A 72089-nucleotide genomic window follows, 5' to 3' on the forward strand; every position below is an offset into this window, starting at 1 on the left:
AAAGCAGCATTGTTCACACACATAGTTCTTGATGTAGAGATGTTTTGCTAAAAACTTTTTTATCCAGCATTCCATTTTTGTCAAACTACTTTTAGCTGGAAAGATATTTTGATATTTTGATATTTTACTTTTTGATACAATTGTAATTTCCCATCACTTCTGCAACTTTGTCCTGGTCACAGAGGTACATGTCAAACACATAGACCTTTGCCATGAACGAATACCAAGCGTTAGGTTCCTCGGTCATGGTTAGGACTGGGGGCGGGGCCAAGTTCTATGAACAGGTCACCTTTGTCATGGTTTTTTTTTGGGGGGGGTGGGACACTTTTATGATCATGGGGAAGAGAAAAAAACAGTGATGATACAAAAAGAGGAGACTGTTCGTAGGGAGGTAACCTGACTAAACAGCTGTCCTGCCCCTCCAATCACCATGACTGAGCTACCCTGAGCATGGTGCTAGACCACTGCAAGACTGTCTCAGAGCCGAGCAATGCAAGCATTAAGGTTTGATGATCAACATTACCCTGATGAATTTGCATGAATGGGCATACATGTATACATTAAGTGAAGCACAAATCAAATGTAGAAAGAATAATTACATGATTAAAGGTAATATCTCATACACAAACTAAAATAATCCACAGCAGACCTCAGAACAGCATCAAAATTGGTAAACAAGTTATTAAAGATGGTTATGAATTGTAATAAAAAAGCATTGAGATGTGGTGATAGTCAGGATGTACTTGTTTCAAGATCTACAGGGATGTTTCAGTGATTCAACATTTCATCACTTTATTCCGGTATTTGGTTTTCAGTGCCTGAAGATGAAGTTTACACACGTCTATAACCTTTGATTTACTGGAATGTAGTTACAGAAAAAGCTGAAAAAAAAACCTCTGTCAACAGCCACTTTTACTTTTTTGCCGTATTATATTGAGTGTGTCGAAAATGCTCAAGTCAAATATCTTGTATCAAAAATGTCTGACTCAAATTGCTCAAGTCATTCACAGTGGCGGAACAATTGCACATAGGGCCTCATGGCAAATACTGGTAGATAGGGCCCCCATGTAGCCTGCAAAGATCAGAGCAGGGGCCCCACCTCAAATAAAGCAGCAAGCTGCAGATGTCACACAGCCGTTTTTACAAGTCCATTCTTAAAAAATGAGACAGAGCACCACCCCAGTTTTTGGATATGTTAAAAACAGACATTGAGTCTTTCTAAAACGGTAAATGTCATAGGGGTGAGTTCTGTCATTTATTTTGTATTACATGGTGAAGATGCCACTAATGTCAATTTTTCATAGGAGCTATGAAAGTCACCCAACAGTGGGTTTTTGAAAAATCATTGTGACCAAATGAGGCAGAATACCATCACAGTTTTTGGATATGTTAAGAACAGATATCTAATCTTTCCAAAACTGTTGATAATATGGTGGTGAGTCGTGACATTTTCTTTTTAATAACGTGGCAAAGATGGCACCAAGTTTCAGTTTTTCCATAAAACGACTTCATATCTTCTGAACTGTTCATTGTAGAAGATCAGTCTTTCAACACAACATTCACAGAATGGTTGGGAACATACATTGTCCATATCAAACCTCTGTCTTTAAAACTGCGCTTACCACAGTCCTTCAGAGATGCCCACAAATTCAAAGGTGAGAATTTTCCAAGCAACTTTAAAACCCCCCCAGAAAACGGTGGTAAATGACAAGAGGATTTGTGAAAATCCACATTTCAAAGGTACATGTTCCAAATGTTACCCTTTGAAATTTGTAAGGACCTACTTAAAGCAGTTTTTTGGATACGGCAATCTGAAAGTGGGCTCTCTGAGAAGTCTGTTCCAAACGAGTCAGGGGGGTACCTCACATAAACATTTTTAATGACAAAACTATGAGGAGTTGAGAGCTATAATTTTGCACTTTTCCTATTGGGACGTTTGTGAACCTCCTTGATTTTTCTCTGCCAAATCTGAGATGGTAGTGCGGGATGATTCGGAGATTTGGCGTGGAATGACCCTATTATGGAAATAGGGTAATTCCACGCCAAATCTCAGAATCATCCCGCACTACCATCTCAGATTTGGCAGAAAAAAATCAAGGAAATTCACACATGTCCCAATAGCAGAAGTGCAGCATTATAGCTCTCAACTCCTTATAGTTGTGTCATTAGTGGGTCATTCCAGCTGGAATCAGCAAATTTCTGAAAAATCTCCCACTCCGACCCCCTCGGATTTGCCTGAAAAAAATGTATGTGATGGCTTAAACATCCAATAGATCATATCCACAATATCAGAACTCAGCTCTGGATACTTTTGGCACAAAAAATCTGTAAATAAGTACACCCCCTACGCTTGTTTTAGCGACATTGCATGAGTGACCATGTTCAGACTCAATTATCTCCAGAACTGTTTGTGTCAGATTCATTATATTTTCAGGGCTAAGAGTCCCAGACCTGAATATCATATATTACAATTTGCAGCACTGTAAGTCAAATCACACCGTAATAATGTGCCTCTACTTTTTGTAGATATCATATGTTCTAGGGTTTCCAAATGTCTGTAAAAACCTCAAAGTTCTACATGTAAGGTTCATCCTTGGTAAATGGTATAATATGTACCATGACTTTCACATCATAGTATATCTAACAAAAGGCTCCAATGGTTGTTGAGATACAGAGGTCCAAAGATGGGAAAAAATTAATTTGCACCAATGTTTGGAGCAATATTTCCAATCTATGACACTAGTTAGGAACTTTCTGTTTGGTGTTTCTGAAAGAGGATGTTTTTTTTAACAACATATAAAAAAATTGGGATGGTGTTTTGCCTCATTCTTTTTATAACGGACTTCAAAATCTCAATTGGCTACAATTACTTGAAGCTATGAGGACCATGTCACCAACCGACTTGTCGCAACTCTCAAATCCATGGCTCTGATGTCACCTTAATAGTGAAAACAAGATGGCTACCCTGTGAATGACAAAGCAAATTCTAGGGAAACCAAAATACTTGTAAATGAATTGATTGATGCCACACAGCAAGAATAGCACATTGCACATGGCTTTGATAGACATTAATTATTTTAATTGTAAAATCATAATAATCATCATCATTTTAGTAGTAGTAGTAGTAGTAGTGGTAGTGGTAGCGGTAGTAGTAGTCTTGGAATAAAGTGATGAAATAGGAGAGGATTAAAGAATTGTAGCACTCTTGTTTGCAACAAGGACTCCCATCCTAACTAGTCTTTCAATCAGCACCTGTAACTTTATATTTGCTATGAAGCTTGTGTCTTACTCGTTAAGTTATCAGCTGTATTGCAAAATAACTTAATTTATACTGGCTAGAGATTCCCTCAGTCTATTTTGACAGCATGGTACTGGAGTATCAGTTAGAAGAGTTTGCTTGCATGCAGTATTCAATATCAGGTGAATATTGAAGGCACAGAAGTTCATATTGGCACCAGACAACCATGTGGTTCTTGTCACATTGTTGCGATCTAATTCAGCTGCTTGCATCATTATAATATTATACCACTGCAATGCTGACAAGTGGATTGCAGGTTAGCAGCAGTGATTACAATTATCATGGTTTGGATACTTGTAGACAATGTTCATTACTTGTAAAGTTCATCTTCACATTGATCCAGATGAGATGATGGAAGCCGAAAGGAAGCTTTGCAGCATGCAAAATCGTTCAGATATGGTGGTGGATTGGGGGCGGGGCACAGTTCTACAGTCAGGGTACCTCTGTCGTGGTGACTGTTGGCGGGGGTGGGACTGTTTTATGGTCGCATAGGAAAGTAAAAGTTGATTAGAGATGACACATAGGAGGAGACAGTTTGTAAAGAGGTATCCTGATTGTAGAACTTCCCGCCCCCCATCATCCTCCCCTGACCGAAGTGCCCTGAGCATGGTGGTGGTATCCTTACTGAAATCAATACCTATGTTGTCATTGTCCTTCAAGGTACCAATTTCATTGTACCTGTACAATGACAATTAAGTCTCATTCAGGTGTTCCTCATTGAATTGCCAATGTCGGATGGTTGCACATAACAATATGAATTCAGATACCTAATGCACCATCAATGATAATGGCAAGCTACCTTATAAAGTCAACTCATAAGAATCAGCTAGTGATTGAAAGTTAAGTGTGTATAAAATCATTTGTCACAGGCCAGAGCATTGACAGTTCCTGACTTGTTTAATACATTTCATTTTGTTTTTTTGAAATATTAAATCACCATCAAGGAAGTCAAGGTTGCATCAAGGAAATCATATCAACACCTTGTTTTATTTCCAGAGGTTGTTTCTCTCAACCATCTTGAATTTATTGCTAACGTAGCGCCAGTGAGAACATGTTGCGTAGTCACTTGATCATCTGGCCGATAGTACACTTAAAAAGATGAGGCCAGAATCCCTGAAAAAAATCAGAAATACTGAGCTGAACAAACAGCTGAACAAACAACTTGCAATGTAATGAGTACCCAATCTTGATTCCACCATGTCCTTGGCCCAGAACAATTCACCACTTCCGCTTCCCTCTGCACTATTTGATCACAGGCTTATGTCACACCGCAATGCGCTTTACGATCATTAAAAGGAATGAGGCAAAACACCATTCTATTTTTTTGCTATGTTGTTAATAAAAATATCCTCTTACAGACACAACAAAAAACAAGTTCACAGCTGGTGTCATACTTTGGAGGTATTGCTCTAAAAAATGGTGGGGTTTTTTTTCATGACGCCACTTTGGATGGATTTGAGGGATGCATGCCACACTGCATTGAGATTTGAAAAGGCATTATATAAATAAAGGGGCAAAACACCATCCCAATTTTTAGATATGTTGTTAATAAGAATATCCTCTTTGAGAAACAACAAACAGTAAGTTCACAACCGCTGTCATATATTGGAAATATTGCTCCAAACAATGGTGTTTTGTTTCCTTCCCTTGATGCTGACTTCCTGGAACTATTTTGGAACTATGCCATTGGCTCCATGAGCCGCCATCTTTGTGTGAAAATGGAACACAAAAATCAAGGGGATTGGCCACCTTCTTAGGATGGAATTGAGGGTTAAGTCAGATATACTGAAATACTGAGCTGAACAAGTATAAAATCACCTATTTGGTATCAGAGATTTTAGGTTTTAGTGTACACTGACTTGGCTATTAATTTTAGTTGTAGTAAACCCATTTTTTTTCTAAGGTAGCAGGGCTTCTAAGGTACACCTGCATGTCACACAGGAATGAGTTTTTAAAATTCATTATAAAAATAATGGGGCAAAACACCATCCCAAATTTTAGATATGTTATGAATAATAATATTATCTTTCAGAGACACTGAACAGCAAGTTCACAACTGGTGTCATAGATTGGGAATATTGCTCCAAATAATGGTATAAATTAGTTTTTGCCCATTTTTGGACCTCTGCATCTCAACAACCATTGGACCCTTATATCAAATATGATGTCATGTGAAAGTCATGGCACATATCTGACCATGTACCAAGGATGAACCTTGAATGTTGAAATTTGAGGTTTTTATGGACATATGAAAACCCTTGCAATTTTAATTTCAAAGAAAAGTAGAGGGCCAGTATTAAGGTGTAATTTGACATACAGTGCTGCAAATTGTAATGTATGCTCATTGGGTCTATGACTCTTAGCCCTGAAAAAATAATGGACCTACCACAAATAGTTTTGGAGATAATTAAGTCTGAATATGGTCACTCAGGCAGTGACGCCAAATCAGGGGGAGGGGGTGTCCTTATTTACAGATTTTTTGTGGAAAAAGTATGCACAGCTGAAATCTGCAATGGTGGATATGTGCTATTGGATGTTGAAGCCATCACATATATTTTTTTCAAGCAAATCCGAGGGGGTCGAGTGGGGACCATTTGCTGATTCCAGCTGGAATGACCCTGGTTTTGTCAGGTTGACTGATTTTGAACAGAGTTCTCAGAGAGCCCACTTTCAGACTGTTGTATCTAATAAACTAATATAAGTAGGTCCTTGTGAATTTTAAGGGGCAACATTTGGAACATGTACTTGTGAAATGTGGATTTTCCCACATCCTCTTGTCATTTACCACTGTTTTCTGGGAGCTTAAAGTTGCTTGAAAAATTCTCACTTTTGAATTTGTGGGCATCTTTGAAGGACTAAGTGCAGTTTCGAAGACATAGGTTTGATATGGACAATGTATGTTCCCAACTATTCTGTGCATGTTGTTTTGAAAGACTGATATTCTGCGATGAACAGTTTAGAAGATATGAAGTCTTTAAAATGGACAAACTGAAACTAGGTGCCATCTTTGCAATGTAAAAAAAAATGTCACGACTCACCAGCATATTATCAATAGTTTTGGAAAGATTAGATGCCTGTACTTGAAGAATATGTTCTGACAATATCAAATGCTACTTTACAAATCAGAATGGTTCAATTAAGTTTTTCACTAGGCCTACTGCAATTCAAGACTTGGTCTACGGTATAATAGCAAAATGGTATTTCAAACAGTGTTGAGGTTTAAACACATGGCCATAACCTTTGATTCACGAACATTTAGTTACCTAAAAATGTAGTTACCTAAAAGCTAAAAGAAAAAGAAAAATAATAATGGTATATAAATCACTCGACTGCTTCTTTTTCTCTGCCGCATTGCGTGCTTCAAAAATACTCAAGTCAAATTTCTTGTATCAAAAATGCCCAAGTCAAATTACCTGTCATTCACAATGTCAGCCCAAATAGATTGGCACCCAACAGTCTGCAAAGGTCATGATTATGGCCCCTACCACAATTCAGGAGGGGCCTGGCCAAATGCCCTGCTTGCCCACCTATAGTTCCGCCCCTGGTAATTCATGTGACTTGGGCGGTTTTACAGGAGCTGCTGATGTAACACAGCAAAGGGTTTTTAAAGAGTCATTACAAAAAATTGAGACAGAACACCATCCCAGTTTTTGGATATGTTACAAACAGACATCCTATCTTTCCAAAACTGTTAAGTTCATTGTGGTGATTGCGGTCATTGTTTTGGTATAACATGACAAAGTTGCTCCCCAATATCAGTTTTTCATAGGAGCTGTGGAAGTCACACAGCAATGAGTTCTTAAAAATTCATTACAACAAAATGAGACAGAATACCATCCCAGTTTTTTGATATGTTAAAAACAGACATCTAAATATTTCCAAAACTGTTCATAACAAGGTATAGATTTGTGACATTTTTTTTGGTATAGGGTGGCAAAGATGGCACCCACTTTCACTTTTTCCACTTTAAAGACTTCATATCCTCTTAACTGTTCATCACAGAGGATCAGTCTTCAAACATAAGATACACAGATTGGTTGAGAACATACATTGTCAATATCAAACATCTCTCTTGGAAACTGCACTCACCACAGTCCTTCAAAGATGCCCGACAATTCAAAGGTGAGAATTTTCTGAGCAACTTTAAGCTACCATAAAAATGTGATATATGACTAGAGAAAATGGCCTCTTCGAGGACTCTGTTCAAAGCGAGTCAGGGGGGTACCTGATATACCAAATTTTTAGTTGAGAGAGAGTTGCACCTTTCCTATTGGGAAGTGTGTGAACCTCCTTGATTTTTTTAGCCACATCTGAGATGGTGGTGCGGGATGATTCGGTGATTTGGCGTGGAATGACCCAATAAGCTATGGTGATTAGATGGCATAAAGTGCCACCAGGTCCTAAATATACTCATCATGCTGCTTCTCTGTGCTCTGTTTCAACCATGTGCATCAGGGTTATTTTTCCATGGTGGTTTTGAGCATGTTTTGGTTGGAAATTGCCATACATCTGGCAACCATAGAGAGCACACACACACACAGCATTTGGCATTCGATACAAGATGTGCACGTCTCAGAGGAGCCGGTTGGACCTATCAACTGTAGAATAACTTTCAAGTGGTCAGTCAGTGCATGGTGTTCGGTGTCTGTGTTATTGTATTCTGTTCTGTGGGGAATTTGAACTGGCACTAAGGTTTACGGATGAGACAGAATTGTTGTGTTTAGGGGGCTTGTTGTGGAGCATCTGGTGTCGTACTGTACGTAAAGTGCAATTGTTGCTTGTTGCTACTCCAACTCTGAACAGTATTTTGCTTGTTATTTCTTAACAAAAGTAGTCGCCCGCATTCAAGAGCTGTAGCTGCGCGCGTGGTGTGCTGTCGAAACAAAACAGAGACTTGAGACCTCTCCATCCTGTGCTGCGTGGCCCGTACATAACATTACGGGGAGTTCTGGTAAAAGCCTTCCTGGCCTGCAAACATGCAACGCATATCATAAATGATACCTCATTGATTTTATTCTCATGGACTCGATCGCCCAACTTTCTGCCCAGCTTGTTGTCCCAGTCATCCGTAGGTGACCCATAACATTAGGGGCAGTTCTAATCCACTGGTAAACGCATCCCTGGCTCGCAAACAGGCAACCCAACTTCTAAATTATACCTTATTGATTTAATTCTCATGGACTCGATCGCCAAACTTTCTGCCCTACTTGTTGTGCCAGCCAGCCACCTTTAAGAGTGTGGGTTTTTGAGCATTCTATAAAAAGAATGCGTTCTATAACAATGCAAGATTCCACAATTCCATATTTTATTGAATGACGCCCAGAATTCTATAGAACTTTCACTGCCCGAACATTCCCGTCACACCGGTGTAACGGTACACTCTTAAAGTTAATAATAATAATAATAATAATAATAATAATAATAATAATAATAATAATAATAGTAGTACAGTACTAATAATAATGCTACTAGTACTACTACTGGGCTGTTTTTTCCCCCTTGTCTTCCTAAGAAAAAAAACTCACGCCACGCTACTGGTTTGTAGCATTTCAATTCAGTAGGCTTGTCTTGCCTGGGGCGTCTTACCGGTGCTAAATTGGGAACAGCTTCGTCATTCCTGTCCTGAGTGCTATCCGTACAGGTCCATGGTTGTCCGTATACGTCTGGCAGAGTTTTAATGTTTAGTCCAAACACTAAACATTGCAGGTTTTGCTTCTCTTTCGCTTCAGTACTTCTGGGTGAATGAAATGTGTTGTCCTCATGTTCAACTTTGATCTTTTTTGGTGTGAGCACTGCATGGATGGACGGATGAATGGATGGACGGACGGACAGATAGAAAGTTAGATTTATTTGTAGATGGAGAGATATAATATATTATAGATAAATAGATAGAGATATGGATGGATAATATCGGATTTTATCACAATTTTATCATTTATTTCACATCATAGGCAGTCTATATTAATACTGAACACTTAATTATCAATAAATTATATATCATTTTAAAGATATATCTAATTATTATACAATTATTATATAATTAGATATATAATGATATATCATTTTTTCTCAACTTTAATATGAAAGTAACTTGTAATTGACACTTCGTTTCTTTTCAAGGTATTTGTCATTATTTAAAATATGACCAAAATTGCCATTTTTTCTTAGAATTCTCATGAGAATTCTGCCGCATTCTATAAAATATCTGGGAGCTAAAGGGTTAGATAATTGACACTTTTACATTTGAATAACATTTGTTATAAAGCGCTAGAAAATATAATATTAGTGTATAGATGGGCCAAAGCAGTATCTAATGGATGTTTTGTTCTGAAATGTAACACAGAGAGAGATAAATAAGCTATAGGCTAGATATAAATATAGCCTACCTATGAGTATATGTGCGTTAAAATATTTGATAATGACAATAAAAAATACATGTATTACAAATGTATGTATATTCATAACAATATATATTTTATTGTTTTGTTTTGTTTTCAAACATTTTGACAAACCTGCAGAGGCCTGGTCTGGAAAAGAAAATATCTGCTTGGTCAACTGAGGTATATCATAAACTAACAAGACATATTTACTTTTATTGTACTTTCATTATACTTGTATTGTTTACCATTATATACGGCTATCTTGCTGCCTCAGGCCCTTGTCAGTTTGCTATTATCAATGGAACAACGAACTCAGAGGTTTATTGAGATGTTTTACAGAAAAACGTGAGGTAGTCTGTCGCACAGTTGAAGCACACAAGAGGATGGGTGCTAGAATGGGACAACAACCCATTTTAGAGGCAAATCAACTTTAGAATGGCTTCATAACAATGAAATACACATTCTGGAATAGCCCAGTCAAAGCCCTGACAAAAAAACAATTGAGGTGATATGCCATGAAGTCAAGAAACATGCTCACTCCAGACATCCCAGAAGCTTTGCTGAAGGGGCAGTTTTGAAAAGAAGAGGGAGAGATCCAGATTGTTTTGCTAATGTTATCTGCAATTGGGTAGATGACAGATAGGCAGCAAAAAACATTTTTTTCACAAAACATTGTTTATGAGGGAAAAAAGTATATGTCTACGTAGTGCAGCAATTAATCTTTCAAAAAAAAACCAAATGGTCACAATGTTTGTCTATTCATTGATTATTTATTTACGTTGATAAAGCAATTTGCTGAAAATATGTCCTTTGGTGTGACGTTAAGAAATAAATATATTAAGTAATGTAGAAATGGCTTGATGGAGTTTTATGAACATTGTTACACTCTTCATATTTATTGCAATTTTTTAAAGTCTTAATTTAATGAGAAATTACCATTTAAGTATTTTTTTTCCCATTAGATGTGAGATTATTAGAAACCTTCGAGGAAAAACAGGGATATCTTTCTTTTAAATGTTCATAATTGTCCGAATTTATACTAACTTTTCAGGGACGATAATTTGTTCTTCCCTAATGCAATATTCAGTGTTTATCAAACATATTGTTTAGCTCAAACAAATATTTGAGCGTTTAAAACATGTCACACCGTAGGACATTCATGTCACGCTAAGGGACAGCAATGCAAAACTGCCAGAAACAAATATATCAACATGATTATTTTGTCTTTTGATCATAATATAATGTTGTAGTCAATATGGACCTACACTTTACACTTATAAGTCTTTGAATCGTCGATTATCAGCCTATCGTAACTCTTAATGACAGCCATGCGGTCATTAAATGTAACCTGCAGAGCTCATAAGACTCATACTGAAGTGTGACCTTGGCATCACACTTTTGTAGGTATGCTATGACTGTCACACCATTGAACCTGTAGTGTGTAGTGGCCAGTGCCTGTTTGGTATCTCAAGCTGGACAGCACATTTATGCTGTATATTGAGCTCTCCACAGCATACTTTATTCATCTATACTCCTCTATATACTCCCTCACTGATCTTTACTTCACTGTTACCGTTATATTTTATGGTTTCAAAGCACCATTAATGACATTTTATATCATTTGACAGTATCTAAAATCAACAGCAAATATTCATCAACAATGCGTAAAAGTATAAATTCCAAAGGCCAATAAAGGAATAAGTAATTTGAATACACAATATTTATCTAGTCAAACAAAAAAAATATATATATATGTACTACCAGTTGTTTTAAAAGCTATTTCTCAAATATCTAGTCCATTGGTGTGACCTGTTTGTCCTTTGGTGTGATACTCCAAAGTGTCACACCATAGGACTTTTACCATCACACCATAGGACTTTTACCATCACTCCATAGGACTTTTGAGCTTTTGAGTTAATTTAAAGCCATGTCGTTGCCAACTGAAATACAATTTCACCTTTAGTAAGATGCATTTTCATACATCTACATAAGAAAAAAATATGAAAAATATACACTATTGTCAAAATGTATTTTATGGCTGTCACACCAAAGGACTACAAAACTAATACATATTGTGGTAGCAAAACATAATTGATTGACTGAAGAACTCTGAGAGAAAAATCTAAAATCCACCCTTGCCATTGGCTTCTTAAGGGTCTAAAGTCACAATTTATGTACTGCTGGAGCTTCAACAATAGATCATTATCCACAGAATTAACCAAAAATATGATGTCACACCACAGGACATTGTTTTCTGCGACAAAGCTTCATAAGTCCATACGGTCTCAGAAAAACAAGAAAAAAATTAAGCATTGCCACTTGCTAAAATAGACACCTTGAAAAACATGCCAGCGTTGTTTAGACAAATGACTGAGCTTTGATTATTTATTTTAAAATGTTTTAATATGGAGAACCAGGCTTGCCTCAGTCACACCATAGGACAAATGTGACATTTGACTCAAAATTAAGTATACTTATTTAAGCTCTGTATTTATTACATATTACTTTTTCACAACAACGACATTAGTTTAATCATTTAAAGCATTGACAATTTTGAAAGCATGAATTTACTTAATTTTAAGAGCCTGCGACAGCAAAATTTACACGTCACGTCATCTACCCAATTACAGGACACGTCTGGTTAAGGTTATTGTGACTAACTGAGGGTTAAAACATATTGAATGCAAGGGTGTACTTACTTGTGCCTCGTTGTCCTGTGAATGTTTACATCTCATGGCCAATACAAAGATGATATATGATATATACAGTGTTACATTTCAATCATCTGTTAACTACGGAGACAATTTGTGTTGTGGTACTACTTTTGCTTTTCCATAATTTTCCAATAAACTCTCTGTCTCTGTCTCTGTCTGTCTGTCTGTCTGTCTGTCTGTCTGTCTGTCTCTCCCTCCCCCCCCCCCCCCCCCTCTATCTATCTATCTCTATCTCTCTCTCTGTTTGTTTGTGTGTGCCTGTGTATTTGTTTGTCTGTGTCTGTACAGAGAAAAAAGAAGCAAAGAACAATCTGGCAGGTAGGATTAAAGTTGAATAAATGTATATGTTGTCATAAAAATCAGTCTGTCTTTATCTAATGGCTTCATAACAATGAAATACACATTCTGGAATAGTCCAGTCAAAGCCCTGACAAAAAAACAATTGAGGTGATATGGCATGAAGTCAAGAAACATGTTCACTCCAGACATCCCAGAAGCTTTGCTAAAAGGGTATAAATGTACACGTTGTCATAAAAATTCAGTCTGTCTTTATCAACACTTTTCCTGTCTGTCACAGGAGGATGAGTGACGTGTCCTTGGATGAGCCCTGCAAGTTCAAGTCGGATCAGGATTCAGCACAAAAGTATGCAAATTCAACCAAATTTCTGAAACTATAAAATATGTCAAAAACAACGATAATAATAATTCATGTTGGTGACTGGAGTCCTTTACTCGAACACTGACCTTAGTAAATTAAATAGTTTCTTATTAATAAATGAAATACTTCATAATGGAAAAAGTAAACAATGTAGGCTATTACCAATAAACAAGATTAAAATAAATGAAAAACTATTGCTATTAAATTACTATTGATACATATTGTGACATTGTGACAAATACAATTTGAGCTGAACTACCCTACAATTTGAGCTGCCCTACAAAGGCAAAGTGCAGTATCTAAGCCAACATTGAAACAGACAAAATGGCCGTAACCCTGTAAAACTCAAATATATAAAAACACCCCCAATTTTTTTTTTCAACCATTAAGATGTTGTTGTAGGAGGCCTTTGAGGCTAAAAATGATGTGTTTTTAAAAATATATATTACATTACATTACATTACATTGCATTTGGCAGACGCTTTATAACCAAAGCGACTTTCAGAAGAGGACATAATCAAGCCAACATCACAAGCAAATACAAAGTGCACAGGAGATATACAGAGCAACAAGTGCAATTACAAAGAGGGGTTAGTTTTTTTTTTTTCTTTTTTTTTTTTTTAATAATAAAGAGGAAATAATGAGAACACACACACACAAACACACACTCACAAACTAAACTAAACTAAACATAATGTCAGGATTCTGCCCTGGGGCAAGGCCAGTTCAATCATTAGTCTAGTAGATTCTCTCGAAAGAGGAATGTCTTTAGTTGTTTCTTGAAGGCTGCAAGAGAGGTGCTTAGTCTTGCTGCCTCTGGGAGACTGTTCCACCACTTGGGAACCACAACGGAGAACAATCTTGACTGGGAGTAAGTTTTTGTAAGTTTTTATGGAAATGTTGTAATATTGCAACGTTGAGCTCAATGGAGAGCAGAATCTCTTGCATTTGCACTCATTGTCTGAACAACAATACAGAACTAAGGATTCTATTCGGGGTTTTGCTTTTGTCCCAGAACAGTATAAAATGAAAAATAACCTGTCATGTTGTTCTGAACAGTCGTTCATTGCAACAACAAGATCTTAGTAGAGTAGAGTAGAGTAATAAAGATAATTGTGCAAAGAACATTCTATGAGTTGGGACAGACAATGTGCAAAAACCATACTATGTCAGTTGAAGTAGACAAGATTGACATGACCAGGAAAAGAGTGTGGACAGATACATCTATGATGTGATATAGAAGTTCTCACCCATACATTGAATCCCCATGGATGTGGCTTGCATATACTGCTTGATGCTGCTGAACTTCCCCCCATCTCATCCACAGAATTGTGCTCTTCGGGTACCACATGCAGGCATTTCTCTCTGAATGACTCAAGCCATGGTCTGAGTTTCCAGAGTTTGTCCCTCTTTTCAGTCCCTGACACTGTAAAATTGTTCACAAAAGAGATTGGAATATGTTGCGGGACATCACATCAGCAACTGGGGGGTGCCACGTATCTGTCTCCCAGCACATACGGGTTTCAGCCATTTGTACCAAGCCCATCCTCAGGTACATGCCCAACATTTTCTGTATTTCCTTGGTTGTGGTGTTCACAGATCTTCCATTATTTTGAACGCTGTACTCATTTGTATGGGTTGCCAGAGCTTGAATCATGTCTTCTGAGACAAACTTTTCAAAGTACTGCAGCGGTGTGTGGAAGACAGAAAAATCAGTATTGGGACTGAATAAATCCTTTTTTTTGGCAGTGATATCTGTCACGGGGCTTGATGTATTCATTTGATTGGGGCTCAATGTCCACATTGGCTGGGTAGTCAGTGGGTTCCTATTTTTCTTTGTCCACACAGGCATCGTTATCTGACTCCTCATCACTCGCATCAGTGTTATGTCCACGTCACTCTCTCCATTTTGGACAATCTCAATCACATCCTTCACACTGTACCGAGGGTGTCTCCTTGCTGGTGGCATTCTGAAATGGAAAAAAAATGAAAAAAATGTATCTATGAACAGCACACATGCTTATTAGATTCTAGATAACCTGCAGAAAAAAGAGGGGATGATGGGGAGATTGATTTCAGTATGAAGTGTTTACAAATTGCACTGAAATAACCTATTCACACATTTAGCTGGTTACACAATAGTGTATAGCTGACCAATTGTAAACTCTGGTTGTCATACTAATAGGTATGCAGGTAACCTCCAATTTACAACAACACCTTACAGTCCTGAACATCAACACCTATTCCAGAACAATGGGAAAAAGCCCTCCCCCATCATCCTCCACAACTTTTATGTCTATGAATTGATAGTCACATTTTCTTATCAATAGCCAAGAAAAAGAGCAGACATGCATTTAACAGAATTTCTTTGTTAGAAAGTCCTGCTTTCTGTGAGAAGGGGAAAATATTGAATGTCTAAGGTGGTTAGAAATCATAAGTAAATGAAAATGATTATATATGGTAATATATACCTTTGCACACTAGTTTCTAATACAATAATATGTAATCTAATTTAGGGCTAGGATATATAAATCATGTGTAGTTTAAAGTTATATTGAGATTGAAATTAAAATGGAAGTTCCTCTGAAGAGGTTCCTCTAAAAAATCTGGAGGTTGTGTGACTTCTTGACCTTAGGGCAGGCCTTATATACAAATGTGTGACCCAATAGCATTCTGAGACTGAACAATGGGACCAAATGAGTATGTTAATGTGGTTGAACAAAAACAAAAGAAATAAAAAAAAGTTTTTTGGGGGGGGATGCAAAAATTGTTGTAATTCTGCAACGGTGAGTCTTACAGGGTTAAAAGTATTGGTGCTAGGTTGGATGTTGTAGTAACTGCACATTTGACAGTCAATATCTCTAAAACAGGACACATTCAAACGATGCATTGACACAACATAAAGGAAGTATTATGAAGGCCATTTGCAGTCTTAACGCAAAAACTACAAAATATGTAGTTACTGCACTTTGTCTTTGTAGGGCAGCATTGCAATATTTTTCCTTTTCCATAATTTTCCAACTCCTCTCTCTCTTCCTCTCTCTCTCTCTCTCTCTCTCTCTCTCTCTCTCTCTCTCTCTCTCTCTCTCTCTCTCTCTCTCTCTCTCTCTCTCTCTCTCTCTCTCTCTCTCTCTACTTATCTCTCTCTCTCTGTTTGTTTGTGTGTGCCTGTGTATCTGTTTGTTTGTGTCTGTACAGAGAAAGAAGAAGCAAAGAACAATCTGGCAGGTAGGATTAAAGTTGAATAAATGTACATGTTGTCATAAAAATGAGTCTGTCTTTATCTAATGGCTTCGTAACAATGAAATATACTTTCTGGAATAGTCCAGTCAAAGCCCTGACAAAAAAACAATTCAGGTGATATGGCATGAAGTCAAGAAACATGTTCACTGACTCCAGATATCCTAGAAGCTTTGCTGAAGGGGTATAAATGTACATGTCATAAAAAATCAGTCTGTCTTTATCAACATTTTTCCTGTCTGTCACAGGAGGATAAGTGACGTGTCCTTTGATGAGCCCCGCAAGTTCAAGTCTGATCAGGATTCAGCACAAAAGTATGCAAATTCAACCAAATTTCTGAAACTATAAAATATGTCAAAAACAAGGATAATAATAATTCATATTGGTGACGGCAGTCCTTGACTGACTTTAGTAAATTAAATGTTACTATTAATCATTTAAATGATTTATTTTTAATCAATTAAAAAACATCATTATTAAATTACTGATAATACATGTGTACTATATTTCAATTATTTGTTAACAAAATTTACAGTATAAGGGGGAAAAAGCAAAGGCTGGCTGGTAGGATTTAAGTTGAATAAATGTACATGTTGTCATAAAAAATCACTCTGTCTTTATCAACACTTTTCCTGTCACAGGAGGATGAGTGACGGGTCCTTTGATGAGCCCCGCAAGTTCAAGTCTGATCAGGATTCAGCACAAAAGTATTGAATGGATGGAAATTCAACCAAAGAGGGCTGTTCATTTCTCTTCAGCCCTAATGTTAATTTTTCATTGTTGGCAATTTGTTTGTTTTGACCTGATATAGATACAGCCCACTGTACTCACTTGTAGGGGGACACCCCTTGAGGTCGGGTTGGAAGAAGTGTCAGTTTGCCCTGACTCCCCAACACCTGTGCCCCCCCGTGCACCTGTGTCTTGTTGACCCATCCCTGAATCCACCCCTTGCTGTGGAACTCATCCTTTCTCCATTATCTATATTGTAGCATAGAGTTGGGGATGTTTGGATGTTTCGGCTGTTAATCAGGGCTAGACTGGGACAAGAAGGTCCGAACAACTATGTGGGGCTCTCACTAAGTATTGGGTAGGAATGGATGGTTGTAGTAGGGATACATTAAAGAAAAGAAAATAAAAGAAAGAAACTGAGGAGGTATGCTTGTTTCTCCTCAATGCTATTCAGGTTCATTATTTGTTTGTACACGATGTTACCCAGGAGGGGACACCCCTTGAGGTCAGGTTGGGGACGGTATGGGTTTGGTTTGCCCTGACTGCTCAGCACCTCCTGTGGCCCCCCAGGCCTTTGTTACCCCATCCATGGATGCACCCCTGGGTGATGAACTCATTTCATCTCCCGTAGCGTCTTTGCGTAGATCGGCCTGCCGTCGGGCCCGTTCACACTGGAAAGACTCAACTAGATCATAACAACGTTGCTATGACATTACTGATAGCCTAAGGGGTTCACTGTAACAATATTTTTGGATGTTTTGGATGTGAATCAGTGCTGATTGTTGGGGGAATCACTGGGCCGTATTGGCTGATTCGGACATATGTGCAGCCCACCTTTTATAACTGACTGAAGTGGCCCATTGTAGCGGGCATTTTAGATATTTTGTACTGTTGTGGTTTATATATGAAATACTTGTATTAATAAAAGAATGTTAATTGTATGTAAACCCAGACTCTGGTGTCCTTCACGAACCTCTGTGCCTTGTTACTACTGGTTTAAAGCAAAATATATTCTGGGGTGGAAGTCCCCCAGTGGCGTAGTCGTGCAATAATCTTTTTAAAATAGGTAATTATTATTTTAATTAATTACAGTAAAAGTTCCACTCTGCTACATTGCTTATATAATTAAATCAGTGCAACAAAACATAACTCATTGTTATTGTAATGGTAGTTAGGCTAAACTTGAAGCAGCATATCGTATCACCAGTAGTCACATGGTACGTAATTCTCTCCAGGATGCACTGCTGCAGGGAAAATAAACATGTTCATGAATGTTGATTTTGTATTTGAAGCCTTCTTAAGTAATTTTAATATTAGGCATACAGCTCATGTCTTGACAGTCCATGTTGCCTTATAAGGCTTTTAGATTTAGTAGGGTTGGAAAGGGGGGTCCACGCGCACCCCCCGGCTTTTTTAATGCCACCTGATTTTTTTGTATCTTTAAAGTGTCAACTTTAATAATTTGACAGGTGCCAAGCTGAAAAAAAATCCCTTGGCCTTCATTTTTAACCATTTAATGCACCTGACAGGAACCCAACAGATTGAAACAATGACAGACATTGGTCATAACTTTTGAAGTAAACTACATACAGAGATAAATTGACACATTTTCCCATACAATATTGACCTGAGGAATGAATTTAAGTTGTTGTTTTTGACTTTTGACGGCATTTAAATAGCATATTTGCTCTTAAACAGCAATAAAATGACCCAAAATATGTAGACACTCAAATATCTTTTCATTCTTTTGAGTTTTGTTGTCTTTTTTCCACCAACCGCTCTTCCTTTATCATCGGCAGTGTAAATGTGAGTATTATATCGGGTATTAAGCTGAAACCCCCAGTCACCATTTTGACCCTTTAATGCGCCTGACTGCTAGCCTGGCTCTCGCGAGACCCCTAGTGCTTCGTGCATCTTCGTTACACTTCGTGAGCTCGCCTGCGAGAGCCAGGTTACTTGACTGCAACCCGACAGACTAAAACAATGATACAGAATGGGTCATAACTTTTGAAATAAACTACATACAGAGACAAATGAACACATTTTCCCACACAATATTAACCTGATGAATGATATTAAGTTGTTGACATTTGACAACATTTGAACTTCATTTTTGGTCATAATCAACAATAAAATAGCCTAAAATATGTAGACACGTATCTTTTCATTCTTTCGAGTTTTATTGTCTTTTGTCCACCACCGGCCCCTTCTTTATCATTTGCAGTGCACATGTGACTATATTGGGTTTTAGGCTGAAATAAGGACCCACAGTCTCTATTTTTAACCCTTTAATGAGCCTGACTGGAACAGATTGAAACAATGACACAGAACGGGTCACAACTTTTGAATTAAACTATATACAGAGACAAATGAACACATTTTACTATACAATACTGACCTGAAAAAGGAAATTAAGTTGTTGATTTGACAACATTTAAACTTATAATACTTTATAAAAAGACCTAGTGTGAGTTGACTTCAGAAGTAAACCACAAAGAGAAGAAAAGCTAACCCATTTCCCCATACAATACTGAACCAATAAATTCAATGAAGCACTTGTGAATGACCGTCATCAACCTTTAAACCGTGTTCCTGGACAAAAATAGCATTAAAATACCCAAAATGTGTAGAAGATGAGCAGTCTTTTTTCATTCGATCAAGTTTTATTGGGTGCTTCTTATTGCTCATTTAAAGTACACATTTGATTATTCTATTGAGTTTCAGATTGAAACAGTATCTCATTTTCAAAAATATATCTTCCACTTAATAACCAACTAACACCATCATCATTCAGAGGTTCAAGAAACAAAGAAAGCTCCTTAACCCATTGATGCCTAAAGCACCTGCAAAAAAGGTTGCTCAATGCCTAAGCCCATTTTAAGAAAAGTTGCCCTCAGCCTAAATATCTCAGTCTCTGAAGCACATTTGCATTTAAACGCATTTAAATGGAAGTTGCATTTAAATGCAAAGACCCTCATCATGCATTAGAATGTGTTCATTAATCTCTACCAAGATTTTTAACAAAATTGTTTCAAATCTCATGAGCTTGAATGGTGCGTCATGCAGCTCCAGGCGCCAGGCCATTTTGCGCGATGCAACATCCAGCATCAATGGGTTAATGACTTATTAGCAGAACCTTAAAAAAAATGTGAGGCAAAGGCACATCCCAAAAAGCAATTGCCGCAGGACAACCTACGTTGACCTTATGACTCTACAATCTCTGTCTATCTCTTCTTCCTCTGCCTTTCCTGCTATTCCTGCCTCTCCTCTATACCTCTCCTTTTAAATCCATCTCTAACAATGATGTTTTTTCCCATTTGTTAAGCACTTTGAGTTACATGCCTTGTATGACACAGTGCTATACAAATACAATTATTATTATTATTATTATTATTATTATTATTATTATTAAAGAACACACAAGAAAAAAGGAAGGACTATCTGCACACCACAGAAGCTCCCTTGTCGTGATTTAATGTGTGAAATGCTGACACCTGTAAGGTCTTCGTCAGGTGTCTCACGACAAGGGAGCATCTGTGGTGTGTACATATTCTTTCCTTTTTCATATTGCAAAACCTCCACATGTAATTTGTTTGTAGCTGCATGAACATGAAGCTGTGTCTTCCACCTTTTTCTGCAGATATAGACTGTTTGTGTCACGGATGGAAAGATGAGGACCCAGTTGCGTCACGTTTCGTGCTTTTATTTTAAGGTTTTTGGGGAATTGTGAGTGATTGAGTCCGGGTGCCCAGGGACCTGTGTGTGTGTGTGTCCCAGTGGCAGAGACGCGTCCTTTGGAGCTGGTGATGGAGGTGCCAGAAGTCCTGGGGGGGGAACACACACACAACAGGCAAATTAAAAGACAGAAGTACCATTCAGGGAAATTTCGGAAAGCGTAGTCAAAAGGCAGAAGGCAGATCAGGTTTACCGGGGCAGGAGAGCAGAGGATGTCAGACGGGTCCAGGTCAAGATCGGGAAGTCAGGCAGAACAGGTTCGGGTTCAGGTATGGGTCGGGATCAGGTACAGGATAACGGAGGAGGTCAGGAACGCAGACAAACCGGAACAGAGAGACAGAGATACACAGGAACACAGGAGCCAGGTTGGCAGACGATCCGACAAGGACAAACACAAAGACAGGACTAGATATACACAGAGGAATCAAGAGGGAGATGGGATACAGCAGGGAGGTTAACGAGAGACAATGAGTCGAGACAGGTGGAGACGATCAGACAGAGCAAAGACAGAACAGAGAATAGAGTGGCAGATGATAGAAAGTAATTAAGGTAGTTAACCGGTAGAGAGAATCAGGTAGACAGAGATAACCAGATAGACAGACACACATAACGACAGACAGAGACAGGACAGACAGACAGACAGACAGACAGAGAAAACGAGAACGATAACAAGGCAGGCAGACAGAGCAAGGCAGACGGGCAGAGAGAGACAGAGACAGAAAGCAAGAGAGAGAGCGAAGGCAGAGAGAGCAAAAGAGAGAGAGCAAGGCAGAGAGAGAGCAAGAGAGAGAGAGAGAGAGAGAGAGAGAGAGAGCGAGAGAGAAGGCAGAGAGAGAGAGAGAGAGAGAAGGCAGAGAGAGCAAGAGAGAGAGAGCGAGAGAAGGCAGAGAAGGCGAGCGAGAGAAGGCAGAGAGAGCAAGAGAAGGCAGAGAGAGCAAGAGAGAGAGAGAGAAGGCAGAGAGAGCAAGAGAGAGAGAGAGAAGGCAGAGAGAGCAAGAGAGTACCAGGGAGAGAGACAGAAAACGAGAGTGAAGCTCATTCAGTGAGCTTCACAGATGGCTCATGACAGAACCCCCCCCTCAAGGGACGGCCCCAGAAGTCCCCAAGAGGCACCACCACACCGGGCGGGCGGACGGGGGAGCCGGCAGAGGGACGAAGCAAAGCAGAGGGACCGGCAGAGGTAGAGGACCGTGCCGAAGCAGAGGGTCGCACTGAGGCAGAGGAACAGGCCGAAGCACAGGGCCGGGCTGAGGATGTGGCACAAGTCGTGGGACGGGCACAGGCAGAGGGCACAGGTGGTGGTCCAGAAGCTGACACAGCAGTGGGGGGTACATTCACAGGAACAAACACAGGGACTTTTAAAGGCACAGTGACCGGGACAGAGACAGGAACAGTGATTGGAACAATGACGGGGACAGGCACAATCACAATGACGTTGACAAACGCAGGTGCAGGGAAAAGGGTCGTTGCTTGGGCTGGAACATGGACAGGGACTCTGACAGACACAGGGGTGGGTACTTGGATGCAGACAGGGACTGACACTGGGACGGTGAGAGGCACAGTTACAGGGATGGTGACTGGCACGGGAACAAGCAGGGGTCCAGGAAGCACTGGGTGATGGTCAGACGTGAGATCAGGTTTGTGCACAGGAGGTGGAGCAGACTTGAACACATGGGACACAGGAGGCGGGACAGGCTGGGATACAGGACTTGGGAAAGGTGTGGACACAGGAGATAATTGGGGAGGTAGGTATGCAGGAGGAAGGGCAGGCTGGCAGGCAAACGAAGACAGGTAGGCCGGGTCAGCAGACGCAGGATCTGGAGCACACTGGGAGGCAGGATCAGGAGCAGGAGAGGTGGGATCAGGAGCAGGAGAGGTGGGATTGTGGGCGGAGCCACCTGGGCAGTTGCCAGAGTCATCTGGAAAGGGGGCAGAGTCAGCAGGAGTGGGGGCAGAGCTCACAGAACTAAGAGCCAGGCCATCAAGGACAGGGGCAGAGCCATTGGGACCAGGGGCGGAGCCATCAAGGACAAGGGTGGAGCCATCAGCACCAGAGGCGGAGTCATCCGGGTCGGGGGCGGAACCATCAGAGCCAGAAGGACCAGGGGCGGAGTCAGTGGGACCAGGGGCGGAGCCATCCGGTTCGGGGGCGGAGCCATCCGGGCCAGGGGCTGAGCCAGCAGGACCAGGGGCGGAGCCATCCGGGCCAGGGGCGGAGCCAGCAGGACCAGTGGCGGAGCCAGCAGGACCAGGGGCGGAGCCATTCGGGTCAGGGGCGGAGCCAGCGGGACCAGGAGCGGAGTCATCCGGGTTGGGGGCGGAGCCATCTAGGTCAGGGGCTGAGCCAGTGGGGCTGGAGGCAGTGCCAGCAGGCAAAAGGGCGGCCACAGGTCCATCAGAGGTGGTGACTTCATAGCCACAGGTGGACACGGCAGGATGGCCATCTTCTTGGAGGGCTACGCCAGTCACGGGCCTAACCTCAAGGGCAACTGCAGCCGCAGGGGTGTTGACAGTTGCGAGACTGGCGTCCGGTGAGTCAAGCATATCAGGGGGTCCGCCATTAGGCGGGTCAGGCAGATCAGGGGGCCCGGCATCAGGCAGATCAGGGGGCCCGGCATCAGGCGGGTCAGGCAGATCAGGGGGGCCGCCATTAGGCGGGTCAGGCATATCAGGGGGGCCGGCATCAGGACAGGCGGACAGGGCCGGGGGTCTGGTTGCAGACAGGCTTGGGGGTCCGGCTGCAGAGAGGGCCGGGGGTCCAGCTGCAGAGAGGATTTGGGGTCCGGCTGCGGACAGGATTGGGGGTCCGGTTGCAGAGAGGTCAGGCAGGTGGACGGTATTGCGGCCAGGGGTCTCGGCCGAATCGAGGGTCTCGGCCAGAGCGGGGGTCCCGGACGGAGCAACGTCTTCAGGGAACTCTGCCTGAACGACGTCTTAGGGGGTCCCAGACGGAACGACGCCTTCGGAGGTCCAGGAAGGAACGACCCCTTCAGGGGTCCAGGGCGGAAGGTCGTCTTCTGGGGCCCTGGATGAAACGACGTCTTTGGGGGTCCCGGACGAAACGACGTCTTTGGGGGTCCCGGACGGAACGACGTCTTTGGGGGTCCCGGACGGAACGACGTCTTTTGGGGTCTGGACGGAACAACGTCTTCCGGGGATCCGGGACGGAACGACGCCTTCGGAGGTCCGGGACGGAACGGCGCCTTGGCGGGTCCGGGACGGAACGGCGCCTTCGGGGGTCTGGGACGGAACGGCGCCTTCGGGGGTCCGGGACGGAACGGCGCCTCCGGGGGTCCGGGACGGAACGGCGCCTCCGGGGGTCCGGGACGGAACGACGCCTTCGGAGGTCCCGGACGGAACGACGCCTTCGGGGGTCCCGGACAGAACAACGCCTTCGGGGTTACCGGACAGACCTCTTGGCGTGTCTTTGGGGGTCCGAGTTTCAGCTGCATCCGGCTTGTGGGCTGGCGTCTCAGCAACATAAGGGTCTGGGTCTGGGTGAGATGGGTTGGCCAAGGCTGCCCTCTCCTCCACTGCCAGCAGAAGTTGTAATTGCTTCTCATGAAGCTGCATGCTGTCCCTTTCGTCAGTGAGGCCAAACTCTAGGAGCTATGGCCTCTGCTGCAGGGTGTCGGTGAGAATTCTCACAGCCACCAGCTGCCTCTTTGTGTTCATCACAGAGTTGAGGGCTGGAGTCAACTTCTTCCTCAGGATGTAATAGTCCTCCAAATGCTGGAGGCAGGTAGCTATGTTAGGCTGCTGGGTTGGAAGGACAGATGAACAGGGTTGAGTGGACGGGGCTGGACTGGCAGGCAGAGTGGACGGGGCTGGACCGGCGGGCAGAGTGGACGTGGCTGGACTGGCGGGCAGAGTGGACGTGGCTGGACTGGCGGGCAGAGGCAAAGCATTCCGGAGGGCGAGCAGTTCTGTGATCTTGTCGAGTTGTTGTTGGTTCTGCCGGAGTTGCTGTTGTTGTTGCAGTAAGATGAACTTCATGGCTGTAGGTGATTGGGGAGTCTGGCTGGTTGAGACGTGCGCTGGGTCCATGTTGGTCGGATCGTACTGTCACGGATGGAAAGATGAGGACCCAGTTGCGTCACGTTTCGTGCTTTTATTTTAAGGTTTTTGGGGAATTGTGAGTGATTGAGTCCGGGTGCCCAGGGACCTGTGTGTGTGTGTGTGTCCCAGTGGCAGAGACGCGTCCTTTGGAGCTGGTGATGGGGGTGCCAGAAGTCCTGGGGGGGGAACACACACACAACAGGCAAATTAAAAGACAGAAGTACCATTCAGGGAAATTTCGGAAAGCGTAGTCAAAAGGCAGAAGGCAGATCAGGTTTACCGGGGCAGGAGAGCAGAGGATGTCAGACGGGTCCAGGTCAAGATCGGGAAGTCAGGCAGAACAGGTTCGGGTTCAGGTATGGGTCGGGATCAGGTGCAGGATAACGGAGGAGGTCAGGAACGCAGACAAACCGGAACAGAGAGACAGAGATACACAGGAACACAGGAACACAGGAACACAGGAGCCAGGTTGGCAGACGATCCGACAAGGACAAACACAAAGACAGGACTAGATATACACAGAGGAATCAAGAGGGAGATGGGATACAGCAGGGAGGTTAACGAGAGACAATGAGTCGAGACAGGTGGAGACGATCAGACAGAGCAAAGACAGAACAGAGAATAGAGTGGCAGATGATAGAAAGTAATTAAGGTAGTTAACCGGTAGAGAGAATCAGGTAGACAGAGATAACCAGATAGACAGACACACATAACGACAGACAGAGACAGGACAGACAGACAGACAGACAGACAAAACGAGAACGAGAACAAGGCAGGCAGACAGAGCAAGGCAGACGGGCAGAGAGAGACAGAGACAGAAAGCAAGAGAGAGAGCGAAGGCAGAGAGAGCAAAAGAGAGAGAGCAAGGCAGAGAGAGAGCAAGAGAGAGAGAGAGAGAGAGAGAGAGAGAGAGAGAAGGCAGAGAGAGAGAGAGAGAGAAGGCAGAGAGAGCAAGAGAGAGAGAGCGAGAGAAGGCAGAGAAGGCGAGCGAGAGAAGGCAGAGAGAGCAAGAGAGAGAGAGCGAGAGAAGGCAGAGAGAGCAAGAGAGAGAGAGAGAAGGCAGAGAGAGCAAGAGAGAGAGAGAGAAGGCAGAGAGAGCAAGAGAGTACCAGGGAGAGAGACAGAAAACGAGAGTGAAGCTCATTCAGTGAGCTTCACAGATGGCTCATGACAGTTTGGCTTGCTATGCCAAATGTACGGGACAGAGAAACATGCCAGTGTGAAACACACTCTTTACAACTTAACAAATATGGTCACTTAAATCAGGATAGTGCATTATTCAGGTAGTCATCCGTTTTTGTCCAGAAACGCATTTAAAAGTTGATGAAAGGCAAAAAAAAATATTCATTGCACTCCTTGGGTCAGTATTGTATGGGAAATGGGTTACCCCTGGGGAGCAGTGCGGTGGGACGGTACCATGCTCAGGGTACCTCAGTCTTGGAGGAGGATGGGGGAGAGCACTGGTTGATTACACCCCCACCCCCCCACGCGGGAACATGCAACCTTTGGGATACAAGTCTGACGCCCTAACTGCTTACCCATGACAGCCCAATTTAGCCATGACTGCACAATGAATTGCATCATTGTTGCAATCTGTTGGTTCCATTCAGGTCCATTGAATGGTTACAAATGAACCCTGTGGGTCATTATTCCAGCTTAATACTCGTAATACACTTTTTAATGTAAATTATGAATGAATAGCAGGTGTTGAAAAATAAATATAACCCGAAAGAACGAAAAGATAGGCCTACTTGAATGTCTACATATTTTAGGCCTTTTCATTGCCAATTATGACCAAAAATACAGTTCAAATGTTGTCAAATGTCAAAGACAAGAACTTAATATCATTCATTAGGTCAACATTGTATGGGGAAATGTGTTGATCTCTCTGTATGATGTTAACATCCAAAGTCATGACCCATTCTGTATCATTGTTTCAATCTGCCGGGTTTCAATCAGCCGCATTAAAGGGTTAAAATGGAGACTGTGGGTCATTATTTCAGCTTAAAACCCGATATAATATTCACATGTATACTGCAAGTAATAAAGGAATAGCAGGTGGTGGACAAAAAGAAAATAAAACTCAAAAGAATGAAAAGATACTACATATTCTACATATGTCTACATATTTTAGGCAATTTTATTGTTGATTATGACCAAAAATGCCGTTTAAATATTGTCAAATGTCAACGACAACAACTTAATATCATTCCTCAGGTTAATATTGTGTGGAAAAATGTGTTCATTTTTGTCTGTATGTAGCTTACTTCACAAGTTATGACCCATTCTGTATCATTGTTTTAGTCTGTCGGGTTTCAGTCAGGCGCATTAAAGGGTAAAAATTGAGACTGTGGGTCATAATTTCATCTTAATACCCGATATAATATTCACATATACACTGCAAATGATAAAGGAAGAGGGGTGGCGAAAAAAAGGCAACAAATCTCAAAAGAATGAAAAGATAGTTGAGTGTTTACATATTTTGGTTCATTTTATTGCTGTTTATGAGCAAATATGCTATTAAAATGTCGTCAAAAGTCAAAAACAACAACTTAAATTCATTCCTCAGGTCAATATTGTATGGGAAAATGTGTCAATTTGTCTCTGTATGTAGTTTACTTCAAAAGTTATGACCTACAGTGCATTCTCGGTCATTCTTTCAATCTGTTGGGTTCCTGTCAGGTGCATTAAATGGTTAAAAATGAAGGCCAAGGGACATTATTTCAGCTTGGCACCTGTCAAATTCTTAAAGGAGACACTTTAAAGATACAAAAAAAAAATCAAGTGGCGTAAAAAAAGCCGGGGGGTGCGCTTGGACCCCCCTTTCCAACCCTACTAATTTTTGCGGCTCCAGACAGGTAGTTTTTTTTTTTTTGGGCCAATATGGCTCTTTCAACATTTTGGGTTGCCGACCCCTGCTTTAGACCTAATTATAAATCCAGGAAAAACTCTGTTTGAACTAGACAGAAAGGGTTTTAAACTGTTCAGGTGTGATGGCAATGAGTGAATACAAACCTGCAAATTCTGACCCCTTAACAGGATCTACACACTCGCGCGTGCTGATGTTTTTCCATGCTCGTAAGCCCCTGAGCTGCAAGCGTAGTCTGCCCTTTGGCTGCGCAGGCAGGCTGTTCACGGCTGACTCCACTCTCACACAGGCTCGGAGTGGGCAGTGTAATCAGGCCGGGATTTTAATTCACATCTAGGCCACTTTGATATGGAAAATCGCTCACAATGCATTTTATTGGACTCATGTTAAAGTAGAGTATGTTGTCAAGTTAACAGAAAACTTAAACTTTACAAAGTGTAGGCTAATTCAAATTGAAACAAATAGGCTATGACAACAAAAAAGAAAAGCTGTATTTGAACATGAGTTATTTGACCAATCAAACTGCATTTGCCATCACAAAAAGTTCTCAACAACTTGCATGTATCTGTGGATGTGAGTGTGGTTTACTGTGGAGCCAGGCTCCATGTTCTGTTTGTCTGATGCTCCACATGCATGGTGGGCCTACTAATGTGCAATAGTCCCGTGGTGTTAGGCCCACATGTAGGCTAGCCTATGTCTTGTCCTTAGGCCTACTTAATCCAGTCTTGTTCAGGGATGCAAAATGAATTTCAGATTCAATAACAATTGATATGCTCAATACATGTTTTTTTAATTCTTATTCTTATTAACCCATTGAGGTCTAAGTGCCCTTGAGAGGGCAATTTGACATGTCTCTAAAAACAAATCTGTAACTCTGTGAGTTTTTGTCATTGAAACACATAAGTTACACCATTAGAAACCTCAGACCTTCCAGATTTCAAATATATATATATATCAAATAAATTATATAGCTGGCCCAATTTAAAGAAAGTGAAAAGAAATCTTCGCATATTCTGTACTCTCTGCCTGTAGCAGCCACACCTATAGCTATTCACATGTAAAGTACCAGTGCTTGAGTGGCTATTCAGAGGTGACAACACGCCCCTTTCAGGTAGGGTAAACACAGCAGACGTAGAGTGACAGGGGGGTTGGGGCTATCAGAGCACATGGGGATTGACAGGGGGGTGTGGGCCATTAGAGGTTTTTCACACCTATCTCATTAGTATTCAAATGAGATAGGCAGTGGCAGTGACATAGTCAGTCTTTTTTGCATTTTGTATGAAAATAACAAAACATTTCTAAATGCCCTTTTCACTTTTATGCTGCCAACACATTTGTTTACAAGATTCAAACTTCAAAAGTCTTGGCTAGATATATTTATTGTGTGTTTTCTTGAACTTTTTGAAGACGTCTGAACCCTGTTTTTTTGTACAGTTGTGTTTATACTCAATTTAAATAAAACATGTTTGTATGACATCCAATTTTTTTTCAGATTATTTCTTGTCAGGCTTTTCACAATACAACCATATATTCCACTTTTGCATAGATGCTTACTGTTAGCTGAAAATACTTGAAAATGTCAGGGTGGTGCAAGCAGCCTAAAAGCCTCTGAAAGGCCTTAGACCTCAGAGGGTTAAATTGTATTTCTTTTAAAATAGGCTACCCACAATATGGCCATTTTAATGATTGCTACTTTTACAGTAATATGAACAGAAGGCCTATCCAAATCATTGCTTCGTTGCCAAGAACAGTTGACAAATAGGCTACTGTTGACTTGGGGGGAAAAAACAATGACGACACGCCTTTGATGCGCAAAGCTGTTCGATGTCGGGTTGCCTACAAAAGACCGATAGCAGCAAGAAGTCACCCTGCATTTGTAGCCTTGCTTGAGCGTATTCTTGGACGCACACAGAGCCGTGAAATTAGTAGTAACGCCCGCTGAGATATAATATCATTTTATCCCCCCTCTCACATTCTCGTCGCAACTGTCACATCACCAAACGTTTTATTCACATTTCATTTGTAAACATGCATGCCAAGATTGTCGTTGATCCTCATCCTATTACTTGTGTTACTGGACTTCTTATTGAGTCTATTCACCTGCGCGCTGCTTTCATGCTACTAAATGTGGCCATATTGATTCAAAACTTGTCGAGCTGATTGTGAGTTGCGTCAAGTATTCTAATTCCCTCCGATGTTTGCAAACTAGCTGAAGCTTTCAAAAGGTTCATTACAAACCATTCAGATTGTTTATCGCGAGGCATTCCATGCATGGGAGGGGGGTAATGGCATGAGCTGTCACTTCACCTTTGCTTTCTTTTATCCTACATGCGCTTTGCTTCATCATTTCGTCGCGCTCTCTCTCTCTCTCTCTCTCTCTCTCTCTCTCTCTCTCTCTCTCGCTCTCTTTCCCCTTTTAATCGCTCGTTTGCTGTTCTTCAAGAAAACAAATCGGATTAAGCACACGCCACGGCGGTTCTCCAGTGCTCGCGCCATGTCTGGGCTCTCAAGTCGCTTCCAAATAACGCCAATGGCACGAACTTAAAATAAAAGTAAAGTAAAGTAAAGTAAAGATGAGTTGAATTATAACCCATACAATGTCCTGTTCCTATAGGCCTACGTTTCTGACTCCTCATTTTTGTGGTTGAGGTAGTAGAAAGGGATGCATTTAATTTGGCTATTATTAGGCTACACGCAGATTTACAGAAAGTGCACCTTTCTTCGCGCATTTCGCCGCGCATTTAGCATCATTGCATTTAGAATAACCCAAGTGAGGAAAATACTGAATTTAAAAATATTTCCTCATGGTCCAACGGGCCACACCCAAATGTTGGGCCGGGAAATGTCCCGATAGTTATAATGGCCACCCCGGCATTGCTCTCACAATAGCGTGGGCCGTGTAAATCATCATTTTAACACATTAAACCAGTGATTTTTACAAAATATTTTCAGATATGTAGGCAAGATGTTAGCCTAAGACAATAGCCTAATTTAATGAATAACTGATTTCAAGTAAGCATTGCTTTTCAACCAATTTTCTGTCTTTGCTGAGAAATGGCCAGTACGACATCCGACGGATTTCCCAGGTCGCGTCACATGTGTTCAGACATAGCCTATAGGATCATTCCTCAACCAGTCAGTATTAAGTAAGAAAGATACATAGTTTGCTGTATATGTCAATGAAGTGTCTGATAATCAACTGTCCTAATAGTGTATGGCTGAAGAACTGCTTCAGTAGTGCAATGAGGTGCATTTTAACCCTATCCAGACCGGGTGGGGGGCTAAAAGTGCCCGCACCTACTTGGATATCGTATAACTCCGGAATGACTAAAGCTATGACTACGAAACTTGGTGACTTTTCCTAAAATGAGGTTGGCTACAATGTGATACCAAAAGATTAGGTTTATGGTTAGGTTTGTAGTTGTTGCCATGGCAACGGTTTTCTGATAGGTAGCTTACGCCTTAGGCCGACCAAAAATCACTGTACAGTACATACTGTACCAGAGAAACATTAGCTAATTAGCTGTGACAATTGACAGTTAATTACTATGAAATCCTTGCAATTTTGACAGTATATAATATCTTTAAAATCGCTGGGGGCGATCGTAAGAAAGAATGCACAGTTCCACGCGAGTGCTTCAAGTGAAAACAACGATGGCGGCAACTTTTCAAGAGCATCTCATTGAGCTTGTCCAAAATTACAAATATTTGTGCGATCGTACGTTGGACTTTGATAAAGGGCCAATGTAGGAGCAGTTAGCAGTATTGTCTCCTCGTCTGGGGGAGTCCCTTTTTTGTTTTCCTTACAGTCTGTGTTTCCAATTTCTGGATCGTAATGCTGCTCTCTCTCTCTGCCCCCTGGATGATACCGCCAGCATAGTGTATGTTGTTGGTCAACTGCTTCTAAAGCAAGCATGTTAAATCTATTGCTCGTGTTGACGTGCGTAACTTAAAGGCTCGCGGCAAGCTTACCTAGGGCCTTTCTGAAGTATTGTGCTGTTAGTGCATAATGTATATAATATATACTGTAGTTCTAATACATAAAGACATGATACATTGCTTGACTGATGTTCTAGTCGGACATTAAAAAAAATCTTAATCAGTTAAAAAAAAATAACAATGCAGGCAGTCAGTGAAGCAGTGAAGCAACATTTTATTGCAATTGTGATGTGGATTCCAAATGTGCGATTAGTATACAGTACATGAGTGGAGTTACAAGTTCCGTTAATGAATAAGTTCCGTTAGTAGTAGGCCTATATGCAGTATTTAGGCTACGTGAGATTCAGAGCTGAAACCCATAAGGAAGTAATTGAATAATACTCAATCCAACATCCCATAACAGTAATGATGAGAGCATGTCATTAAAATATTCCTCACAATAATGACCATGTTGTTTCCAGAGAGCAACAGTGGGAGGCGTCTCCAACTCTGGAGCGCTACTGGCTTATCACTAGGGCTGTAAATGATTTTCTATCGAAACAAGATACAAGAAGGCATTATCATGACACATCCTTTCAAAGTACCTGTATTGTGACCCTTCGGTCCAGAAAACAATCACATGATATGATGTGATAGTACTTCCAAGCTTCAAGTCATCATGCGTCTCCTACTACGGACCGCAATTGACTTCTTACAGTATGCAGCACATGCGAGAACTTCTCACGCCGTGGACACATGCTGGCGAAAACAAGCTAAGGCAACAGAGGCGAAATTCAGTGTTACATTCTGCAATTTCAATATTCTATGTGAACCCCTACATACATGTTTGATTTTGACATTGATATGAATGATATTTAATAATGTAATGGGCAGGCAGGCGAAGCTAGAGAAGCGATAAAAAGGCAGAGTCAGTGGTCGAGTCAGGTCAACGGTCAACAGGTCATTGCAACCATATTGTGTGGATGTGCTGCCTGAAGAGCCACTACTGTTTGTGGAAGACATTATCCTTTGGCTTGTGGATTATCTTTTGGTGCCTATTTGCCTTGGCTTAAAGGTGAATGATGATCTAATTCAGGTTCGGAGTGTTGAACTATACTGAGGGGAATATCTCACCTAAATATGACCATTGTTTAGACTGGTCAAAATGGTGGGACCAACTGACTTTTCAGACCTACTCAAGGGGGAGTTCACTGGATGGACCAAACAATGTACCTGACGGTATGGGTATGGAACATGTTGATGGCGGATCTAATTCAGGTTTTGGGAATATGTTATGAACAGACTTTTTCTCTGTAGGTTCACTACGGGGACCAAACAATGTAGAACCTTCCCTGAGGGTGGCATTCTGTGTCGACACGCTATCTGATGATATGTTACTGAGTGTGGAAGATGTTGTACCTTGGCTTACATGTGATGATGATTTTCTGGTGTCTATTAAACCTTTTGCATCTTTGCTCACAGAGGAAAGGTGATCTAATTCAGATTCAGGTTCACTACAGGGACCAAACAATTTAGATCCTGATGATATGCTGCTGAGTGTGGAAGATGTTGTGCCTTGGCTTAGATACCCTGATGATGCTCTAGAGTCAATTAAATCACTTGCATCTTGGCTCATAGATGATGGGTGATCTAATTCAGGATGCTCAAGTATTGTGGATAATATCGTCCAAACATTTGGCCGCTGGTTGGGCTGACCAGAGGGGTGTGGACGACCAATTCTCATATATTGTTTAGACCTACAATCGGGACCAACTGTCCTGTTTACTGGAGATGCTGTAATTGCTGGAGACTGGAATACATATGCCGATGCATCCTTGATCTTTTCTTTCAGTGTGTCTCTCATGCGTGGTGGTGCTCTGTGGATGCAAATATAAGGGCAGACAAGACATAGCAAAAAAGGTAAAACATGACAAAAAGATGTATGCGAGCATTGTACAAAGTATCGGCATCGTAATTGGTGATTGCTGATGGTTGACGGATGGTGAGCACATATTAAAGGGCAACTTCACTTTTTTGAACATTAAGGGCATTTTCTGAGTGGTCTGCAATGTTTTAGAGTCCCCCTAACCGTTTATTTCATGTTTGCTGCAGTCTCTGTTATTTGGCTGATTTGGATTTTATCTCAACCAGCTTTAGAATGGCTGTCTATGGGCACCTGCAACTCTGTTCTTAAAAACACCTTAAACATTTGTTTTCGAAAGTCAGCTCCCAAAGTGGTTAGGGGTGTTCACTAGCAGTCCCTTACAAGTTTCAAGGCGAAATCTTGCTTCTGTCATTTTTCATTTGCCATTTTTTGAAAAAAGTGAAAGTGAAAGTGAAAATTTACAAATAGCTACATAAAACGCACATAGAACACCACAGATGCCATATTTTGCTACAAAAATTGTTAAGGAACACCAGTGAATACTGCTGAACACTTGCGTTGCATATTCTTGAAAACAAATGTTAAAGGTGATTTTAAGAACAGAGTTGCAGGTGCCCATAGACGGCCATTGTAAAGATGGTTGAGATCAAATCCAAACAAGCAAAATAACAGAGACTGCAGCAAACATGAAATAAACGGTGAGGGGGACTCTAAAAATTTGCAGACCACTCAGAAAATGGCCTTAATGTTCAAAAAACTGGAGTTCTCCTTTAACACAACGTAAATGAAACAATGAGTACATTAATGTGTTAAGACATGGCCCTGGTTACAAGATATCTTGTCTCCAAATTGGAAAATGTCCAAACCATAACCTTATCAAATACTATGTGTAATGTTACAGTGCTATTGTACACTCACATGAAAGCAATAATGAGGCTGAGCATAGCCATCGGTAGAAGTGTGACCAGCAGGATTGTGCTGTTGTCCATCCCTCCCTTGTCACCAGGTGTTACCACATCAAAATCCGTATCAGGCCCAAACACAGCCTGTAACTCATCCAAAATAGCAGGTTTATTCTCTTCAAGTCTCCTACAGAAAACACAACATGCAATTACTGCCTTAAATAGCCCTTGCAATCACAGAGACAAATAAAACACTTGTATCTTTGTTTATTGGTTAGGGGTTTGTTTTACTTTATGGAACAAAGTGTGAAAATCAGTACAACATATTTTTCCCATGGAAACAGACAGGTCTCTTCTTTGTGTCTGCTCTGATCTGTGACCAGAAAGAGCTCAGCCTTGGTTTACAAAAGAGGCTTACTATTGTTATGATTTTTTTTTTTAATGTACTTTTTTATGATATGACCTTGAATCTACGTATCAGCCACACTGATCAGAACCGCCCTGACATTAACAAACGTTCAAGGCAACCAAATTTCAGACAGCCATTACTGTACGCTTGGTCGAAAACTCAATCACAGATTGGCACTCTGCCCTTGCCATGCCGCCATGACCGCATATGAAAAAGTGTCTTTAACAAATAATATACACTTATGGTCGAGAATACTACAGACTCCATAGACGTATATAAAGAGAGTATGGCCAACTCGAATCATGGACGACATTTTCGCTCCCCACGGTGAGGATTCTACAGTGTAACCCTATGGGCAGCATACCGTCAAAATCGCTGGATTTAAAATACAAATAAGACTTCATAGACCATCAAACTTGGGTTGTAGTATTATCAAGATCCCAAGCATACACTCGCCTCCAAAAGAGTTGTCGCCTACCCATCTGTTTGGAATAACAGCTAATAACCTGACTTTCAATTAATCACTTGGCTTCAGAAGTCACTCATATGAAAGCTACAACTCTCTCGAATGAAAATGAATGTACAAAAATAAATTTCATGCACCAAAGAAAGATTGACCCTTTAATGACCACAGACAGGGCAGATTTTCACAAGACAAAAGTTTTGTCGCCTATCGAACATAATGTGAAAATGAGCAGATAAGTCACTTCAAAACACTTCAAATACGCAGATCAGGTGTCATACTTAATCACTGAATCACTCTCACCTCTCCAGAAAATCAACTTTGGCCTTAGGTGTACTGTATGTTTAGGGTCATTGTAATCATGGAAAGCAACACAATGAAAATCAATGGAGTTCAATGAGAGATGGTGACATATTTGCTATTCGTAGAGCAATACATTTTTAACTTCATGATGTAATCAATGATAAAAGCCCTCACACACCAGCAGCATGCATGCAGCTCCACATAAGAGCTGTATCCCTCCCATGTTTGACTTTAGGCACCATTTTTTTATTCCAAATTCTTCACCTTTAACACCAAAGAAGTCTCTCCCACTGTCCTGTCTCAAAAAAGCCAGCCAAGAGTATGTCAGGCCTAATTCTGACAAAAATGAAGGCTAATGAGACTCATACTCTGAAGTCAAGATCCCAAGATCAACCATTTTAGAACTGATAGCATCTAAACTATATGGTGTTGGAGATGAAGAATATGAATAAGAGAAATGGTTCATAACGTGAAACATGGTACAGATACAGCTCTTATGAGGAGCTGCATGCATGCTGCAGGTGTTTGAGGGCTTTTATCATTGATCACATCATGAAGTTAAACATCAGGGCCGGTTCTGGCTTATTTGGTGCCCTAGGCGAGTTTGAGTTCTGAAACTGACCATAGCATTACCGCCACTGTCAGTCATGACACCAACTATTGTCACCTGCAGTCCCAGGGCCCGCTCAAGTGCTCTGGTGGACAGAAAGTGAAAGATTGAGACAGACAGACAGACAGACAGAGGGAGGGAGAGAGAGAGAGAGAGAGAGAGAGAGAGAGAGAGAGAGAGAGAGAGAGAGAGAGAGAGAGAGAGAGAGAGAGAGAGAGAGAGAGAGAGAGAGAGAGAGAGAATGTGAGAAAGTCAGTGAGAAAAAGAGTGTGTGAGAGAGAGAGAGAGAGAGAGAGAGAGAGAGAGAGAGAGAGAGAGAGAGAGATATTCAGAGATAGTGATAGAGATAGAGATAGAGATAGAGATAGTACATAGAGTGTGTGAGGAAATGCAAGACCTGACAAATGCAAAATAATTACAGGTTTTCAATTACTAAAACAGTACTCACTTTTCCATGTCCTGAACTTTGTCCAGCACGGTGTCAGAGGGCTTATTGATGGATATTTGCACAACATTGTCGGGGGCTTTGATGAAAACCTTCAGGAAAAATAGGCAAAAACAATGCATTTAGTTCCAAAATTATCTATTTTTTTGGAGTGGTTTAAATCATTCAAAATACAATAATGATGTTTTAACTGATTTTGCTTCCATGTCAAATCGATAAGATTTCTTCAGGTAAATCCATATAGCTACATTATTTAGAACTTAAAATATAGTTAGGTATACAGCTTAATAGTCCTGGCAAGCAATAGTAACATTAGTACTACTAGTACTACTCATCATGAGTTGTAGTCTTTTAAAAGACGGCGTATATGGTTTGTTTCCAATACGTTGTCTTCCTTCTCACCTCAACTGTTGCTGAGTCGAAGAGTCCATGCGGATCTGTTGCCTCCACCTTCAGGGTCACCTGAGTACCAGGACGAATATCTGACACTACATACACCTGACCACCAGATGGCTCTATAGCAAACATAGTGCTGGGCTCCGCCAGGGAGTACAGCAGTGCCTCAGTCCCCCCCACATCAGGGTCTGTGGCCTGGGGGATGAGACATGGTGAAGGTGAGGGAACTCATGAATAGTTTAAGTGTAAGGAGAGCTACACTGCTGAACTACATACAGTAATATCAGAAATCTTATTCTTGCAATCTTTTTCTTTCTTTCTTTCTTTCTTTCTTTCTTTCTTTCTTTCTTTCTTTCTTTCTTTCTTTCTTTCTTTCTTTCTTTCTATTGTTACACTGATGTGTCTGCTATTTTCTATCAAGATAATACACAATAGAGCAAAAAAGTTTGTTAAAGAGGCAGGCCAAAATAATTAGAATGAATTCACCATGCAAACAGACCTTCACTTTCACAACAATGTAGTCGAGTGGCACAGTGGACACAATGTTGCTTGTGTACAGAGGCTGATTGAACACTGGAGCCTCGTTTACATCCTCCACTTGAACCAGCAGCTACAAGGTGGAGACAATCAACAAGGGAAACAGAGACTAAGTCACATAATTCAACTTTAGACAGTTAGGCAGGCAGGCAGGCAGACAGACAGACAGACACACACACACAGACAGGCAGGCAGACAGACAGACAGGCAGACAGACAGACAGACAGACAGACAGGCAGGCAGACAGACAGACAGGCAGACAGAGAGAAAAACATATATTTTACCTGGACATCTGCGGCCTTGTGAGGATAATTCTCATATGATGCCTTCAAATGGAAAAAAGATGAGGTATTTGTACATTGTATGTTTTTTTTCCTTTGATAAAGTGTGGAATTAAGATATGCTTTGTGTCTTACCCTTAGTACCAGCTGGACTTCGCTGGCTTTCTCTCTATCAAGTTCCGCTTTAACACCAATGGCAGCCGTGTTTTTGTCGATCACAAACGCTTCAGAGTACTCACTTGGAGTTACTTTACACAACACAATACATTCACTTAATTACAACACAATAGCAATACAATATCATGACTTAATATTCAAGCACATTGTATTGAAGTGTCAAAAACATTCAAATGTCATACTGTACACTACATGAAACAGACTTGCATGCTGGTTTAAAAGGATTCTCAGGTGATATACTACATGTAGGCCTATGTATGCTTTAGTGTATTGTAAATGTTTCCATGCGTTTGAATGTATGAGTGTGCCATACCTGTATGTATGCTGTACAGAATTGTTTGCACAGTTGTGTTATCTCCATGAAAAGCGACAACTGGAGAAGGGTCCACCACTAGGTTTGGTACAACCTTTTCGATGTAATGCAACAAAAATATTATCCATACATGCATACAATTAACCAATACTACAAATACCGTAGTGACAGACTTATTACAGGCCGTCAATATTGGTTTCTCAATTGGTTTGATATTTATGAAATCAGAAAAATCTATCATCTTTTAATTTCTCGACGCTTATTCTTAAAAACACCTGAAACTGTTTTGGTTAATCTACACAAGTTATACTGTGTAATTCTCAGCTTCTTTATACATTTCACATTATATGTCTATTAAAATGTAAACAAAAGTGTAAATAAATTCAGCGGCAATCCTACACTCATTTGAAACCCGGGAGAACACACTCTGTCTAGCTGGAAGACATGAAAAAGACCCTTGACCTGACTAACCTCGTTTTCTGGAATGGAGGCATTGTAGCTGCTGTGTTGGAATTATGGCCCAGGCTCCACCACCACAGTCATTCTAACGGTTGTGTTACTTGATAAATCCCCCGGATCCTGAAAGACATACCGTATTTAATGATATTAATGTTTGAAAACAGACAGAGAGACAGAAAGACAGGCAGACATACAGTATAAATAGATAGATAGAAGGTTGTACATGATTTTGCAAGAAAGAGGCTGCACCTTGCACAAACTACTTTTTTTCTTTTTATTGCATATATATTGTTCAATAAAAAAGGGGCATTGGGGGGGACATTGGGGCCAGCACCCTCGCAAATAAAATATATAAGATTGAAGCCTGCTCCATCTTGAAAAAAGGTAGAAAATAAGAAACAATACCTTCGCTACTATATTCAACTCATAAAGAGTGGTTGCAGACGAGTTCAGGCGCTTTTCCAGATAGATGTGGCCAATACCCGAAGATAACATGTAAAACGTGTCTGACGGTGGCTGTAAGGAAGCAGAGAGGTACCATGAAACATGAATCAATGGAAACAAATATAGTTTATGACATTCATTAATTTGTGCTCATGCATGGGAACCTTCCACTGTAGCTGACAATTACTGTATGCAAAGAAGAGTTGGTAAAAATTAATCAAACGTGATGTGCAAGACTGCCCGTCATTTCTTGTAAACACCTGAATAAAATTGTTGCTGCTGGGGTTGGTACAACAAGTTATAAGGTTCAGGGGGCAATTACTTTTTCACAGAGGCTCATGCAGGTTATATGGCATTATTCTTTGAAATAAATGAAATGAATTAATCACTGAAAAACTGCATTTTTTGCTTGCTTGGGTCATCCTTGTTTAATGTTAACATTTGTTTGGTGGTCTGAAAATGTTAAGTGTGCCAAATGTGGGGTAAAGTATGAAATCAGTAAGGGGGCAAAAACATCTGCACTAGCCTGATCATCATCGACTTTCAGATCTCTTCAAGACTTGGTCTGACAAAGAGCAGCATAACAACATTTCTCAAATGGCATGGTTGACCCGCATCCCTTGGTTTGTTGACGGTGGTTTGCTTCCCAATAAAGTGGGAGGAGTTCCTGATTTTTCGGTGGCTCAGAAACAGTATATTTCTCTTGGTCTGACTAGAAGCAATGCTGAAGGTGTTGCGTCACTAGGAGGGCGCGGCCTGGCTACATCCGAACAGCACAGCTGACACTTTTATCCAAAGTGCCAAGGTACACACTAAAACCAGCAACATTACACCAACACATATCAAGCTAAAACATAATAAAGCAACGTGTTCAGTCACATTACACCATCACTTCAATAATACACAGAGACACATAGGCCTACAACATATGCTAATACAAAAAGCAGCACAAAAGGCCTACCTCTATGCTGTAGAACACAGTGTTGTAGTCGGGAGAGGCATCTTTGTCAACTGCATGCACTTGGGTGACTATTGTTAAAGATATGGCAAACTGTAGGTGACAGGAGAGAGAAGGTGATTCTATTAATCAAAACCCAACAAGTAGCCAGATCAGTGGGTGCGGGAACCGGCTAGTAATATTCATATTTTAAACAGAATGATGGCAGTATTTGGTTTGCACACAAGTCCTGTTAACTCTTTATTCATTCCAAATGTGGCAGTGTATTTATTTAGGGAAGGCACCAAGGTTTTTTATTTATTTTTTATTTTAAAAAGGCCTACCTCAGACACCTCAGCCAAGTAAAGATCTTTGTCAAATTCTGGAGCAAATTCATTGACGTCATTAACCGTGATGATGCGATCGTGTCGTATCTGAAAACATAAAATATTGTGAGAACACTTCATATCTGAAATAATAGTACAAAATAACTCAAAACAATGTATGGCATGATAATGTAATAGTAAACATATTAGGGTGTCTTACTTACCGCACTGCCTGTGCATACGATGGAGTAAGACAAGGAGTCAGCCTTCAGAAGAAAGGAAAACAACAAAATATGTTAACTTGCCTGCAATTGTATCACAGCAATGCATTTGAAATAACAAATAAACAAACAGCAGCAGCACCAAAAACAACAACAACAACAATAATAATAGTCATAGTATAGTAGTAGTAGAAGTTGTAAAGTTGTACAGTAGTAGGCTAGTAGCGGACAATTTTTGCTGCAGTACAATGGCGCAGGAGAACAAGTGCTCCCGCAAGTGTCGGCAAGGGGGGAGGGGGGAACTTTCCTACTTTTTTTGTTTTGTTTTTGTTTTAGCTTGTTTGGATTCATTAAAAAAAAAACTCCTAGGAACAAACAAAGCTACAAGGAGAACTTGTGTATTTCATAAAAGGTGCAGTGACACACAGTGGAATTAAATAAAATCCTTACAAGGAGCTCCTCCGCATCCAGCTGTTTTGTCGTCCTCACTGTTGCTGATGTGCTTCCTACAGTGTAGCTGAGCTCCAGGAAGGACAGGCAGACCCCACATGATGGCGACTCAAGAGCCAGAACAGAGCCCACCGCAGCTGCATCCAGGCTTATTCGCTCAACGTCACCTGTAACAGAAAGATGGAAAAGACCACAATAAAGCCTACAGTATGGAAACTGTGAGTTTCAAAGACATTTTCTTGAAACAATAACCGATCAGCTTTTTTCCATTTTTTCTCTTAAATCAAAGACTGTGTGTGTGTGTGTGTGTGTGTGTGTGTGTGTGTGTGTGTGTGTGTGTGTGTGTGTGTGTGTGTGTGTGTGTGTGTGTGTGTGTGTGTGTGTGTGTGTGTGTGTGTGTGTGTGTGTGTGTGTGTGCGTGTGTTTATACAGTATTTACCGTCATAATTCTCATCTTGAGAAAGGGTTGTCGGGCTCGTCCCAGTGAGACAGTCGATTTGCGTGACTGTTATGACAGTGACATGAAACATGAAACGGTATGTTATAATTAATGGTGAGATGACTTCTAAATATGCCACTGGTAGCAGATGTTAAACGTTGTAGCACATGCTATTGTATAGTAGTAAAAGTAAAATGTCACATGTCTTTCATGCCAGCACAAATATAAACTGCTTGCCATAAATTTAGTTTAAAAAAAAATGCTATAAAATGTAGCCAGGCTTTTATGTTAGCATTAACACAAAAATGCATTGGTCCTGCTACCGGATTGCAGGAGTTGATTGGCTTAGCTGTGGCCTACTCTTGGCACAGCTCATGCATGAAAGGAAAGCCACAAAATGTGTAGGTACACTCAATGGGTTTTCATTTGCATTGAGGTTGTACAGGAACAACCTAATTGTACATGGGGGACGGCCAAGAGGCCATGCACTGCATTCTCCTATTTTTATATTATTATTACCAGTGGTGTAGTCTACTTTTTTATACTGTATATTTGAGCATTTTTTGGAAATGGGTATACTGTATATATTTGTGCTATTAAAAATAATGGATCTATCAATTTTAAGTGGGTATACTGAAATCCCTGGAATTTAGAAGTGGATATACTCCGTATACCTGCGTTCTACGTAGACTACACCACTGAATTCAACTGAACATTTTACAAAGCTATACGATCAGGAATTATACAACATGGCTAGCGGTCACTATCATACGCATTTGAATCATCATGTTGATGTAGCAAATTGGAAATTAGGGCACGCTATTATTCCTGTTGAACACCTTGCGAAAAGTGTGAAATAAAATGTAAAAAGCTTGGCATCATAAAGCGGTGCAACTATGCCCTTCCATGAATGGGCTTACATACCCATGGGGACCGAGATTAGAGTCCAACACTCCTCCTGTCATGTTTTTCACTGTTTTATTAACAATGAAGTCCAAAAGGTCATACGTAAGAAATAGGCCTAAGTGAATAAAGAAAGAAACCAGGGGCATGCTAACACAAAACCCGGTCCAAAACGTACTGGTTCTAAGCCCAGAGTACCATAAAGAAAACCCTCTAATCTACAACCACCTATAACCGCCTAGATGTAAACACTTCCAAATAGGCTTCATGTACTGTAGGTCAAGTCCTTTTTGTTAGTAATTTGCATATTATTTACATACAACACAGCTAACCCCAAAAAGCTGTACAACATAAAAATATAGCAAGTAATCCATATAAAATCATACTGTATCAAGCAAAATATGTCTGATGAAATCAACAACACTCCAAAGGTTACTCAGTTCAAACTCCATGAGCAGAATCATTTGGCAGGCAATACACTTTTTAGATGCGTCCCACGCATCTCTATAAGAGGCTTTGGTGTCCGTCCGTCCGTCCGTCCGTCCGTCCGTCCGCCCGCCCTCCCGTGATGTGTTTCCCTCCCGTGATGCGTTTCTGAATTGTGATTCCCTCCTGTGATTCCCTCTTGTGTCCACAAGGTGGCAGTCGCTCAGTTTTGGCCTGGAGCTCATGCGTGCAAACCAACCGTGCTCTTTGCCAGTGAGAAAAACATGGCGGCACTTCCTGTTGATTTTCACATGAAAGTTTTGCTTAATTTAAAGTCCCTAAGCGACTATAAATGTTGTGGCTTCCATATATTGATGTAAAAGTGCCCCACGAAGTAATGAAGCACAACAAAGTTACTCCACATTACCATTTGACCACTCGTTTTTCTATGCTAACAGGGTAGCTAATGTAGCATTGTAAATGATCCAGGGAGAAAGGGGAAAATGTTGTGATTTCAGTCCGCCTGAGGCAACGATTTTCGTGGGGAAGATGACCTGCATCTCGGTGGCATTGAACCACGCCCCCGTGCCTTATTTGGCTCGCTCAGCACGTGCGTCCTCAGTCCAATCGCAATGCTTTATTTTCCCCAGACGTTTAATCGCATTTAAGTGAAAGTGCCATGTATACACATCGCAAAATAACTCTTAATCCGATCTATTTAAATCGCATTTATTAAATCGGACTTAAAAACATCATGTACACGTAGCCAATGTCTCATTGATTAGTTTATGGAACTTACGGTTTGTCTGTTACGGTCCACGAAGACAATATCCACGTGAAAACGCAAACGCCTGCAAACCACTGTTTTGACAGAAATACAGTTCACCTGTCGCCTACTCTGTTTTCTTCCCAAAGCGGCATTTAAAAGTATTCCATGAAATCCAACATCAACGTCACTTCAAATAGGTGACAGCATCATGCTCACACATGAAATAACACTTCAGTGAGGGGGGGGACATCACTGCTCTCATATTAAAGTGAAAAGAGAATTTCACATTTTAGTTTATTTAATGTAGGCCTATGCAAAATTGCAAATAGCCTATTCATTGAAATCTGTCCAGAAAGGGTTGTAATGTTTGCCTGTTTTTTATGTTTGTAATTAAAAAAAAAAAAAAAAAAAAAAGTGATTTAAAAAAAAAAAAATAGCCTAACAAAAATAGAGATTTTATGTTAAAAAAAATGTGATATGGGATGGACCGATGGCCCCCCTAAGCTAAATTCGCCTTAGGTCCCCACATTGCTAAATGTAGTGTAAGGGATTATTTTGAAAAGACAGTAACATGTAATCAGCAATGCATTACAGTTTTTCAGTAAATTGCCCAACACTGTTGAAATCCTATGGTACTTTCAAATCCAGGCTTATACAGTACATGGTAGGCTTATTGATAAATTGCCTTGACAGGTTATGAGGAGGCCAAGGGGGCGTTTGGGCAAAAAAGGTTCAGAACGGGCATAGACGGACGCATCTGTTGTCCGCCTGTCGGACTTGTTCTTGATTGATAATGCACTCACCTGCTGGAAGGTCCTGGCTCCGACTGCTGTGTATGATCCAGGGCCCCAGTAAAATTAGAGTCCAGAGGAAAGCAGCTGTACCCATCTCTACTGTTTGCATCCTTTCATCACATGTTTAGCTGCTACAGTTGCTTCAATTCCTAACATTTACAAAAAAAAACTGGTGAAACATTCGAGTCAGACTCAACATTTTAGCCTAAACTTTACCCAACTGTTTCTCAGGTGGGCAGTGCGAATGGAATGACGACGTTCCCGGAAAGCAGCTTTGGAAAAATGTTATCACACTAGCTCAGACCAGGGCCCATCAAGTGATTGTAAAATACCTTTGGGCTGGATGTTAAAAATTAACAGGGGCTACAGAATCTGCCATTTTGTTTGTTAATATCACAGCAGGACATAAAACAATGTGATTAACTAAGGCACTTACTCTAAAATGGCCGACCAGTGCCACATTATACGCATCAAAGGCCTACACATTATACAGTGTGCTCCTATGGAATTTGTTGATCTGACTAAGCATCACATTATTTACAAAGCAAAGTCTCATCTGCTATTGTCACTTGAAGAAGACCTTACCCCACAGCATTCTATATATCGTCGGCTGGCTAGCAAAACCGTCTGATTTTGGTCAAAATGAGATTTTTGCATAAAATGACTCCCCTACCACAACTGCATCACCCTGCCTCTCCGCCAAGGTCATTGGTCAATAACCTGAAGACCTCAAAAATATGTTTTTTTTTCTTGTAGCATATATCATTTAATCAGTGCAACAAAACATAACTCATTGTTATTGTAATGGTAGTAATGGGCTAAACTTGAAGCAGCATATCGTCGGCTTGCTACCAAAACCGCCTAAGTCCGAATTTGGTCGAAATGAGATTTTTGCACAAACTTACTCCCCTACCACAACTGCATCACCCTGCCTTTCTGCCAGGGTCATTGATCAATCACAACGGTAACCAGAGTCAAAAATCTGTATGTATAAAGTCATACACTGCCTATGAGAAAATGAATGACCAGGGACGTAGCTATAGGGAGGACAAGGAGGGCATTTGCCTGTAGGCCTAGGGCCCTCCTGCAGGTGGCAGGGGTAGGGGCCCTATTATGATCTTGGCAGGTGGTATGGGGGCCCTATCTATTCATCCTGGGGCCCTGTGCACAATTATTCTGCCAATGTGAATGACTTGGGTAACTTGACTTAGCCATTTTTGATGCAAGAAACAGTTTATTTACATCTGTTAAGAGTGTCTCTCTCTCTCTCTCTCTCTCTCTCTCTCTCTCTCTCTCGCTCTCTCTCTCTCGCTCTCTCTCTCTCGCTCTCTCTCTCTCTCTCTCTCTCTCTTCAAAGACAATGGCCATGTTTCAAAACTTCATCCTTAGACATCTGTCTGAGATAATCTGGTTAACACACAATGGTTGTAGCCTTACATTAATTTATGATTGTAGCCTTAAATAGAATTGAGCAATTAATAATCATGTGCTTTATTTGATATTATCACAGGTGTACAAAAGACTGCCATAGACTCCATTCTCCTATGACAATCTGTTATTTCATACATTTATCTAATATTATATAATGTAGATCTTGAAAAGCGTTGGGTTGATATCACTAGTGCAATACATTATTGCATACACAGTAAGATAACTAACTCCATTGTGTAAAGGATCCAGTAGTGGTTCTATACCATATTCTGAATGCCACGGTCATGGTGTTGAAGTGGGCGGGGCACAGTTCTATGACCAGGTTACCTCGGTCATGGGTAAGGTTGGGAGGGTGGGGCAGTTCTATGAGCATGGAAAATAGCAGAAGTGAATCAAAGATGATACACAAGGAGGAGACAGTTCGTGAGGAGGTACAGGGACCAACAGAAGTGCCCTACCCCTTCATCCTCCTCCATGACTGATGGGACCTCAACATGGAGATTGGAGGCCACTGCATGGCTTCCTCTGTGTGGTACTGCAATCTGATGAGAATGTAAATAATGATTTCATTGAAAGCTAATATGACTGAAAGTGTTTGAAAGTAAAATAAATCTGTGAAAATCTGTTGGAAGACATGAGATTTACCAGCATACTAGATTGTTACAAGGTCTACAAATATTTTCATGTTTCAATTATTCACCATTTCCAGGATTAAAGTTTTTATTCCATTATTTTGAGTAATTACTACTTTTTGGGAATGCACGCACCAAGCAATACACAGGTGTTAAGTGCAGGTGCAGACGCCGACCTTTGTTGGTCTTTTGTCATTCAGGATTAAAGTTTGGAATAAAAATAAAAAAGAATAGTATAACTATCAAAATAATATGCAGTGCATTGTTCTTGTTGTGCTGCATCAAATAATTTATTTTAAAGTGTTTTGTTTTCCTTAGGAGCCATTTCATGTTTGACTTGCAGCTTCACTCAAAATAAATAAAGAAAATAAATTAACATCTTAGACAGGTACTGTTTGTAGTGGACCAATGACACAGACATGATGACAGGATGATGCAGATGTGGTAGGGGAGTAAAGTTCTGCAAAAATCTCCTTTGACCAAAATTATTAGGGGGGACTAACAATTGCTCTTTGCCCAGGGTCTCAGATTTCCTTGAACCGCCACTGATGTTTGGCGCCCCCTTTGGCGATTAGTTTTTGCCTGTTTTCCAAAAACCCTAAAATCGGACTTAGGCGGTTTTGGTAGCAAGCCGACGATATCGTATCATCAGTAGTCACATGGTGCATAATTCTCTCCAGGATGATGCACTGCTGCAGGGAAAATAAACATTTTCATGAATGTTGCTTTTGTATTTGTAGCCTTCTTAGCCCTCCTGTTACCCTTGGGGTCTATTTGACCCCATTCACTGTTTAAAGTCTGAAAAATATATGAAGTATTCCTACATAATTCTTTGGGTTCATCTTTGATGACTTGATTGACTTTGATTCCTAAATATATGGGGTCAATGTGAAAAAAGTAAAATTTCCACACAAATGTTTTCCCTAAGTGCTGTACACACTTTGGTTACATCAGTAGGCCTATTCATTGGGGTCAATTTGACCCCAAATTATTTTAAGTGTATTAAACATAAATGGAACATCCATATTTTGCTAATACATGTTCCAATCTGTCTTGATTATGTCAAATACATGAACATAAGTTAATTAGAACAGAACATTTTGCTTTATTTAGGGCTCTAATAAATCGAGCGTTAGCGTTAGTCCACGTAGTCAAAGCTCCCTTTTGCCTATTGGCTGACGCCGACCTAACCCCTACAGCAGTCCTCTAATCAGCTGCGCTTTAGTTAATCAGCTGCTGCTCGCAATTGGATGCTGGCTTTTGGTGCGCTTTATTTAAACTACCGAATTTGTTTTCCTGTCATTGCTTTTGCTGCTTGTTTTGCACCCACCACCTCCCCTGCTCCACCAGACTTATCATTGCCAAACAATGTCATACTGTTGTCATTGTTGCTTGCTCTGTTCTAGGGGGTATGTTGCCTTTCCAGCTAAATGGAAGGCACTCCACCTGAGGATGCTGCTGTTCCCTGTCTTGGCTTCCATGGAGCTCATGGAGAAGCCGGGGAGCTTCCTCCGAACAGAGCCATACCGCCAAACACAAATATGCAATCAGAAATAAAGCTTCTGAAATGTATCTCTGCTTCTCGTCTCATTTTTGACTAGAGTGGATCTGACAGAACTAACAATATGTATGATGTGGACAAGGGCCAAAACTAATTCTAGGCAACTTTTGGGCAGTTGTTGCAGATTATCACCTAGTCATGGATTAAGGTTTTTGGCGTGTGGGCTGTGTGTGGGGGTGCTAGGATTTATCCAAAGGGCTTTTTTATGTCCCCAACAGAGCAACAGTGAATATCTGAGGCATAAACCGGTGCAAAAGTTTTTACTTATACAGATTTTGTAGACATTTAAGTGGCTGGGGTCAAAATGACCCCATGGATCACGGATGTAACCTAAATCTGAGGATAACAGGAGGGTTAAAGGGACACTGTGTGAGATTTTTAGTTGTTTATTTCCAGAATTCATGCTACCCATTCACTAATGTTACCTTTTTCATGAATACTTACCACCACCATCAAATTCTAAGTATTCATTATGACTGAAAAAATGGCATTTTTCTTACATGAAAAGGGGGATCTTCTCCATGGTCTGCTATTTTGAATTTCCAGAAATAGCCATTTTTAGCTGCAAAAATGACTGTACTTGGGCCATACTCGAAAATAATAGTTTATTATTTAGTAAACTTTCATGAAAAGATCAAATTTGGCAATAGGCAGCCCAGTTTCAATGATCAGCATAATTGCAGTACCTTTTTTGACCATTTCCTGCACAGTGTCCCCTTAAGTAATTTTAATATTAGGCATATAGCTCATGCCTTGACAGTCTATGTTGCCTTATAAGACTTTTAGATTTTTGCGGCTCCAGACAAGTAGGCCTATGTTTTTTGTTTTTTTGGGCCAATATGGCTCTTTGAACATTTTGGGTTGCCGACCCCTGCTTTAGACCTAATTATAGCCTACATCCAGGAAAAACTCTGCTTAACTAGACAGAAGGTGTTTTAAACCGTTCAGGTGTGATGGCAATGAGTGAATACACACCTGCAAATTCTGACCCCTTAACAGGATCTACACACTCGCGCGTGCTGATGTTTTTCCAAGCTCGTAACCCCCTGAGCTGCAAGCGTATACTGCCCTTTGGCTGCGCAGGCAGGCTGCTCACGACTGACTCCACTCTCACAATAGCGTGGACCATGTAAATCATCATTTTAACACATTAAGCCAGTGATTTTTACAAAATATTTTCAGATCTGTAGGCAAGATGTTAGTCTAAGACAATAGCCTAATTTAATGAATAACTGATTTCAAGTAAGCAGTATCCCTACTAACAATTTTTAGTTCTACGAAGGTTCCTGGAACACAAGCCCTTGGTTCCCATTTAGTTCTGGGTACGTCCCCAGAGAGTCATTTTTGGTTATTTTTCCATTCTCAAAAAAAAAGTTTCATTTTCGTTCCTAGAATGTTATATGTGTAGTTCCCATTCCGTTCCCTTATTGTTCTCTCACCGTCACTTTATTCCTGTTCATGTCATGTTTGTTCCCTTGCCGTTCCCATATGGTTCCCTTAACCTTGTTGGTTGCATATTTGGTTCCTTAGACATGCTCCTGATGTTCCCCCAACCTTGTTTATTATTGTGAATGTGTTTTGGTCCTGCCCCACTATCTCTCACCATGGTTGAGGTACCCTGATCATGGTACTTAAGGACCTCCCATCCTCCACCATCACTGAAACACCCTGCGCCTGGCATCAGTTTGGCACACTGCTGTCTTAGAATGATGATTAAAGTTGCTGAAAACATGTATGATGTCTATAATTTATATATCAGTCTATGCCGTACTGTACCACAATGTGAGATAAATATCAGCTGAGCATGTATGAACACAATCTAGTGGGGAATAATACCAAATGTTTTCCTTAATGAATTTTAAAGATAATCATACCATCTACAAGTGCACAATGGCGCAAGCAATGTAACATGTGCAGTTACTGACTAGCTCACAAAGCAAGGCACAAGATGTAGCTAAGAAATGCCATAAGCCAAAAGCGCTATTAGCTTGCTTGCAAAGCAGTTAAACAAGCGCTATGCTGTGCCATGCTGACCAGCCAGCAGGCAGGCAGGCAGGCAAATAACTAAAGCACTCTGACAGCAGGTTTATATACAGGCTCAAGAGTACCATGTGACCAGATTGATTAGGAGTTTTTCAGGTGCAAGCAATTGAATCATGATATACCAGCCCTAAGTAATTAGGTTTGGCCAGGCGCTGATGGACAGATTGGTTGTGAAGGGCCTGCTTGTTACCGGCAAAGGTGTAACAAGTTCTCAAGTTATTTCTTTCACTCACCACATCTTTTGTGTGATGTTGTGTGCACAGCCAAACCTTAGATCAACCCAACCAAGTTGAGTTAAATGAATGAAATGGAATAAAAAAAAAATAGATTGTGTACATGATTAAATCTGGAGGAAATACTGTTACTAATATGTAGACGTATATGATTTAATCGGGTGGACAGTCATCATTGCTTATGCTCTGAACAACACAGTATAAACAAAGTTGGGGGAACATCAGGAGCACGTCTAGGGAACCAGACGTGACCAGACCTATAATGTAACCATCAAGGTTATGGGAACCATATGGGAACGATGGGGGAACAAACATGAAAAGCAATAAAGGTACGGTGAGAGAACGGCGAGGGAATGGAATGGGAACCACACATATATCGTTGGTAACACTTTATAATAATGTTCCTTAGTAAAGACTCAGTAAATAATTAACTAATGATGAATAAAACATTAACAAATGTTTTTATTATTAACTAAGTTTTATTAATGCTTTATAAAATATCTACAAATGATATATGCAAGATTTTACACACCTTATAACAGAGTATTTTATTCATTTACAAGCAACTTGTAAATGTTTGATAAACATAAAATATTAACATAGCATTTCCTAGTCATTTACAAGCATTTGTTTACATTTCATAGTCATTTACAAGCGTTTGTTAATGTTTTGTTCATCAATAGTTAATTATTTATTAAGTCTTTATAATGCTTTTTTGCATCCATTATTCTAAAGTGTTACCATATCGTTCTGGGAACTTAAATTAAACTTTCCTGGCAACCCAGTGAGAACCAAAACAGAACCAAAAATTACGTATCTGAAACGTATCCAGAACCGAACCGGAACCAATGGCTGCTTGTTTTTTACTGTAACCAAAGGGAACGTTTCTAAGTGGTAAATTTTGGTTTGGTAATAACCCCAACCTTTAGAGAACCAAAAGTCAAACGTTCTATTTACGTTCTGTGTTACTAGGGAAGGAGGTAACCTGACTAAAGAGCTGTCCTGCCCCTCCAATCACCATGACTGAGCTACCCTGAGCATGGTGCTAGACCACTGCAAGACTGACTGAATGCTCATCAAGAGTCAGCTCTGTCTCAGAAGTGAGTAAAGCAAGCATCATTGTTTGATGTTCAACATTAACCCTAATGAGTTTGCACTAATGGATATACATGCATACATTAAGTGAAAAACAAATCAAATGTAAAAAAAATGTTCACTCAATAAAAGACAACATCTCATAAACAATTGCAAATAATTCACAACAGGCCTCAGAACTGCATCAAAGTTGGTAAAAAAGTTATTAAAGATTGTTATGAATTGTAATAAAAAGCATTCAGATGTGGTGATAGTCAGGATGTATTTCTTTTCAAGTTCTACGGGGATGTTTCAGTGACTCAACATTTCATCACTTTATTCCGGTATTTGGTTTTCAGTGCCTAAAGATGAAGTTTACACATGTCTATAACCTTTGATTTACTGAAATGTAGTTACAGAAAAAGCTGAAAAAAAACTCTGTCAACAGCCACTTTTACATCTTTGCCGTATTATATTGAGTGTGTCGAAAATGCTCAAGTCAAATATCTTGCATCAAAAATGTCTGACTCAAATTGCTCAAGTCATTCACAGTGGCGGAACCATTGCACATAGGGCCTCATGGCAAATACTGGTAGATAGGGCCCCCATGTAGCCTGCAAAGATCCGAGCAGGGGCCCCAGATGCAAGCTGCAGATGTCACATAGCCATTTTTACAAGTCCATTCTTAAAAAATGAGACAGAGCACCACCCCAGTTTTTGGATATGTTAAAAACAGACATTGAGTCTTTCTAAAACTGTAAATGTCATATGGAAGTCACAAAACAGTGGGTTTTAGAAAAATCATTGTGACCAAATGAGGCAGAATACCATCCCAGTTTTTGGATATGTTAAGAACAGACATCTAATCTTTCCAAAACTGTTGATAATATGGTGGTGAGTCGTGACATCTTTTTTTTAATAACATGGGAAAGATGGCACCAAGTTTCAGTTTTTCCATGGTAAAGACTTCATATCTTCTAAACTGTTCATCGCAGAAGATCAGTCTTTCAACACAACATGCACAGAATGGTTGGGAACATACATTGTCCATATCAAACCTCTCTCTTAAAAACTGCACTTACCACAGTCCTTCAAAGATGCCCACAAATTCAAAGGTGAGAATTTTTCAAGCAACTTTAAGCCCCCAGAAAACGGTGGTAAATGACAAGAGGATGTGTGAAAATCCACATTTCACAAGTACATGTTCCAAATGTTACCCCTTCAAATTCACTAGGACCTACTTAAAGTAGTTTTTTAGATACAACACTCTGAAATTGGGCTCTCTGAGAAGTCTGTTCCAAACGAGTCAGGGGGGTACCTGACAAAAACATTTTTAATGACAAAACTATGAGGAGTTGAGAGCTATAATTTTGCACTTTTCCTATTGGGACGTTTGTGAACCTCCCTGATTTTTTTCTGCCAAATCTGAGATGGTCGTGCGGGATGATTCGGAGATTTGGCGTGGAATGACCCATACGTCATTTTTGGTTCTGTTTCGGTTCTCACTGGGTTGCCAGGAAAGTTTAATTTAAGTTCCCAGAACGATATATGTGTGGTTCCCATTCCATTCCCTCGCCGTTCTCTCACCGTACCTTAATTGCTTTTCATGTTTGTTCCCTCATCGTTCCCATATGGTTCCCATAACCTTGATGGTTACATTATAGGTCTGGTCACGTCTGGTTCCCTAGACGTGCTCCTGATGTTCCCCCAACTTTGTTTATACTGTGTTGTTCAGAGCATAAGCAATGATGACTGTCCACCCCATTAAATCATATACGTATATATAGGCCTATTAGTAACAGTATTTCCTCCAGATTTAATCATGTGCACAATCCATTTTTTTTATTTTATTTCATTTCATTCATTTAACTCAACTTGGTTGGGTTGATCTAAGGTTTGGCTGTTCACACAACATCACACAAAAGATGTGGTGAGTGAAAGAAATAACTAGAGAACTTGTTACACCTTTGCCGGTAACAAGCAGGCCCCTCACAACCAATCTGTCCATCAGCGCCTTGCCAAACCTAATTACTTAGGGCTGGTATATCATGATTCAATTGCTTGCACCTGAAAAACTCCTAATCAATCTGGTCACATGGTACACTTCAGCCTGTATATAAACCTGGACTGTCAGAGTGCTTTAGTTATTTGCCTGCCTGCCTGCCTGCCTGTTGGCTGGTCATCATGGCACAGCAAAGCGCTTGTTTACCTGCTTTGCGAGCAAGCTAATAGCACTTTTGGCTTATGGCATTTGTTAGCTACATATTGTGCCTTGTTTTGTGAGCTAGTCAGTAACAGCACATGTTACATTGCTTGCTCCATTGTGCACTTGATATAAATGGTATGGTTATCTTTTAACTTCATTAAGGCAAACATTTGTTATTATTCCCCACTAGATTGTGTTCATATATGCTCAGCTGATATTTCTCTCACATTGTGGTTCAGTACATCACACCATACGTGTTGTTAGCAACTTTTCAACATTGTTTGTAAGAGAGCAGTGTGCCAAACTGATGCCAGGCGCAGGGTGTTTCAGTCATGGTGGAGGATGGGAGGTGCTTAAGTACCGTGATCAGGGTACCTCAACTATGGTGAGAGATAGTGGGGCAGGACCAAAACACATTCACAATAATAAACAAGGTTGGGGGAACATCAGGAGCATGTTTAAGGAACCAAATATGCAACCAACAAGGTTAAGGGAACCATATGGGAACGACAAGGGAACAAACATGACATGAACAGGAATAAAGTGACGGTGAGAGAACAATAAGGGAACGGAATGGGAACTACACATATAACATTCTAGGAACGAAAATTAAACTTTCCTGCCAACCAAGTGAGAACGGAAAAATAACCAAACATGACTCTCTGGGGACGTACCCAGAACTAAACTGGAACCAAGGGCTTGTGTTCCAGGAACCTTCGTAGAACTAAAAATTGTTAGTAGGGATGTTGGTGGTCAACTGCTTCTAAAGCAAGCATGTTAAATCTATTGCTCGTGTTGACGTGCGTAACTTAAAGGCTTGCGGCAAGCTTACCTAGGGCCTTTCTGAAGTATTGTGCTGTTAATGCATACTGTATACAGTATATACTGTAGTTCTAATACATAAAGACATGATACATTGCTTGACTGATGTTCTAGTGGGACATTAAAACAATCTTAATCAGTAAAAAAAAAAAAAACAATGCAGGCAGTCAGTGAAGCAGTGAAGCAACATTTTATTGCAATTGTGATGTGGATTCCAAATGTGCGATTAGTATACAGTACATGAGTGGAGTTACAAGTTCTGTTAATGAATAAGTTCCGTTAGTAGTGGGCCTATATGCAGTATTTAGGCTACGTGAGATTCAGAGCTGAAACCCATAAGGAAGTAATTGAATAATACTCAATGCAACATCCCATAACAGTAATGATGAGAGCATGTCATTACAATATTCTCACAATAATAACCACGTTGTTTCCAGAGAGCAGCAGTGAGAGGCGTCTCCAGCTCTGGAGCGCTTCTGGCTTATCACTAAGGCTGTAAATGATTTTCTATCGAAACAAGATACAAGAAGGCATTATCATGACACATCCTTTCAAAGTACCTGTATTGTGACCCTTCGGTCCAGAAAACAATCACATGATATGATGTGATAGTACTTCCAAGCTTCAAGTCATCATGCGTCTCCAACTATGGACCGCAATTGACTTCTTACAGTATGCAGCACATGAGAGAACTTCTCGCGCCGTGGACACATGCTGGCGAAAACAAGCTAAGGCAACAGAGGCGAAATTCAGTGTTACATTCTGCAATTTCAATATTCTGTGTGAAACCCTACATACATTTTTGACTTTGACATTGATATGAATGATATTTAATAATGTAATGGGCAGGCAGAAGCTAGAGAAGCGATAAAAAGGCAGAGTCAGTGGTCGAGTCAGGTCAACGGTCAACAGGTCATTGCAACCATATTGTGTGGATGTGCTGCCTGAAGAGCCACTACTGTTTGTGGAAGACATTATCCTTTGGCTTGTGGATTATCTTTTGGTGCCTATTTGCCTTGGCTTAAAGGTGAATGATGATCTAATTCAGGTTCGGAGTGTTGAACTATACTGAGGGGAATATCTCACCTAAATATGACCATTGTTTAGACTGGTCAAAATGGTGGGACCAACTGACTTTTCAGACCTACTCAAGGGGGAGATCACTGGATGGACCAAACAATGTAGATCCCACCTTGAGGCTGCCATTTGGTGGGGGCATGCTGCCTGACGGTATGGGTATGAAACATATTGATGGCTGATCTAATTCAGGTTTTGGGTGATGATCTTGGAATATCTTACGAACAGACTTTCTCTCTGTAGGTTCACTACGGGGACCAAACAATAAAGAACCTTCCCTGAGGGTGGCATTCTGTGTCGACGCGCTATCTGATGATATGTTACTGAGTGTGGAAGATGTTGTACCTTGGCTTACATGTGATGATGTTTTTCTGGTGTCTATTAAACCTTTTGCATCTTTGCTCACAGAGGAAAGGTGATCTAATTCAGATTCAGGTTCACTACAGGGACCAAACAATTTAGATCCTGATGATATGCTGCTGAGTGTGGAAGATGTTGTGCCTTGGCTTAGATACCCTGATGATGCTCTAGAGTCAATTAAATCACTTGCATCTTGGCTCATAGATGATGGGTGATCTAATTCAGGATGCTCAAGTATTGTGGATAATATCCCCCAAGAATTTGGCCACTGGTTGGACTGACCAGAGGGGTGTGGACGACCAATTCTCTTACATTGTTTAGACCTGTTTACTGGGACATGTGTTGAAGATGCTGTAATTGCTGGAGACTGGAATGCATATGCCGATGCATCCTTGATCTTTTCTTTCAGTGTGTCTCTCATGCGTGGTAGTGCTCTGTGGATGCAAATATAAGGACAGACAAGACATAGCAAAAAGGGTAAAACATGACAAAAAGATGTATTCGAGTATTGTACAAAGTATCGGCATCATGATTGGTGATTGCTGATGGTTGACGGATTGTGAACACATCTTAACACAATGTGTAAATGAAACAATGAGTACATTAATGTGTTAAGACATGGCCCCGGTTACAAGATATCTTGTCTCCAAATTGGCATATGTCCAAACCATAACCTTATCAAATACTATGTGTAATGTTACAGTGCTATTGTACACTCACATGAAAGCAATAATGAAAGCTATCGCCGGTAGAAGTGTGGCCAGCAGGATTGTGCTGTTGTCCATCCCGCCCTTGTCACCAGGTGTTACCACATCAAAATCCGTATCAGGCCCAAACACACCCTGTAACTCCTCCAAAATAGCAGGTTTATGCTCTTCAAGTCTCCTACAGAAAACACAACTTGTAATTACTGCCCTTGCAATCACAGAGACAAATAAAACACTTGTATCTTTGTTTATTGGTTAGGGGTTTGTTTTCGGCCTACTTTATGGAACAAAGTGTGAAAATCATTTTTTCCCCATGGAAACAGACAGGTCTCTTCTTTGTGTCTGCTCTGATCTGTGACAAGAAAGAGCTCAGCCTTGGTTTAAGGAAAAGGCTTACAATTGTTATGTTTTTTTTATATATATATACACTTTTTATGATATGACCTTTTATCTACTTATCAGCCACACTGATCAGAACCGCCCTGACATTTACAAACGTTCAAGGCAACCAAGTTTCAGACAACCATTACTGTATGCTTGGTCGAAAACGTCAATCACAGATTGGCACTCTGCCCTTGCCATGCCGCCATGACCGCATATGAAAAAGTGTCTTTAACAAATAATATACACTTATGGTCGAGAATACTACAGACTCCAGAGACATATATAAAGAGAGTATGGCCAACTCGAATCATGGACGACATTTTCGCTCCCCACGGCGAGGATTCTACAGTGTAACCCTATGGGCAGCATACCGTCAAAATCACTGGATTTAAAATACAAATAAGGCTTCATAGACCATCAAACTTGGGTTGTAGTATTATCAAGATCCCAGCATATAAAAACAAACGTTCACAAGTTTGTTCGTATAGAAGGGGTTTTGATGTGCTCAGCAGTGCATTCAAGCGTTACTTCCGTGTTGTTGTTGCCCAGGTAGGGCCAACGTCAGAGTCGATTTTTAAGTACCGGTAATGTACAGAAATAATATTCACAGCAATGGTCAAGTTCATGTACAGGGACCCTGATACTTGCACCAAAGTTTCACGTTGTGTCGAGATTTAGTAGCTTAAAAATAACAATGTGCTCAGCCGTGCATAAACGCAATTGCAGATAGTGGAACTGTAGGATGAGTCTGGATAATCATAGTATGAGACTGGACATAAAGAGTTTAAATCGCAGGGGGAAAGGACCTTATTAGCGCGACAGAAATAATAACTTGGTGGGCAAAGTTATGTTTTCACAGTATAGCATTCTTACAGGTTTGTCATAATAATAATGTAATAATATTATAGTGAAGTGTTATTTTTTATATCTGATAATGCTCATTAATGGGAGCGTGGGGAACGAAAATGGCGTCCATAAAACATGTGACCAGCCCAGAACCAATCAAAATAGCGGGATAGCTCAAACGTTCGAACCCATAGTTGGCCAGACTCTCTTTATATACGGCTCTGACAGACTCTACCCTCCCCTTTGCCTACATCACACATACAACTCCCTTTGCATGTTGGCTTTATGTGATTGTTTTATTGTTCATTGTTTTCTTGCACTGTATTATTTATTTTTTTATTTCTCTTTTTCAATTTTACAGTGAGTGTTGTTTTGTGTTGCTGTGTATCTTGTATATCTTGAAATTAATTTAAAAAAAATGTTTATGACAAAAAATACAGGTGTGGCATTTCCATATGGGCTGTGTAATTTATGAATATAAAAAAACATATATGCATACCACCACACCACATTCACATAATTATACAAAGCTGTTAATGTATCCATGTACACAACAATAATGTGAATTTATGGAGCCGGTAATATTCCCAGATCCTCCTACTACTTACATGTCAATGACATACTGGTGCAAGATCGAGGAGTCTACCATGGCAACAACGTCAATGTATGTCCAGTAGGAGGAAGCCTTTTCTAGAGGACTGATATCTATAATTGTTACATTTGATGAAATATGTTTCTCAAGGACTCTGAGAGAGAGAGAGAGAGAGAGAGAGAGAGAGGGAGAGAGAGAGAGAGAGAGAGAGAGAGAGGGAGAGAGAGAAAGGGGGGGAGAAAATGACAAGTGGTTTGTCTGATGCATTAAAATGCCTGTTGATGTTGCATTATTGTTATACAATGTTCACTAGAATTGCAGGATAATTACAGCCACAATCACAAACAATGATCTCGTAAATTCTACTTACTGTTTCACCTTTTCTTCATTCTGCTTCACAGCATCATGGTTCACGTTTATTGACAAACTTGCAATGTTTTCCTTTTCAGACTTGTGTATTTCCACCTGAAAATTAAAAAAAAAACAAAGCTTCTAAGACGTAGGCTACAACATGGGACAAAAATCTCAAGAAGCACAAAAACACATTACTGGAACTGAAATGATCCAAATAGAGGACTAGTGATCTGGGGGTACATTTGTTTTGGCATATTGTGAAAATTATGTTATTTACGCCTCAAGTCAAGTCAAGTTGGCTTTATTAACAATTTCTTTACATGCACTGGTCATAGAGAGAATTTAAATTACGTTTCATACTTTCCCATGCAGACATAGACATAGGCCTACTTTAGGTAGGCCTATAGTAAAGACATAGACAATGTCAGGATCCTGGCTGGCTGGCGGGTGAGGGGGGTTGTCAGTGATCGGAGAGTGGGTTGAGTGTTCAGCAGCCTGTTTCTAACTGTTTGCAAGTTTGGTGGTACAGGAGCGGAGGCACCTGTACCTTTTTCCAGAGGGCAGGAGACTGAACAGTTTGTGTCCTTGATGGATCATCAGTGCTTTGCGGGTGAGGCGGTGGTGTAAATATCCTGCAGGGAGGGGAGTGGTTCCCGAGTGATGATCTTCACTGTGTTCACAATGCGTTGTGAGCGTTTTCCTGTTTTGCTCCGTGCAGCTTGCTCCCCACACTGTGATGCAGCTGGACAGGATGCTCTCGATGGTTCCTCTGTAGAATGTTGTCATGATGGAGGGTGTAGCACTTGCCTTCTTCAGATTATGCAAGAATTAGAAGAGCTGTTGGGCCTTCCCCGTCAGTGATGTTGTGTTGGTGGATCAGGAGAGGTCGTCGCTGATGTGCACTCCAAGGAATGTTGTGCTACTCACACTCTCCACAGCATCACCGTCGATGGTCAATGGTGGCAGTTGTTTTTGGCCCTTCTGATAGTTGACAATAATCTCCTTGGTCTTACTAACATTCAGCAGGACGTTGTTGTCCTTGCACCATTTAGCCAGCAAGTCTGCTTCTTCTCTGTAGTGAGTCTCGTCGCCCTTGGTGATGAGGCCCACCAGTGTTGTATCGTCTGTAAACTTCACCAGATGGTTGGTGCTGTGGGTCGTTGTGCAATCATGTGTCAGCAGCCTTAACAGCAGGGGGCTGAGCACGCAGCCTTGTGGGGCCCCCATGCTCAGGGTCAGAGTGCTTGAGGTGTTGTTCCCGACACGCGCTGCTTGTGGTCTCTGCAACAGGAAGTCCAGCAGCCAGTTGCAGTTTCAGATGCAAATGTGATGCATTTGATGATTAAGGAGGTCACTTGTATATTCCTCAGTGGCAGATGTTTTGAAAATGTCCCAATCTGACATGGCCCCTGGCCACACGCTGATCTCCTTCAGAACTGATTTGGTGACATTTACGCTTTGTTGGTAACGGGGCAAAAGCGAGCTGCTAATGTGGTCTGACTGTACGATGTGGGGGAGGAGCTTTGCATTGTATGTGTCTTTCTGTGGGGTGTAAACAACATTCATTGTATTTTGTCCTCTTGTGGAATAGTTCACATGCTGGTGAAATTGCAGTAGAACTGTTTTGAGGTTGGTATGGTTGAAATGTCCAGTAATGACTGTGAATGACTTGCTCTTAACACCAAAAAGACCAAGGAAATGATTGTGGACTTTAGGAAGAAACAGCCGAAGCATCACAAACCCCTCTCCATCGGGTCAGAGGTGGTGGAGAGAGTCAGTACTTTTACATTTCTGGGAGTGACCCTGGCGGAGGACCTGTCCTGGGGCACTCACATCGCCTCTGCTGTTGGGAAGGCCCAGCAGCGCCTTTTCTACCTGAGGAAGCTGAGGAGCTACCACATCCCCAGACCACTGCTGGTGAACTTTTACAACTGTGCCATCAGCAGTGTTCTGACCTATGGGTTCCTAGTGTGGTTCTCCAGCTCCTAGTGTGGTTCTCCAGCAGATCAGCAGGCACTCCAGCGTGTGGTGAAAACAGCAGGGAAAATCACTGGAATGCCTCTACCAGAGATTAGTACCATCTACACCACACGCTGTCTACGGAGAGTGCAAAACATCCTGCGTGACAGCCACCATCCTGCCTACCATCTGTTCCAACGGCTACCCTCAGGTAGAAGGTACAGGTCCCTTCAGAGCCGCACTGAAAGACTGGCCAACAGCGTTTACCACCAGGCCATTAGACTTTTGAATTTGCAGGACTGCTGAGGAACATTACTGTCTTAAATGTTATCCATCTATCCTTTGGGCATTTCTGTGTGTGTGTGTGTGTGTGTGTGTGTGTGTGTGTGTGTGTGTGTGTGTGTGTGTGTGTGTGTGTGTGTGTGTGTGTGTGTGTGTGTGTGTGTGTGTACGTTTGAGGTGTCGTATTATGCACTTAATCTCTGCTGCACTTTAAGTGGGATGGGGGGGCTGGGGGGGTCAAGCACTGGTGTCACTTTTACCTCGTTTTGCACTTTACTTGGAAACCAGCTACTAATAAGTATTGTACCCCCAAACACAATTTCATTGCCTTTTTGACAATGACAATAAATTCTTGAATCCTTGAATTGAAGGCATCCGGGTGTGCGTTTTGTTGTTCACTGTACACTTCATAATCTTTATGTCATTTATGTACATAATTACATACATTCACAGTAAAGATATGTATTTATTTGTTTATTTGGTTGTTTGAGTGGTGTAAAGTGTGCGACTGGATTGCTGATCTGTCTTTTCACAATATTTAGGTTTCAGAATCTTCTTTGTATGTTTGAACAGGGGAAAACCATTAAGGTAGCATGTTTTATAAGCAGCAATACAAGGGATTCTTTCCATGAGCCTAACTCCCGTCCTCCCTTGTGGTAGTGGTCTTGTGATAATGTCGCAAGATGTTATTGTAGATGACAGAAAAGGGTTTCAACTGCTTTATTCATGGACATTGTATTAATCCGAAGATGGACTTTCACTAATCTTCATTGCATTACCGATTTTTATTTTGATAAAGTGCGTTGCACTGGACTGCACAGAGGAAAATGACTTGTTGAGGCAAAGCCACAGATGAGTGGAAGAAGTTTGAATGCCTCCCTGAAAGTTCACAAAGCTTTATTTGTGTGTTACATTTGTATTGTTTATCTTTACTTCGGTTTGATTTGAATAAATACTGCTTTGACACCAGATTTTACGCTGACCTGACCATCTATCATTGGAGGTAGCTAGGCCTAAAGTCATTGACGACAAAAGTTGAATCCAATATCTCGTAAAAGTGTAATGCAAAATCATTTTCTCTTTTGCAATCAGGATGTTTAATGGGGAAAAGTCCCCCAATAGTTTTTGTGGCTAGACTGACAGCAGGGATTTTTTTTCCTCCTCTGTGGCAAGGCACTACTGATACACGAGGCCACAAGCACAGGTGAAGCACGCGAGTTAGGATATTGGAATGTACCTAAGCAGTAATCCTGTCTGGTATGCTATTTGTATGTCTCATTTCTCCTTACCTTGACTAATGCAAAATCGTCGAGTCCACGCGCATCCAAAACCGTTATGTTTACAATCGTGGTCACCTTCTCACTCCCCAAATAGGATGTTGTGCACACCTGGCCACTAGAGGGATCCACTGTAAACTGGGAACTGGGCTCTGCCACGGAATAACGCAGTGTGTCAGTCTCCCCCACATCAGGGTCTGTTGCCTGGGGGAGGAGACATGAGAATAGAGATGGTAAGTGGTAGGTGGAGCCTTTTGTGGTCGACAACATTGAGTCTTTCTCAAAACCTAGGACAGTGTCCTTCTAAGTGTATCAGCCTAATTAGTCACGGCCAGTGATTGGATACTCTTTGGTGAACTCTATAGAATTTCCAATCACTGGGTGTGACTAATAAAGAGTATCCAATCACTGGGTGTGACTAATTAGGCTGATACACTTGGAAGGACACTGTCCTAGGTTTTGAGAAGGGCCCACGGTGTGACTGACTCTCGCCAGAAAGATGTAGTTCCACACATTCATCTGCAATTGTACACTGAGGCAGACTTCTAGGGAGCAAAAGAAATATTCAACGACACCTTTGAAATAACAAAGTCAATGTCATGCTGTCAATATTTCATAAATCAAATAATCCCTTTCCCTGTTGAAGTTCTTCCCAACAGCTTGATCCAAGATGGATTTGTGGAGCTAAGTGGAACAACATGTGGAGCTTAACTTGATCTTTGCAGGATGAATGTACAGTAGTTCTGCTAACAAAATATAGCCATATTTCATGAAGTTCTGACGATTTCAGGAGATATGACCTCTGTTTGTATTCATTATAAATTGTCAGTCAGAGTAATGGAGAGAATGAAATGTAACCTTCACGTTGATAACACAAAATCCGATTGGAACCACAGTGAATGTGTAAGCTTCATACACAGGTTGACTGAACTCAGGAGCCTCATTCACATCTGTGACTTCAACCTCCACCTGGAGAAGGAGAAAATTGCACAAAAATACACCAACAGGTTGTGAAAGCTGGGAGTGGGTGAGCAGGACTAGTCGTCTTACCGTCTCCTTCGTTGTACATAATTACTGGTGGGAGGATTTATTTTATTATTTTATTATTTATTACACAGGCCTATTCCCTAGACTTGCCGTTGACCTCTTGTCTTAAGCCAAGTTTACAACAAAATATTAAGTGATTACAAATTGACATTTGTATAAACCTATTATCTTATTTCATTATTTCATTACTTGTGACCCTCTGTTGTTTGGTCATGTCTTTGGTCATGATCTGCCCTGTTACTGTCAGTCCTGTGCATGTTCATTTCTTTGTGTGGCATAGAGATAAATATAATTCTTCTTGTATAACCTCTGCACAGACTACATTATGGAGAAACTGACCATTAAAATCGACTCAACATTACTTGAATCAAGCAGAAATGTAGATAGCTAGCAGGATAGAGAAACACTGGGAAAGGCATGGACAACAGAATTTGTGACGGTACATAAACATGACAATTGAACAAAATAATAGCAAACAGAGCTCTGAAACTTCCCAAGTGTATGTACATTTTCACCTTGGCCTATCACTGCATTGTATTTTCTTCTTTATATAGCTTATTATGTAAGTAATGTATTTCTACTGTTTTACCAAACTGTATAAAAAGGTGCATGGGTAAATATTTCTTACCGTGGCTGTTGCTGTTCTCTCACTGTCATTTTCTTGTGATGCCTGAGAGAGATATGAGAAATTAAATACAACATGTGTCATGCCACTATTTTACATTTAAAACAATGTATTTTTTCCTTCTGCTTGTCTGAGTTAGCACACTTAATACACAGACTTTAAATTGAATCAAGTCAAATTGAACCGAATACATTTAAATCTAAACTGCTACACTATATTTTTTTTTCTTTTTTTTGTCGGTAAAAGTCAATAGCTGTCATTTTATGAACATTATGCATTTGTGTATTTCAATGAAAATGTTTACCGTTATGCCCAAAGTGATCATGCTTTCTTCCTCATGATCCAGCTTCTTTAGGACTGTGATGACACCCGTTATGGTGTTGATGCCAAAGTGTTCCCAGTACTGATCTGGATTGACTGAGATACAAATGATGAAACCAAAGGAAGATCATACAGCCTGTTATATACACTGTTTTTTTAAAACCATGGGTTTTTTTTTCCGTTTGTTTTTTAATGGCTTTTGGGGTGAGCGACCATGGTTAAAAAAAATATATAATATATATAAAAATATATATCACTGATTCTTGATAAAGCGGCTAAAACATGTCTCTGCAATAAACTGCCAATTCTGATGAAAATAAATTATATTTTCATGAACAAAATGAATCCAGATAAAGACCCAGGGGTCTGTTACACAAATGTACAGTCGTTTGAAATATTTAAGTGTAATTTTATTACTTTTCATGGCTATAAACGTGCCCACACCCTGTATTAAACAGCTGTCCCAAGGAAAGACATCATCATTTCAATTGACTTAAAATGTAAAAATCACTGATATTATTGAATAATATCACCATGATGTGAAAGTCCATATTGAAGTGGTTCTGCAGATATGCACATAGTGTGTGTAAAGCAATATTTACAACTATTTTCTGATTGCTCAAAGTCTGTCCAGCATATAAGTCACCACCGTCAGATTTTTTAAAAAAGACAATAAAATCAGGTATGCACAAGGTCATTGTCATTACTTAGGACCCCTTTTCAAACCTTTAGCTCTACTGAATACTTCACCATCACTGAAGCTCCTGTAAGTTTACTAATTTCTCCTCAATTTCTTAATTTGTTTGGACACTGGTACTGTCCCAACCATAAACTGTCAACACTGTCGGGGGTTTTAATACTATTATGTTACATTAATGTTAATTATATATACTTTTTCAGAAGCGGCATGAAGCCCCTAAGAAACAGAGCGAAAAGGAAGTGGCTAATGTGAGCAAAAAATGCATAATATCGTCGGCTTGCTACCAAAACCGCCTAAGTCCGATTTTGGGGTTTTCGGAAAACAGGGAAAAACTAGGCACCAAAGGGGGCGCCAAACATCAGTGGCGGTTCTAGGAAATCTGAGACCCTGGGCAAAGAGCAATTGTGAGTCCCCCCTAATAATTTTGGTCAAAGGAGATTTTTGCAGAACTCCCCTTTTTTACTCCCCTACCACATCTGCATCATCCAGTCATCATGTCTGTGTCATTGGTCCACTACAAACAGTACCAAGATATTCATTTATTTTCTTTATTTATTTTGAGTGAAGCTGCAAGTCAAACATGAAATGGCTCCTAAGGAAAACGTAATTATTAAATAAATTATTTGGAGCAGCAAAACAAGAACAATGCACTGCACATTATTTTGATAGTTATACTATTCTTTTTTATTTTTATTCCAAACTTTAATCCTGGATATGGTGAATGATTGAAATATTTTGTAGACTTTGTAACAATCTAGCATGTTATGTATTAAGTTCATTATGTCTAACTGTTTAACTTAAACACTTAGGGGTTTATTTTGTCTTAAGACATCTACATCTAGCATGCTGGTAAATCTCATGTCGACCAACAGACTTTCACAGATTTCTTTATCTTTCTAGTACTTTCAGTCATATTAGCTTTCAATGAAACATTATTTGCATTCTCATCCAAAGTATAACTCTTTTTGTCATTGTGCCAGAGCAATTGCCACAATGGTAATGCATACATTGCTCATATCAGGGCAGATCCCGACTGCACATAGAGTAAGCCATGCAGTGGCATCCAATCGCCATGTTGAGGTCCCATCAGTCATGGAGGAGGATGAAGGGGTGGGGCACTTCTTTGGTCCTTGTACCTCCTCACGAACTGTCTCCTCCTTGTTTATCATCTTTGCTTAACTTCTGCTCTTCTCCATGCTCATAGAACTGCCCCACCCTCCCAACCTTGCCCATGACCGAGGTAACCTGGTCATAGAACTGTGCCCCGCCCACTTCAACACCATGACCGTGGCATTCAGAATATGGTATAGAACCACTACTGGATCCTTTCCACATTTGGAGTAATCCATTTTACTGTGCAAGCTATAATGCATTGTATTAGTGATATCAACCCAATGCTGTTCAAAATCTACATTATGTAGAAGTAACAAAAGAACATGATACAGTCTATGGTAGTTTTCTATAGACCTGTGATGACATCAAATAAAGCACATGATTAATAATTGCTCAGTTCGGTTCAAGGCTACAACTATCAATTAATGTAAGGCTACAACCATTGAGTGATAAGATTATCTCAGACAGATGTCTAAGGATGAAGTTTTGAAACATGGCCATTGTCTTTGAAGAGAGAGAGAGAGAGAGAGAGAGAGAGAGAGAGAGACTTTTAACAGATGTAAATAAACTGTTTCTTGCATCAAAAATGGCTAAGTCAAGTTACCCAAGTCATTCACATTGGCAGAACAATTGTGCACAGGGCCCCAGGATGAATAGATAGGGCCCCCATACCATCTGCCAAGATCATAATAGGGCCCCTACCCCTGCCACCTGCAGGAGGGCCCTAGGCCTACAGGCAAATGCCCTCCTTGTCCTCCCTATAGCTACGTCCCTGGTCATTCATTTTCTCATAGGCTGTGTGTGACTTTATACATACAGATTTTTGACTCTGGTTACTGTTGTGATTGATCAATGACCCTGGCAGAAAGGCAGGGTGATGCAGCTGTGGTAGGGGAGTAAGTTTATGCAAAAATCTAATTTCGACCAAATTCGGACTTAGGCGGTTTTGGTAGCAAGCCGACGATATGTAAAAGAGTGTTTTTTTGTCTCACACCGTCAGATGTCACCACCGTCAGATTTTGTTCCGCTCATCATCTTGTTCCATATTTTACTAAATTGTGCTGGTTAATGAAACATTACCAGACATGTTAGTAATAATTGTGACCCAAACTTAAACTCCAGCCTCCACTGAGGTGCATTTGGAGGGTTTTTTGTCACAAAACCTGACGGTGGTGACATCTTATGTAGTTCACAAAAAAGCATGTGTTTCACATGTTTTTAACAAGTTTTAAGAATATGCTTCCAATAAGTATCTACAATTATGTTGAATTGCAAAATTAATTCACTTAAATACAGTAAACATATTTTTTAATTTCTAATTCTGTCTGACGCTGGTGACAAAACCAAGAGCGAGCCCATTTTATGAAAAATGTAAAACATGGGGAGCTTGGCCAATACATTCACTGCACAGCCAAGACCTTCATCTATGATAATACACCTCTATATTTTGGATTTGAACAACTTAAAACCTGTTTATGCCACATTTTCAATAATCTAGGTCTACTTCCTAGAGTATCTAATAAATGAAGAAAAAACACATGCACAAACATACTGTGCACACACAAAAATAAAGTGTTTATACTAGATGTCATTGACTTGAGAGGGGTATTTATTTTGCTAAATGTAGGTAATAATTAGGTCACTTTCACCACCTTCAGATTACTGTCACCACCGTCAGTTCTTAAATCACCACCGTAAGAAGGAGTTTTGGACATTTTAAATGAATGTGCTTACAAAATTTTCCTTTGGAGTTGTTGAATTATCAAAGCAATAGCAACTTTAAGCCTACACGAATATTTGTGAAATTACAAAAAAATGTTTGATCTATTTAGGCATTAAGTAAGCATTGTCTGACAGCACATATTTTTAAATTAGAACACATGAAGCAGTATTAAAATAGAATGAAAGTGAATTCTCAACATTTAAAGGCGTATGTGTGAACCAAAAAACACACACAATCACTTAAAAACTCCAGATACATATGCAACCAAATCAATACACTTTTTATTGCTTTTAATTGTGTCTGACGGTGTTGACAAAAAACAAGGTATGATCGGAGAAAAGCCTGATTTCTGAAAAAAATTCAAAATGGGGAGATTGGCCTTGTGCATTTCTGAAAAGCCCAGACCTTTGTCTACGAAGATATACCATATTATTTTGTAATTCACATTGTTTTTTTCTTTCAAGATTACAACCTGTTTTAGCCACTTTCTCAAGAATCAGTGATATGCATATGCATATATGCATGGTTTATGGCAAAGAGTATTCTAGGTTTAGGTTTAGTTAAACCTTGTTACGAACCATGGTTTTCATGATTATACCAAAAACCATGAATAACTGTGTTCCATGGTAAAACTATGGTGACATGTGACAACCAGGGTTAGTTTTCATAGTAGAACCATGCTTATCTTTGTAAGGGCTACTACTATGACAGCTACTGTACTCCTGTGGATAAACCCCAGTAGAACTATGGTTGGTTGATAGTACTTACAATCACCGTAAAATGTGGGAGTAAAACCATGGTTACTGCATTAAAATCATGGTCGATTTTCGTAAGGGTAGAGTAATCATGACACACCATGACCATGTTACTACATAAAAATCACAGTAATACCATAGTAAGCCACAGTGCAATTATGGTAGGTTCAGAGTACTGAGAGTAATCATGACATACCATGGCAGAACCATGGTAAATATAGTAATACCATAATAAACCATGATCCATTTTCGTAAGGGTGGATAGGATAAAGAGTGCATGCAGTAACCTTTGATTTCTTCATGCCACTACAACTGAGGTGATCTGTGCTAATTTCGGGGCTCAAACCCTGCCACCTACCAGTCAGTTAGGGCAAGAAAGGCACAGCACGACACTGCTGAGCAGCCCTGTAACTAGCATTGAGGACACCGAGGTCATGACCTCTGTATTTTTCTGAGAGGTTTTTTTTTTTTTTTAATTCGGAGAAATTAAAAAGAAACTAATATACGATGAAAGTCGTTCTGACTTTGATTGGTGTAAAGATCAGCATGCATTCCCATTTGTATTTTTTAAAATTAAGTCCACCTTGTGAAATCACATAATTTCTAAAACCGACAGCCGCCCCTGCTCTGAACACCACGAGATAGAAGGGTAGCCCGCTGAAAAAGAGAGCATAACCCGCTCTTAAGGCACCTGCAAGAAAGGGTGCTGAATGCCTGAGCCCTTTTAAAGAAAAGCTGCCTTCAGCCTAGCCTGATCATCATCGACGTTCAAATCTCTTTGAGACTTGGTCTGACCAAGAGGATGATAATTAACGTTTCCCAAACGGCATGGTTGACCTGCCTCCCTTGGTTTGCTTATGATTGTTCCCGTATTTGTGGGGACTCAGAAAGTACTTGAATTGCTCTTGACCTGACTAGTTGCAACGCTAAAAGTGTTGCGTCACTAGCAGGGCACAGCATGGCTACCCTCAGCCTATAGAAACCTAAATATCTCAGCCTCTGAAGCACATAAAAAACATGAAATAAGTTGCATTTAAAGACTGAGACCCTCATCTTTCATTTGAATGTGTTCATTTATCTCAAACAAACAAATATTTTTAATAAAGTTGTCTCAAATCTCATGAACCTGAATGTTGCGTAATGCAGCTCCAGGCGCCAGGGCAAATGTTGCGCAATGCAACATCCAGCATCAATGGGTTAATACACGTAGTTTCAGTGCTGTTTTTCTGCCATGTGTTAAGAGGGCTAACACTGTTTATGTAGACAGGCTGTGTAAACTGAAGCCCAACATGTAGGCTACGTTCCTTAAGTTTTGTTACTGGCTTATTGGACATGGGCCATGTGTGGGACAGTTCCAGTTAAAGAGGTCCTTTACATCTGTGGTCCCCCAATAATCTTGTGCATTTAATATTCTATCTAAATCAATTTAACGATCTATGTGCAGTATAGTATGCCATCACTGTTGTGCTATCATTGAACTTTGCAGTCTGTTTATCTGCAGTGTTACCTGTACTGATGCCGTAAATGATCTGGTCTTCCTCTTTGTCGACACCCAAAGCTTGTATTGGTTCAGGGTGCACACCATATAATGAAGCCATCTGCATAAATGAATATCTGAATGTGAATATTTGGCATGACTACACTTTGGCATTCCTCCTCATCATCATTAGTAGTAGTGTTAATAATAATAATAACACTACTACTATCATCATCATCATCATCATCATTATCATTATTATTATTACAATGCACAATAACAATAACAACAAAAAGAATAATAATATGATGTTGATGTTTCCTGGTGATACATAGCGCTGACTGTAATAGCATATAAAGACCCTCTTACCTCATTCTCAAGGATGTAAGCATAATAGCTTCTGTGCTGAAAGTAAAGTACATCAGTCACGCTGATCATAACAATTGCGTCATCCATTTTACTGTCGATGTCCTGTAAGAGGGGAAAATATATTAATTGAACTGCAATTAATTTATACATGTAACAGTAAAAATGCATGTATATGTAATATTCAGGAAAGTATGTGTGGTGGCGTAATATGCATGGTCAACGTAAATATCTACCTTGGCTATCACAGTCAGAGTATAAGAGTTAGTGATAGCATAGTCCAGTGACTTCTTTAACACTATCCATCCTTCTGATGTGATATCAAACGTATCCGATGGTGGCTGTGTACAGAGAGTGGAGGAGATCCGCTGAATAAGTATGACTACACCACATCAACGCAAATGTTAACAAGGTTTTTCAATTTCACAAGTCTATGGAAAAGGAACATACCTCTATGCTGTAGGTTACAGTGTTAAAGACTGGATTTGCATCTGCGTCAGTGGCTTTCACTTGAACCACTTTGTAGTCCACTGGCAAAGACTGTGGAGGCATGAAAAACACTTTAATTTATTTTGGCAACAAAGGTCACAGAATAAGATCAACAAAACTGGCAGTCCAGAAACTAAAAAAAACCCCAAAAAACCCCCCAAAAAACCCAAACACATCGACAACATTTGAAAGTCACTCAAAAATTACATTGCAAAAAAATTCAAGGAGAACAGAAAAGCACAGAAGATCCAATCTTCAGATTCAAAAGTCACTTTGGACATTAACATCCAAAAAAGGTTCCAAAAACTATTCAGATTCACAGCCCAAAAACATCCCAAAAAATCAAAAGAGGTTCCAGTTACTCACTTTAAACAAGGGAGGTGCAGTGGTGCCATGTATAAATATACTCATATCTATAATGTGCCCATGGGAACCCATGTTCAAAGCCAGTCAGAGTTAGTTTTCAACTCTAGCCAGCCCATCACTATTTCCCATTTATATCCTGTCAATAATATTTCACTATCCTGTCTATAATTTATGCAAAAAAAACGCAACAAAATATCTTGGGCTACATTCTCTGAGGCTTTGTTTTTACTATTGTTTATCTTTGTATAGGGTCCTTTAATGTTTTAGAGGTACTTATAAATAATATAAATGAAAATGTGGTAGGCCTAATGTTTTTTTAAATCCTCACTCAAAACAACCTTAATGATGATAGCAATCTTAATAAGCAATTCTGATGATAACAATCAGAAAATTAGCACTTTTAAATGTTACTAAGGGTGTTCTAACCTTTGAGGCCTCTACTTGGTAGACATCTTTTTCAAAAACGGGTGCATGGTCATTGATGTCAATGAGTGGTAGGGTTCGGGGGTTCATCACCTAAGAAGAGAATAGAAAATAATATTACTGCAACCGGATGACTGCTGGTGTCAATGATAGCATGCTAAAAGCAAAAAACAAAGGCAACAACAGTTGTTGAACTTACGCCAGTGCTTTCACACTTGATGTAGTAGGACAGAAGTTTTACTCCGCCATGCTGGAGTAAAATAATAAATAAGGATTACAGAACAGGTATTTGACATTTTGCCTACATAAATGCCACCCAATCACAAATTTAAAGAACTACATTACACCTTACTGT

General features: G+C 40.5%; 2 protein-coding genes across 2 annotated transcripts in view; both read right to left on the reverse strand.

Moving 5' to 3' along the window:
* Window positions 1-21789: 21789 nt before the first annotated feature.
* On the reverse strand, window positions 21790-24206 carry LOC134456707 (basic proline-rich protein-like). The gene is made up of 2 exons (XM_063208180.1): window positions 23651-24206; window positions 21790-23540 (listed from the first exon to the last, which is right to left on the reverse strand). Exons 1-2 carry the CDS (start codon window positions 24204-24206, stop codon window positions 21790-21792), a joined length of 2307 nt encoding a protein of 768 aa, XP_063064250.1.
* A 30472-nt stretch (window positions 24207-54678) lies between these two features.
* Window positions 54679-72089, reverse strand: part of LOC134456714 (cadherin-3-like) — a 22330-nt gene continuing 4919 nt past the window's right edge. The window contains exons 3-16 of the mRNA XM_063208194.1: window positions 71934-71984; window positions 71738-71827; window positions 70907-70996; window positions 70693-70797; window positions 70460-70561; window positions 70121-70211; window positions 64306-64418; window positions 64005-64046; window positions 63188-63298; window positions 62342-62533; window positions 58828-58922; window positions 58474-58611; window positions 56649-56813; window positions 54679-56362 (exon numbers count right to left, since the gene is read on the reverse strand). Coding sequence (XP_063064264.1) covers window positions 55636-56362; window positions 56649-56813; window positions 58474-58611; window positions 58828-58922; window positions 62342-62533; window positions 63188-63298; window positions 64005-64046; window positions 64306-64418; window positions 70121-70211; window positions 70460-70561; window positions 70693-70797; window positions 70907-70996; window positions 71738-71827; window positions 71934-71984 — 2112 coding nt within the window. The 3' untranslated portion in view covers window positions 54679-55635. The remainder of the gene's footprint in view (window positions 56363-56648; window positions 56814-58473; window positions 58612-58827; window positions 58923-62341; window positions 62534-63187; window positions 63299-64004; window positions 64047-64305; window positions 64419-70120; window positions 70212-70459; window positions 70562-70692; window positions 70798-70906; window positions 70997-71737; window positions 71828-71933; window positions 71985-72089) is intronic.

This window comes from Engraulis encrasicolus, chromosome 1 (genome assembly GCF_034702125.1).
Source record: "Engraulis encrasicolus isolate BLACKSEA-1 chromosome 1, IST_EnEncr_1.0, whole genome shotgun sequence".
Lineage (NCBI taxonomy): Eukaryota > Metazoa > Chordata > Actinopteri > Clupeiformes > Engraulidae > Engraulis > Engraulis encrasicolus.

Bases quoted from the DNA above. Each gene is read 5' to 3' on its own strand.
- LOC134456707 (XM_063208180.1), bottom strand. From the start codon at position 24,206: ATGCAGCTGAAACTCGGACCCCCAAAGACACGCCAAGAGGTCTGTCCG. The intron at 23,541-23,650 runs GTCCGGGACCCC...TCCTGTCCGCAG, and splicing joins TTCCCTGAAGACGTTGCTCC to CCGGACCCCAAATCCTCTCT.